Genomic DNA, 61,736 nt, shown 5'->3' with positions numbered 1-61,736 from the left:
CGGGGAGGAAGTCAACGTGGGTATCCTGGGAGATGGCGGCAAGAAGTTTGCCATGGAGCCTGATGAGTTTGACTCTGAGGTGCTGAGAGACTTCATCATGGCCTTCAAGAAAGGTGAGCTTGACAGCAAATTGTCAATTGAAAGTATGTCAGAGGACTTTACACCACATGTTGTATTGAGTTACAGATTAACCCGAGTTGACCCTAACCCTTGTCTGCTGCCAGCCAAACATCAATATGTGACAGGTCTTCATGATCCTATTGAGTTAACAGGGTTGACCCAGAATTGCCAAGATTGTGTAATAGACTATACATTAGTGGTCAGCATGTCTGATCTTGTCTGTCCCTTTTCTACAGGCAAACTGAAGCCCATCGTCAAATCTCAGCCAGTGCCCAAGAACAACCAAGGCCCTGTGACTGTAGTGGTTGGGAAAACTTTTGACGACATCGTGATGGATACCAAGAAAGACGTTCTGATAGAGTTCTACGCCCCGTGGTGTGGCCACTGTAAGAAGCTGGAACCTGACTACACAGCCCTGGGGAAGAAATACAAGAGTGAGAAGAACCTGGTCATTGCCAAAATGGACGCCACTGCCAACGATGTGCCTCACGACAGCTACAAAACAGAGGGCTTCCCCACCATCTACTTTGCGCCTAGCAACAGCAAGCAGAGCCCAATCAAATTTGAGGGTGGAGACAGAACCATAGAAGGGTTTAGTAAGTTCTTGGAACAGCACGCCACAAAGTTATCACAGAGCAGAGATGAACTTTGAGAATCGCTCTTGAGTACCTAAACTCGCAACTGTGCAGAGTCTGCAGTCCCAGGTGCCCTGGGGGAGCCGAGGGCAGAGGCTGTCAAACTCAAATCAGCCCCTCCTACACCCTAGCCACTTATGCATAGACCTTAGAGGGTTGGATCAGAGAGCAGGATGGAGCTACCACCATATTGTTTAGATGTATTCCTCTGATCTCTTCTAGGGCCTAGTGTTTAGGACCTAGGGGAAGTGCCTGGTGGTTAGGGCCTAGGAGTTAGTGTCCCCAAAGAGGGCTATTAGTGAGTTGCTGTGATCCACAGATTCAACTTTTGTTTTTTTCCATGTCCAAAAGCATGTAAGCACTGTGTTCCAGATTTCTAAGTCTTTCTAAATAAAATGTTGTGAAAACTGATGTGGTGTTAGTTGTGTATACAGTGATGTACTGATTGGTAGCTGCATAATTCCTCTTCCCAGCTCCTCTGAGCTGTCCCCCTTACGAAAAAAGATTGCAGTCATAGTGCATTGTACTGCAGTTAAAATCGTCTAACTGCAGTATTCTGCATCCAAAAGAACACGTTTTTACTACAGTAATATTGCAGTCTAACTCCGTGGCGGTTCCTCGGGAGGACTATCGTCCTCAGTGAATTTCATAAATTATAATTTTTAGATAACTATACCAAATTATTGTAGGGTAGCACCCTGGAGGACAGCTAGGTTCCGTCCTGAGTTCATGGACTTCAAGACACAAGCTAGGAGGTGCATGCTTCTCACCCTCTTCAATAGACTTACACAGTAATTATGACAACTTCCGGAGGACGTCCTCCAACCTATCAGAGCTCTTGCAGCGTGAACTGACATGTTGTCTACCCAATCAAAGGATCAGAGAATTAGTCTAGTACTGAAAGCATACACTACAGATGGCTAGCACTGCAGTGCATAAAATGTGGTGAATAGTTGACTCCAAGAGAGAAAATATTGTAACAGTTCTGAACAAAATTTCTTAAATGAGAAATGTCTTTTTTTTCCAGTGTCACTTACTTAGCAAATGCAGCTAGCTAGTTTAGCTTACTGAAACACCCTGCTCAGAGGGATGCTATGTTAGCTAGCTGGCTATGACTATCCAATACAACACTAACTCTTCCAAGTCAAGGTAAGCTTTTGGTTTTACTAATTTATTGACAATGGGGCCTGCTGGTGTAACTGCTTAATGACGACACTAACGTTACTGCATGATTGTAGCGGGTTTACTAACGGGTTAGTTATATTAGCTATGCTGACTATGACGTAGCTGACGTTTAGCTAATATGGTGACAACGATGTAGGCTGTTTAGTGGTTTGGCTTGTTAAGGTTTTTTCGCAAGGTCACATAGAGCTGATGCGTTGTGCATTGGAGTCCACAAGTGAAAGGAAGAGGTGAAAGGAGCGCATAAAGTAGATGCAAGAAGGAATACAACGTGGCTGCTATGAAACTGGACTGTGTTTATCAGAGGTGTATTCATTCCGCTGACTCTGTTAAACATTTGCTTAAACAGAAGCAAACGGAACAAAACGGGGATAAACCTACATGAATTTGTCCAATAAACTCTTGCTTAACTGTTGGGACTAATGATTACACCCACTATCAGCTAGATGCAGACAATAGTGTGCAAGGCGGTATTGAATGTCACTGTCCATGTCACATCGAATTTGTCTTTCGACCTGTGTGCACTTACGTTGTAAACTTTCATTCATAGGCTAGGTTGTAGCAACATCATGATGGGTAAAGGGAAAATGTGAGTATCATGTAGTAGCCTAAACCTATTGCTGTTACATTTAACTGGGTGAATGGAATATGAATGACAGTCATCCAATATGCTGAAATAGAAATAAGGCCATGTTGAAAAGAAAAAACGTCCTCATCTGAAACGGCGCCGACTGCCACTGACCATTTGATTCGTGTTGTAGAGTGTGTCCCTCTGCAATTACTGCCTCCAAAATAACAGTCAACTACAGTTATGGCACTTTCAAAACTGCAATATTCTTTTTTTAAAGGGTCATTAAAACGCTGCCCTTCGTGAAATAGTTACAATCTTTCTGATTGTAATTGTGAAGTCATTTTGTGAATTTTCTCTGAGTGAAAATGTTCCCAGTTCAATAACTCCATGTGCATCTCTTTATGTGGATGGCTGTCTGATCTCGTCTGATGTAATACACCTTCAGCCTTGATTTAGCTTGGTAGCATAACTGACTGTGTCAGCTGGTCGAGATGGCTTGCTCTCAGAGGGTAGTTTAGCTCGTTTGTATAGCTAAATAAACGAATATAAAAGCTAGGTTTTGGCCAAAGTATAAACAACTGTTTCACATTTCCAATAGTTACTTTGACATTATTTAAATGTTATTTCGATAACCTGCGCTAGCTATCTGAAATTCCGTACATCACGTGATACGCTAACAACACGACTAACTTGTTTCCACAACTAGCTACGATAGTTCATAACTTTACCCTCCGTCTCTCACATTACCCAAAGCCAACAGTACCGTAGTAACCTCTGCTGGAGCAATCCTTGAATAGAAAGTAAATAACAGAACTGCTAAGAAATGCAATGCTAATTTGTGGTAAAGCCAATACAACTATCAACACTTCTACCAAAGAGTTGTTTTTATAACTAACCTATGGTACTGCAATAAAAACAAAATCATCAATGTTTTGCTGTTGAGGGACCTCTACTGTCGTAATGTGGCACTGAAGACTACTGGGGTGCGAGTGTCATCTATAATACAGTATATTGTAGTGCCAGATCGTAAAGGAAAAATTGTCCAGATAGTTGACTGAGTTTACGACTGTTCCACTCCAGCCATTACCACGAGCCCGTCCTCCCCAATGAAGGTGCCGCCAACCTCCTGTGATGCTGACCAACATAAAGCAATATATTCTGCATATTTCCAACCACTTAGGGCACACGTGTCAAACTCATTCCACGGAGGGCCGAGTGTCTGCAGGTTTTTTGCTTCAACCTTGTACTTGATTGATGAATTAAGGTCAGTAATCAGTAAGGAACTCCCCTCAACTGGTTGTCTAGGTCTTAATTGAAAGGGGGGGAACAGACACTCGGCCATAGCCACGAGAAAAAAATGAAAATCTACATTTAAAAAATAATATTATATTAATAAAATAATATTTTTTTCCCCTAAAAATAGTGCACTTGACGTTTACTAGTATTAGCGGCCTGATATAGATGTCTGTAGCTCAGGGGGAAAAAATCAGCATCTCTGCTTTGGCATAAAAGGTAGTTGTATGAAGTTGAGCTGACAGCCGTTTTGCACTGTTTCGCTATGCTTTTAGTCATCAATCTAGCATGAGTGCAATATTTTATTCATGTTGTAGAGTGTGTCTCTCCACCCCCCCCCCCCCCCCCCCCAGAAAGCTATAACATTTGGCTTTCACCTGGAATTGTTAATTTATGTCTGAGAAAAAAACACTTTTCTACCCATATAATCTAGTACACAAGTATAATAAAACAGAAATAATATTTTTTATTTTTTATTGTGAATGAATAAGCCTTTTCATACTTTATTTGTATTTATTTGATTTATTTCACCTTTATTTAACCAGGTAGGCAAGTTGAGAACAAGTTCTCATTTACAATTGCAACTTGGCCAAGACAAAGCAAAGCAGTTTGACACATACAACAACACAAAGTTACACATGGAGTAAAACAAACATACAGTAGAAAAATAAGTCTATATACAATGTGCGCAAGTGAGGTGAGATAAGGGAGGTAAAGGCAAAAAAAGGCCATGGTGGTGAAGTAAGTACAATATAGCAAGTAAAACACTGGAATGGTTGATTTGCAATGGAAGAATGTGCAAAGTAGAGATAGAAATAATGGGGTGCAAAGGAGCAAAATAAATAAGTAGGGAAAGAGGTAGTCGTTTGGGCTAAATTATAGATGGAGCTATGTACAGGTGCAGTAATCTGTGAGCTGCTCTGACAGCTGGTGCTTAAAGCTAGTGAGGGAGATGTGTTTCCAGTTTCAGAGATTTTTGTAGTTTGTTCCAGTCATTGGCAGCAGAGAACTGGAAGGAGAGGCGGCCAAAGGAAGAATTGGTTTTGGGGGTGACCAGAGAGAGATACCTGCTGGAGCGCGTGCTACAGGTGGGTGCTGCTATGGTGACCAGCGAGCTGAGATAAGGGGGGACTTTACCTAGCAGGGTCTTGTAGATGACCTGGAGCCAGTGGGTTTGGGGACAAGTATGAAGCGAGGGCCAGCCAACGAGAGTGTACAGGTCGCAGTGGTGGGTAGTATATGGGGCTTTGGTGAAAAAATGGATGGCACTGTGATTTATATGTCCATATATAATTTTGAATCTGTTTTAGGAACATCTACCCAAAATATTTCACCTTCTTTATTACTTTACCAAACATATCATGACATCAGTGATAGTGAAAATCTGTTACATTTGTCAATGTCTCAATCAACATTTGGGCCATTTAAACAGTGTGTGTCCCTTCTATAGACAAGGGGAGAAGGGCTATGCAAAGGGCTCGTGTTTGTCGTCCTGAGCAATGTCTGCCTCGGACGTAATGACATCTTTACTTATTTTAGGTTTAATGAAGTGTGTAGGTAGCATTCTTTATTGTAGAGCTATGAAAGTTGTGTATTTAGAACCACCTGCTCGTGCCAAATTCAGCGTTTGCTTTGCCATGTCTGTGCCTTGAAGCAGTCAAGCTGGATACATGTTTTTCTAAGGACTTTTATGCAATGTTGCAGTGAAGTGATATAACTGGGTGTAATGATGCAGCCGACCACCTGAGGGAGGCAAATACATGTTTATTCGACAGAGGACGTTGACATGGTCCTAGGAAGGTCTGGATGGTTGTCTTATAAAATGGTGGGAAATCAATAAAATAAGTAATGTAGACACACATATATTTTACAGTAATTATAGTGCATGATTTCAGAGACTGTCACCTTAATAAGAGGTTTTACTAATTAAAAACAGTATCTTGCAGGATTCAATTGTTGGAATTGTAAGCGTTGTTGCTCTGTCCCTTTCTCTGCAATTTGTCATTCTAATGGGATCCAGAAAGAACACAACCCTGTCTCTTTCTCTGTGATGTCATTCTAATGGGATCCAGAAAGAACACAACCCTGTCTCTTTCTCTGTGATGTCATTCTAATGGGATCCAGATAGAACAACCCTGTCCTCAAACAGTTACATCAAAAGGTGAAAAGTTATGGTCAAAGACACAAAACATCCACATCAAATTAAATATTTTTCTTGATCAAATAACATGGAAAACAACCACTTTTTGAGCAGTATTCATTTACTATCCTTACAGACCACTTAATGTAAATGGACATTACTGTATTGTACATAGGCTGGTCATCTAGTTTAGTACCTGTAGACTTTCCATCACCATGAAGAAAAACAATACAATAATTGAGACATCAAATGGTTTGTGATAATGTGATGTTGCTCAGTTGGCAAAGCTTGGCGCTTGCAATGCTAGGGTTGTCGATTTCCATGGGGGAATTGTAAGTTCGATTCCCACGGTGACCCACCCACCCCTACGGACCAAAAAAAAAAAAAAGGTCTTACGGCTATTTACTTACTATTGTAGCTCTTCCTCTCTTTTTGTTAGTAGTTAACTGTCCGCCAAATTTATCTGAAATTTAGACCGAAAGGATTTGACAATGTGATTGGTTGACGATATTACGCGGACTTTTTTTTAGTAAATTAGTGGTGTGAATTTGTTGATAAAGTGAGGGACATGATTGTTTGGTTGTCCCGCACAATCCGGGACATGCGGTCACCTATAAGGACAGGGAAGCTAATGAATGTGTGTATAACTTGATCATCATGGCAAAATATTTCATTCACAAATGTTTTTTTTTACAAACAACCCCCGCTGTTTATTGTCTTAAATGAGGAAAAGTGATTATATACATCTTTGAAATTGGTTAAATCCAAACAAGCCCTTGATCTCATATCAAGAGCTAGGAACTCAAGCATCCCGCTACACCTGCAATAACATCTACTAAATATGTGTGACAAATAAAATAATTCCTGAATAGACCACCCTGTGATTTGTTTTATTACACGTGTTCTGTCTATTGAAATACATGTTATTTATATATGTGAATTATGCCTGTTTGATTTTTGAAAATGTCTGAATAAAAAAAACATCCGCTTGTTCCGGACTCGGCAGAGGCTACTCCTTAGTATACCTTAGTGGGCTACTCTCCTTGTAAACTTCCCAGCCTAGCGGGAAATTATGGACCGGAGGATGTTTTTACCAGTCTAGCTCTCAGCGGTCAGTGCAGATAGAGGATCCGGGATGAGGAGAGGAAGTGAATTCAGACTGTTGCGACTACACCCTACCATTGCCAGGTTTACAGGCCGTGGCCAAAACAGAAATACAGCCTATATTTACTATACAAACGGTTGTCTACAATATAAAACACATCCACCGTTGAGTAAATTGCTTTGATTTGTGTATAACGGTTTAGCTACCAATATGTAGGCTACTCATGTCTACTGAAATTATACATGGCTAATTGTCTCATTGATTATTAAATATGGTAGTATTACCTTAATCTAATGGGGAGTCGTAACTGTAAATAGTTGCACGTTAAACGTGGTACCGGGGACGATTGTAAACACCTCGTATACACATTTGTATCATTGAAAACATAATGCTATAAAAGAAAACCGAGAGAACAAAAGGAACTTGTATACATGTCCCCCTATCCGGGCCCCCCAACGTAGCGCTGTCCATTATTGACCATCTCCCCGATTCAATCAGACCTATCGTGACGCATCGCAGTGAGAAGCCTGAATACCCGCTGCGGTGATTGGTCCATATGTTTGGCGCGCGTGGACGTTACTGTTGTTGGAGTGGGCGGCGAATGTTGAGCGATAGACGGAGAGATGTTTGAATAGTGAGCCAGGTCGTTAAGCGGAAAAACATTGCAATTGTGAAAAACTGTTCAATAAAATAGTATATTTACAATACATCCGTGTTATTTCCACTGGCAAAGAGAAGCGCCCGGTTTTGTGTAGCTAGAGCTGGAAGGCGACTCCGCGGATGCGCGATTTCAATTTATCACCACCAGCCCCTTCTCTCTCTGCTAACGAGCTAGCCAACAAAACAGTAGTAATTCCGATCAACGAAATATTATTTCTCGGTGTGTGTCCAGTTGATCCCGAGTGACTACATTGAATGAGGACCGACCCCTCTGCAGGTAGGATACGCTGTCAAAATATACAATTGTTTCACAACGTTAGTTTCCTCTGTCTTGGTCGCTAGTTCGCTTGCTGGCCAACCAGCTAGGTAGGGAAGGATACTACTGTTCGTTGACACCTCTCTGGACTTGCCTGATCTGGCAGTTATCAGACATAAAGCAAAACAGTTAGCCAGTCAATGTGGAAATATGATAGTTGTGCCAATTAACTCGGGTGTTTTTGTCTGCTGTGGACGGGTTTTCCTACCATGTTTCCGCATTGACTCAAGCCTGGCAACGTTTAACTTTATTGAACTTTGTAGCCATTCAAGCCTTAAGGTTACTCAGTTTCCGTCATGTCAAGGCATACATTCACAAGAATCAGAATTATTTGGTAGGATGGGTTGAAATGCACTTAGCTAGCTTCATATGAATTGGCAAGTTTGCTTGATACTAGCTACGTTGAAAATTACTGTTAGCTACAATTCTGTCAAATTGTCACATTTGACATGACAGCGATTGATTTGCCGATGGCAATGACATCAAAGCGGTTTGATGAACAAAAAAAACAAACAACTAGAGAGGGTTTTGACTCGGTGTTAACTACGACCGGAAGTTACTTTTTCGTAGCAGGTTAGGAGAATTTACGCAGCGGGTTACTAGTAGGAGATTTAGTGGTCTTGCACTAGTGTAGTACAGCATTACCTTATACGATTGTTAATTGTACCCTCCGTCTTTGTCTTAATATTGAGACCCTCATCGAACATCTGAACGTGTTTGTATCGAACTGTTAAACACAGAAAGATTCGAGTAGCGCCGCAGCCCAGCGGCTTAAAAAGTTTGACCTATAGCCTAAAGGTCGCCTGTTCGAATCCGGACCTGGTGTTTGGGAAATTGATCTGGCAACTGTAGGGCTGCTGGGTTCACTTCCTCCTCACAACAATCCCCGTTGCTCTCCATCCAGGGGTGCTGCACTGCAGCTCGACCCTGTGTTCCTCTCAACCTCATGTATGTATGAGATGTGCTGTCTGTGTTGAGAAATGACAGCAGAATACGTTGTTTGTGTTTCCTGTAACTATGGTCAAAGTAAAGTTATATTGCTGCGAGTCATTCTCTGCTTAGAGAAACCCTAGACATCAGTATCCAGTGTGGTGCCTGGTGGTGTGTGATGACAGGTTTCCATGGCAGCCTGTAGAGTGTATGTGTCCTCAAGGAAGAAGACCTGATTGGATTAGACCAGGCCCACCCAGGCTGGTCAGATATGACAATGTCAGGGCAGATAAACAAAGGGAGAGACTAGTTCCTCTACCCAGAGCAAACGGCAGTATTCTTTCTAGTAGTGTGTCATCAGTACGTGGTTTTGACCAATCAGACAGCAGTCTTCAAGCAGACACATGATTTCTGCAGCTTGTGAATTTGGGCCATCTTCAACATCCATTTAATTTCCATGTTATTATGGAGGCTGCAGTACTGTGTTTGGCACTGAGCCTGTGATGGAAGCCAAATACTGATTTTGTGATTTCTGTTTTACCCCCAAGTAAAGGCACAATAAAGCTTTTGAATGTGAATTAGAGACATGAAACCGGAAGTTTAGTTTGGGGTGTTTCCCCATCTTTGAACTGGTCTGGCGTTGAATTTCTCAGTGCATCTGTAGAACAGGTGTAGAGAGATGGGAATGGAAACTAGAATGACCGTTCATGACTCTGGAAATAGACTCCGCCCCTTATTAACATGTACAATGACGAACAATGGTGTCCAAAGTTCCGTTGTGTTTTTAAAAAATAAATACAAATCTCAGCCCTTAATGCGGAAGCATAGGTCTTTGCCTTTTCTCCCGTACTGTGCATGATTGTAAAGGCCTGTGTTCCAGGCTGACCATGGTGCTGACAGGGAAGCGGTCTGTGAAGGGACCAGTGGGTTGGGGGAGGAGGGTGAAGTGTGAGTACATGAGGCTACGCTTCAGACGGGCCGATGAGGTCAAGGTACACGGACGGACGGACGGACGGACTGTCAGAAACCTCTGTCTGTTTTCTCCTCAGAGTGTGTTTAACTCTAACCGTCAGAGGATCTTGGAGCGTACAGACATCCTGAATGCTGAGTGGAAGTCCAGGAGGATCCAGCCCCTTCACATCATGACATCTGTTAGCTCCTTACGAGGGACCAGAGGTCAGCGTGCACTTCACACACGCACCCAGCCAAAGATATTGTAAATCCATGTTTTACATGCTAACAGATGTCCATTTTTAAAAAAACATCCATTTATTGTTTTTCACCATGTTTCACCTTTTATAGTTCTTCACCAGTGTGACTTGTCTGAGTTTCTCAAATGTGTATATTGTCTCCTACAGTGGACAGTGGTTTCTCTGAGTTCTCTGTGTATATTGTCTCCTACAGTGCACGGTGGACAGTGGTTTCTCTGAGTTCTCTGTGTATATTGTCTCCTACAGTGCACGGTGGACAGTGGTTTCTCTGAGTTCTCTGTGTATATTGTCTCCTACAGTGCACGGTGGACAGTGGTTTCTCTGAGTTCTCTGTGTATATTGTCTCCTACAGTGCACGGTGGACAGTGGTTTCTCTGAGTTCTCTGTGTATATTGTCTCCTACAGTGCACGGTGGACAGTGGTTTCTCTGAGTTCTCTGTGTATATTGTCTCCTACAGTGCACAGTGGACAGTGGTTTCTCTGAGTTCTCTGTGTATATTGTCTCCTACAGTGCACGGTGGACAGTGGTTTCTCTGAGTTCTCTGTGTATATTGTCTCCTACAGTGCACGGTGGACAGTGGTTTCTCTGAGTTCTCTGTGTATATTGTCTCCTACAGTGCACGGTGGACAGTGGTTTCTCTGAGTTCTCTGTGTATATTGTCTCCTACAGTGCACAGTGGACAGTGGTTTCTCTGAGTTCTCTGTGTATATTGTCTCCTACAGTGCACGGTGGACAGTGGTTTCTCTGAGTTCTCCAAACAGGTGATCCCTCTGAAGACGCTCAACGCCGTGACCTCTGTACCTGTCATGTACTCCTGGTCCCCGCTACAGCAGAACTTCATGGTAAACATAAAAACACACAAACTGTTCCACACTAAGCTTGTTCTGACAGGTGTGTGTGTGTCAGTAGGCCAGGTGTGTGTGTGTGTCAGTAGGCCAGGTGTGTGTGTGTGTGTCAGTAGGCCAGGTGTGTGTGTGTGTGTGTGTCAGTAGGCCAGGTGTGTGTGTGTGTCAGTAGGCCAGGTGTGTGTGTGTCAGTAGGCCAGGTGTGTGTGTGTGTGTGTGTCAGTAGACCGGGTGTGCCTATTGATACACCTGGCCTGCCTTGTAGGTAGAAGATGAGACGGTTCTCCACAACATCCCCTACATGGGAGACGAGATTCTGGACCAAGACGGAACCTTCATAGAGGAGCTCATCAAGAACTACGACGGCAGAGTTCACAGAGACCGGGGTAAGACACTGTTTTATACTATCACGTTTTGATTTGATGTGGTGTCATGTTTAATGACTGAACGTGTCTGATTCCAGTGTGTGGCTTCATTAACGATGAGATCTTTGTGGAGCTGGTGGGGGCCCTGACCCAGTACAGTGACAACGAGGAGGATTTTGATGAAGACGAGCAGGAGTTGAAGATTGAGCTGTGTGAGAGGAAGGACCACATGGTTGAGGATCCCCACCAGGAATCCCTGATCAACACTGAAAGTAAGGCTGACTGCCTCTGCTATTATCCAACCAAGAATAGAAATTAGGCTTATCCCAAAACTATTCCCTCTCCCCTTTATCTCACCTAGTTCCCTTCCCTAGGTCCTCTCAGGTCTTGATCTCTGCTTACCCTCCTGTGTCCTGTGTGGGCTGACACAGTGGCTGTTTTTTAGGAAGTTGTGTGTGTAAACCCCTATGTGTTCTCTGCTTGCAGGCCAAGGCAGCAGTGACAGTTCCAAGAAGTTTCTGTCTGATAAGATCTTTGAGGCCATTTCTTCCATGTTCCCTGATAAGGGCTCCGCAGAGGAACTCAAAGAGAAGTAAGTACTCCTGTGTGTGTCAGTAGTGCATATTTCTGTTTTGTCTGTACTATAATGAGGTGTGTGTTATCAGGTACAAGGAGCTGACAGAGCCCCAGTTGCCGGGTGCATTGCCTCCAGAGTGTACTCCTAACATGGACGGTCCTAACGCTTGCTCCGTTCAGAGAGAACACAGTCTACACTCCTTCCACACACTGTTCTGCCGACGCCGCTTCAAATACGACTGCTTCCTGCACAGTGAGTGTACGGACACTCTTTCTCTCTCCTCATTTAGACTGTTCTGCCAACGCTGCTTCCTGCACAGTGAGTGTACGGACACTCTTTCTCTCTCCTCATTTAGACTGTTCTACCAACGCTGCTTCCTGCACAGTGAGTGTACGGACACTCTTTCTCTCTCCTCATTTAGACTGTTCTACCAACGCTGCTTCCTGCACAGTGAGTGTACGGACACTCTTTCTCTCTCCTCATTTAGACTGTTCTACCGATGCTGCTTCCTGCACAGTGAGTGTACGGACACTCTTTCTCTCTCCTCATTTAGACTGTTCTACCGATGCTGCTTCCTGCACAGTGAGTGTATGGACACTCTTTCTCTCTCCTCATTTAGACTGTTCTGCTCTACCCCTCTCTGACTTCACTGTGACCACTCATCTCTGGCTCTCCAGCCTTCCATGCCACTCCTAACACCTATAAGTGTAAAAACATGGAGAATCTGGTGGACAGTAAACCCTGTGGTGACGAGTGCTATATGTACCTGGTGCAGGCAAGTCTACACACACACACACACAGAGAGAGAGACACCTCCAGTTCTGATTGATGTCCTGTGGTGGTTGTCTAGGATGGTTTGATGAGGGAGTACGCTGACGGCATGGCAAACGAGAGGTCCAATCCTCCTTCCAAACGCCCCATGATCTGTCGCCGGGGACGACCCAGCGGCAACAGCCGGCCCAGCACACCAACAGTCTCCACGGATACCAAAGACACGGACAGCGAGCAGGAGGGGAAAGACGACGATGATGATGAGGATGATGATAAGAAGGACACCACCAGCAGCTCAGGTAGGCACCACCACCCATACACACACGCTAACACACACACCAACCATTACCTTGTGTGTGTTCTAGAGGGTAACTCACAGACTCCAGTGAAGTTGAAGCTGACGTGTGATCCTCAGGTTGTTGATTGGAGCGCTGCCGAGGCTTCACTCTTTAGGGTTCTCATCGGAACCTACTATGATAACTACTCCCCTATAGCACGACTCCTAGGAACCAAGACCTGCAGACAGGTGTGTATCAATCACCAGGGCACCTATGCTGAGAGTCATTTTCTCTTGTCTTTCACATTACTTAATTTTTTTCCCCCCTTTGAACTCATAACGTTGTGGTCTAACTCTGCAGGTTGTATATTGTCTAGTAATGTGTGTCTCTAGGTGTACGAGTTCCGTGTAAAGGAGTCTAGTATCATCGCTCGCACCCCGGCCGAGAACGAAGACACGCCCCCTCGCAAGAAGAAGAGGAAACACCACAGGTGAGCCTCGCCCAAAATATAGACTGACTCCTTGAGGGTGCACAAATGGGGTGACTGAGAAGGGTACAGTCGGAGGATCTGGTTGTCAACTTTCATGGAAAATACATACTAACTTTACTGGTGGTGGTGGTGTTTTCAGGTTATGGGTCACTTACTGCAGGACGATCCAGCTGAAGAAAGGTTACTATTGTCTCCATCTGTCCTAGCAGTGGAACCTTCACAATACTCTGTTAGCTTGCGGCTCCACACAAACTTTGAATGTGTTGTGGTCAATGTGACGAGTTTATGACTCATTTATTTTTTTGTTGCAAGTTGCTGACCTGTGCTTGACCCCCTCCCCCTGTAGATGGCTCGTCCAACCACGCGTATAACTACCAGCCATGTGACTCCTCCTGCCCCTGTGTCACCGCTCAGAACTTCTGTGAGAAGTTCTGCCAGTGCAGCTCAGAGTGTGAGGATTTCAAATACTTTATTTCCATACAATATTACATTGCAGATGACCGGTTCCTGTGACACACTCACTCTGTCTGTCTGTGTGTAGGTCAGAACCGTTTCCCAGGATGCAGGTGTAAGGCCCAGTGCAACACCAAGCAGTGTCCGTGTTACCTGGCGGTCAGGGAGTGTGACCCTGACCTGTGTCTGACCTGCGGAGCCGCTGAACACTGGGACAGCAAGAACGTCTCCTGTAAATACTGCTCCATACAGAGGGGGGCCAAGAAGGTAAAACACACTCACAGTATGGATCGCATCGTCCAGCTGTACAGGATTTTTCCTTTGTTGGTTTGGTATCTGTTGCTCACTATTTTGTCCCCACCTCTCAGCACCTACTCTTAGTGCCATCTGATGTCGCAGGCTGGGGCATCTTCATCAAAGAGCCAGTTCAGAAGAATGAGTTCATCGCTGAGTACTGTGGAGAGGTGAGGCTCAACTCTGTCTGGGTGATGGGTTTTGCCTGCATGTATGTGATGTATAAACCTGTGGAAAATAATTGTGTTCTGTTTGTTGATCCTGTGTGTGTGTGTGTGTGTGTGTGTTTCTCTCTCTCTCTCCCCTCCTTGTAGATAATCTCCCAAGATGAGGCTGATCGCAGAGGGAAGGTCTATGACAAATACATGTGTAGCTTCTTGTTCAACCTCAACAATGGACACACACACACACACAAAAGTATTGAAATAACGTTTTTGTTAAGTGGGAGGGCAAGCTAACCCCCCCCCACCTCCCCTTCCCCAGACTTTGTAGTGGATGCTACTAGGAAGGGAAACAAGGTTCGTTTGGCCAACCATTCCGTCCATCCCAACTGCTATGCAAAAGGTCAGACGGCCCCTAAAACACTTTGATTAGTTGATTTTCTGTGAATGTTTCCCCAGGGGTCAAGATGAGAAAGTCTCCTACAGCCGTGTTTAAACCACCAGATGTATATCAGCTGATCCAGCCAGTCTGGTGTATATAACTTAATACACCGGCAGATGGGACCAACAGACGTAACACTCTGATGCAGCGTTTGACTGATAAGACCTCTGTGTTGTGCTGACAGTCTCCTCTCTCTGCAGTGATGATGGTGACTGGGGACCACAGGATAGGGATCTTCGCTAAGAGAACCATCCAGACTTGAGAGGAGCCCTTCTTTGACTACAGGTCAGTATATCAGGGTTACTGACCAGCCAGTCTGCGGCCTGGTCGACAGGGTTACTGACCAGCCAGTCTGCGGCCTGGTCGACAGGGTTACTGACCAGCCTGTCTGCAGCCTGGCGGCCGGGGTCAACAGGGTTACTGACCAGCCTGTCTGCAGCCTGGCGGCCGGGGTCAACAGGGTTACTGACCAGCCAGTCTGCAGCCTGGCGGCCGGGTCAACAGGGTTACTGACCAGCCAGTCTGCGGCCTGGCGGCCGGGTCAACTAGGATCGTATTAATCAACACGTGTCCATGTGAATACTCTGAGGAGGGTGTCGATTTCCCTCCCCATTTGGTCTCAATGACTAACTCTTAATTAAGGTACAGGGCCTCATTCCGACCCATTGACTTTTTCCACATTTTGTTACGTTACAGCCTTATTTTAAAAGCGATTAAATGTTTGTTTTTTCGCCCCATCAATCTACACACAATACTAAATAATGACAAATCAAAAACAGGTTTTTCTGAAACATTTGCAAATGTATTAAAAGCAAAAAAGTATCTAATTTACATAAGTATTCAGACCCTTTACTCAGTACTTAATGAAGCACCTTTGTCAGTGATTACAGTCTCAAGTCTTCTTGGGTATGATGCTACAAGCTTGGCACACCTGTCTATGGGGAGTTTGTCCCATTCTTCTCTGCAGATCCTCTCAAACTCTCAGGTTGGATGGGGAGTGTCACGGCACAGCTATTTTCAGGTCTCTCCAGAGATGTTCGATCAGGTTCAAGTCCGGGCTCTGGCTGGTCCACTCAAGGACATTCAGAGACTTGTCCTGAAGCCACTCCTGCGTTGTCTTAGCTGTGTGCTTAGGGTCATTTTCCTTTTGGAAGGTGAACCTTCGCCCCAGTCTGAGGTCCTGAGCGTTCTGGAGCAAGTTTTCATCATGGATCTCTCTGTACTTTGTTCCGTTCATCTTTCCCTCGATCCTAACTAGTCTCCTAGTCCCTTCCGCTGAAAAACATCCCCACAGCATGATGCTGCCACCACCATGTTTCACCGTAGAGATGGTGCCAGGTATCCTCCAAATGTGTTTCTTGGCATTCAGGCCAAAGAGTTCAATCTTGGTTTCATTAGAGAATCTTGTTTCACATGGGCTGAGTCTAGGTGCTTTTTGGCAAACCCCAAGTGAGCTGTCATGTGACTTACTGAGGAGTGGCTTCCGTCTGGCCACTCTACCATAAATGCCTGTTTGGTGAAGTGTTGCAGAGATGGTTTCCTTTCTGGAAGGTTCTCCCATCTCTACAGATGAGCTCTGTCAAAGTGACCATCGGGTTCTTGGTCACCTCCCTGACCAAGGCCCTACTTCTCAAATTGGCTCAGTTTGGCAGGAAGGCCAGCTCTAGGAAGAGTCTTGGTGGTTCTAAACTTGTTCCATTTAAGAATGATGGAGGCCACTGTGTTCTTGGGGACCTTCAACGCTGCAGACATTTTTTGGTAAACTTCCCTTGATCTGTGCTTTGACTCAATCCTTTTTTTGTACATTTTTTTTTATTTTTACATTTGCAGGAATTTCTAGACCTGTTTTTGCTGTGGCATGATGGATATGTGTGTGTGTGTGTGTGTGTTGATTGATGAGGGGGAAAAAAGTAATTTTAATGAATTTAAGAATGAGGCTGAAATGTGGAAAAAGTCAAGGGGTCTGAATACTTTCAACTGGAAACCGCATTCGGGTCTCTGTCGCAGCGACATCATGAACATTCTGTCGTCCGACATCATGAACATTCTGTCGTCCGACATCATACGTGTCATCGTTATGAAGTGTAAACACAAAACAACAGACTCTGCATGACTTCATTAGCCTGGTGTTCCAAATAGCATACTTGCTCTATTTCAGGGGTATTCATCTCTTACCCTACAAGGTCCGGAACCTTCTGGGTTTCTGTTCTACCTGATAATTAATTGCGCACACCTGGTCTCCTAGGTGGAAATCAGTCCCTTTTATTAGTGGTCCAGAGTTGAGTTTGAAGTCCTTTTTAAACAACGTTTTGGTTCGTTGTTAGCTCGTTAATGACCCGAGGTATAGCTGACAGTTGGGCAGGCATTCCTGTACGACAGCTTTGTCAAGTGACAAAGCCCATAGCAAGGTTAATTTCAACACCCTGAGCTCAAAATGCCCTTTCAATGCCAGGATTTTAGTTTTTTTTGATAAAAAGTACAAGTTGCTGTATCGCCCAGTAAGTATTCTAACATGTGAGAGAATTGATCAGTGATAGTGTGTGAATACGAGACTAGTTTTAATCTAAATGTATATCTATTTTTTTTATTCATTGAGGAACAACATTATTTACAAGGTAATGGCGAGCTGACAGAAAACAGCTTATGGTTGTGAGTGACTAAAGTAAACGCAGTTAATGCTACTGGACTATTTTAGACCTGCAGCACAGTCTCTGCACTGATGGATTTGGTCTTTTTTCGTTGTAGCAGCCCAGTAACCACGACAATGAATGTTGCGACAGTCGCGGAGACATTCACTTTTTTCATGCCTGTGAGACAAGGAAACTGACCGTCTTCAGACATTTCCTCCAGATTTACAAATGAAGTGTTTTTAACCATCAACACTTGTCGCATTCTGTCTACTGACATGATGTTAGAGTAACTGTAAACCGACTTTTATACATACGCGTACACTCACACACTTTGTGGTTGGTTTGACATCTCTAGCTAACTGGTCATGTTTCTCTCTCAGGTACAGTCAGGCTGATGCTCTGAAGTATGTCGGCATCGAGCGGGAGTCAGAGATACCATGATCCTCTCTTCTACCTCTGGATCAACACAAAGGCTGTACACACTCACTCACTCACTCACTCACTCACTCACTCACTCACTCACTCACTCACTCACTCACTCACTCACTCACTCACTCACTCACTCACTCACTCACACTCTCTCTCTCTCTCTCTCTCTCTTCAGGAAACACAAACGACTCTGTCGGAATCCTGGGATGCTTCAAGAATTCTGGAAAGTCTCTTATTCTCACTTTGAATAATTTTTCTCCCAAAAAATCTTTCAGTTCTCTGGGATTTGTGAGCCTCTTGGTAACTATGGTCACTAGAACGTCCTTCCTGTTTACAGCTAACAAACATTAACAGGTGTTAATAAATCCACTGACTGGTTCTCTTTAGCTCTGTGATACTTTTTTTTTTATACTTGAGGTCAATCCAAGTGAATGTACACATTATTGACTTTGAAATCACAACTGGTTGTAAATCTTTTACTGGGACCAAAAATCATTTTTTCCCGGGCCTGGCATTAGTCCCTGACCACCAGCTAGACTAAATGTGGATTCAAAAGATCTCTGTGACTGGTCATTTCCCCACTCCCTTAGCCAGTGTTCAAACCTTGGTCTCAGACCCCACAGACACACACTGGAGTGCCAGAACACTGTTTTGAGTCTATAGCCTGATATTGGAGGTCAAATCAAATTTTATTGGTCACATGCACATGGTTAGCAGATGTTAATGGTCACATGCACATGGTTAGCAGATGTTAATGGTCACATGCACATGGTTAGCAGATGTTAATGGTCACATGCACATGGTTAGCAGATGTTAATGGTCACATGCACATGGTTAGCAGATGTTATTGGTCACATACACATGGTTAGCAGATGTTAATGGTCACATACACATGGTTAGCAGATGTTAATGGTCACATGCACATGGTTAGCAGATGTTATTTGTCACATACACATGGTTAGCAGATGTTAATGGTCACATTCACATGGTTAGCAGATGTTAATGCGAGTGTAGCGGATGCTTGTGCTTCTAGTTCCCGACAGTGCAGTAATATCTAACAAGTAATCTAACAATTCCCATCAACTACCTTATACACACATCTAAAGGGATGGAATAAGAATATGTACATATAAATATTTGGATGAGAAATCAAAATACTGCATAGTTTCCTAAGGACTCAAGACGACCATCTCTGTCGGCGCCATCTGAGCTTGGTGACGGTGAAAGGATGAGTGATGACGAGCAGAACGACCTGTGTAGTTCTGTGACTACATCTAGTTTATTCCAAAAATCATCTGTTTCACTTGTTTCAATGTTTTGATGATGATAATGACAACCTGAGGGATGCTTTGATGCGGTCTCTGTTCTAGATGATGATGATGATGATGACCCCCTGAGGGATGCTTTGATGTGGTCTCTGTTCTAGATGATGATGATGATGACCCCCTGAGGGATGCTATGATGTGGTCTCTGTTCTAGATGATGATGACCACCTGAGGGATGCTTTGATGCGGTCTCTGTTCTAGATGATGATGACCCCCTGAGGGATGCTTTGATGCGGTCTCTGTTCTAGATGATGATGATGATGACCCCCTGAGGGATGCTATGATGTGGTCTCTGTTCTAGATGATGATGATGATGACCCCCTGAGGGATGCTATGATGTGGTCTCTGTTCTAGATGATGATGATGATGACCCCCTGAGGGATGCTATGATGCGGTCTCTGTTCTAGATGATGATGATGATGACCCCCTGAGGGATGCTTTGATGCGGTCTCTGTTCTAGATGATGATGATGATGATGATGACCCCCTGAGGGATGCTATGATGCGGTCTCTGTTCTAGATGATGATGATGATGACCCCCTGAGGGATGCTTTGATGCGGTCTCTGTTCTAGATGATGATGATGATGATGACCCCCTGAGGGATGCTTTGATGCGGTCTCTGTTCTAGATGATGATGACCCCCTGAGGGATGCTTTGATGCTGTCTCTGTTCTAGATGATGATGACCCCCTGAGGGATGCTATGATGCGGTCTCTGTTCTAGATGATGATGATGATGACCCCCTGAGGGATGCTTTGATGCGGTCTCTGTTCTAGATGATGATGATGATGATGACCCCCTGAGGGATGCTATGATGTGGTCTCTGTTCTAGATGATGATGATGATGACCCCCTGAGGGATGCTTTGATGCTGTCTCTGTTCTAGATGATGATGACCCCCTGAGGGATGCTTTGATGCTGTCTCTGTTCTAGATGATGATGATTAATGACCACCTGAGGGATGCTTTGATGCGGTCTCTGTTCTAGATGATGATGATGATGACCCCCTGAGGGATGCTTTGATGCTGTCTCTGTTCTAGATGATGATGATGATGACCACCTGAGGGATGCTTTGATGCGGTCTCTGTTCTAGATGATGATGACCCCCTGAGGGATGCTATGATGCGGTCTCTGTTCTAGATGATTAATGACCACCTGAGGGATGCTATGATGCGGTCTCTGTTCTAGATGATGATGATGATGACCCCCTGAGGGATGCTTTGATGTGGTCTCTGTTCTAGATGATGATGATTAATGACCACCTGAGGGATGCTTTGATGCGGTCTCTGTTCTAGATGATGATGATGATGACCCCCTGAGGGATGCTTTGATGCTGTCTCTGTTCTAGATGATGATGATTAATGACCACCTGAGGGATGCTTTGATGTGGTCTCTGTTCTAGATGATGATGATGATGATGACCCCCTGAGGGATGCTTTGATGTGGTCTCTGTTCTAGTTGATGATGATGATGATGACCCCCTGAGGGATGCTTTGATGCGGTCTCTGTTCTAGATGATGATGATGATGATGATGACCCCCTGAGGGATGCTTTGATGCGGTCTCTGTTCTAGATGATGATGATGATGATGACCCCCTGAGGGATGCTTTGATGCGGTCTCTGTTCTAGATGATGATGATGATGACCCCCTGAGGGATGCTTTGATGCGGTCTCTGTTCTAGATGATGATGATGATGATGACCCCCTGAGGGATGCTTTGATGCGGTCTCTGTTCTAGATGATGATGACCCCCTGAGGGATGCTATGATGCGGTCTCTGTTCTAGATGATGATGATGATGATGACCCCCTGAGGGATGCTTTGATGCGGTCTCTGTTCTAGATGATGATGACCCCCTGAGGGAGGCTTTGATGTGGTCTCTGTTCTAGATGATGATGACCCCCTGAGGGATGCTATGATGCGGTCTCTGTTCTAGATGATGATGATGATGATGACCCCCTGAGGGATGCTTTGATGCGGTCTCTGTTCTAGATGATGATGACCCCCTGAGGGATGCTATGATGCGGTCTCTGTTCTAGATGATGATGATGATGATGATGACCCCCTGAGGGATGCTTTGATGCGGTCTCTGTTCTAGATGATGATGATGATGACCCCCTGAGGGATGCTTTGATGCGGTCTCTGTTCTAGATGATGATGACCCCCTGAGGGATGCTATGATGCGGTCTCTGTTCTAGATGATGATGATGATGACCCCCTGAGGGATGCTATGATGCTGTCTCTGTTCTAGATGATGATGATTAATGACCACCTGAGGGATGCTTTGATGCGGTCTCTGTTCTAGATGATGATGATGATGATGACCCCCTGAGGGATGCTTTGATGCGGTCTCTGTTCTAGATGATGATGATGATGACCCCCTGAGGGATGCTTTGATGTGGTCTCTGTTCTAGATGATGATGATTAATGACCACCTGAGGGATGCTTTGATGTGGTCTCTGTTCTAGATGATGATGATGATGACCCCCTGAGGGATGCTTTGATGCGGTCTCTGTTCTAGATGATGATGATGACCCCCTGAGGGATGCTTTGATGTGGTCTCTGTTCTAGATGATGATGATGATGATGACCCCCTGAGGGATGCTATGATGCGGTCTCTGTTCTAGATGATGATGACCCCCTGAGGGATGCTATGATGCGGTCTCTGTTCTAGATGATGATGATGATGATGATGACCCCCTGAGGGATGCTTTGATGCGGTCTCTGTTCTAGTTGATGATGATGATGACCCCCTGAGGGATGCTTTGATGTGGTCTCTGTTCTAGATGATGATGATGATTGATGACCACCTGAGGGATGCTTTGATGTGGTCTCTGTTCTAGATGATGATGATGATGACCCCCTGAGGGATGCTTTGATGCGGTCTCTGTTCTAGTTGATGATGATAATGACCCCCTGAGGGATGCTTTGATGTGGTCTCTGTTCTAGATGATGATGACCCCCTGAGGGATGCTTTGATGTGGTCTCTGTTCTAGATGATGATGATGATGACCCCCTGAGGGATGCTTTGATGTGGTCTCTGTTCTAGATGATGATGATGATGACCCCCTGAGGGATGCTATGATGTGGTCTCTGTTCTAGTTGATGATGATGATGACCCCCTGAGGGATGCTTTGATGCGGTCTCTGTTCTAGATGATGATGACCCCCTGAGGGATGCTATGATGTGGTCTCTGTTCTAGATGATGATGACCCCCTCAGGGATGCTTTGATGCTGTCTCTGTTCTAGATGATGATGATGATGACCCCCTGAGGGATGCTTTGATTCGGTCTCTGTTTTAGATGATGATGATGATGATGACCCCCTGAGGGATGCTTTGATGTGGTCTCTGTTCTAGATGATAATGATTGATGACCCCCTGAGGGATGCTTTGATGTGGTCTCTGTTCTAGATGATGATGATGATGACCCCCTGAGGGATGCTTTGATGTGGTCTCTGTTCTAGATGATGATGATGATGACCCCTTGAGGGATGCTTTGATGTGGTCTCTGTTCTAGATGATGATGATGATGACCCCCTGAGGGATGCTTTGATGCGGTCTCTGTTCTAGATGATGATGATGATGACCCCCTGAGGGATGCTTTGATGCGGTCTCTGTTCTAGATGATGATGACCCCCTGAGGGATGCTATGATGTGGTCTCTGTTCTAGATGATGATGATGACCCCCTGAGGGATGCTATGATGTGGTCTCTGTTCTAGATGATGATGATGACCGCCTGAGGGATGCTATGATGTGGTCTCTGTTCTAGATGATGATGATGATGATGACCCCCTGAGGGATGCTTTGATGCGGTCTCTGTTCTAGATGATGATGATGATGATGATGACCCCCTGAGGGATGCTATGATGCGGTCTCTGTTCTAGATGATGATGATGATGACCCCCTGAGGGATGCTTTGATGCGGTCTCTGTTCTAGATGATGATGATGATGATGATGATGACCCCCTGAGGGATGCTTTGATGTGGTCTCTGTTCTAGATGATGATGATGATGATGACCCCCTGAGGGATGCTTTGATGTGGTCTCTGTTCTAGATGATGATGATGATGATGACCCCCTGAGGGATGCTTTGATGCGGTCTCTGTTCTAGATGATGATGATGATGATGACCCCCTGAGGGATGCTTTGATGCGGTCTCTGTTCTAGATGATGATGATGATGATGACCCCCTGAGGGATGCTATGATGCGGTCTCTGTTCTAGATGATGATGATGATGACCCCCTGAGGGATGCTATGATGCGGTCTCTGTTCTAGATGATGATGATTAATGACCACCTGAGGGATGCTTTGATGCGGTCTCTGTTCTAGATGATGATGATGACCCCCTGAGGGATGCTTTGATGCGGTCTCTGTTCTAGATGATGATGATGATGACCCCCTGAGGGATGCTTTGATGCGGTCTCTGTTCTAGATGATGATGACCCCCTGAGGGATGCTATGATGCGGTCTCTGTTCTAGATGATGATGATGATGACCCCCTGAGGGATGCTTTGATGTGGTCTCTGTTCTAGATGATGATGATGATGACCCCCTGAGGGATGCTTTGATGCGGTCTCTGTTCTAGATGATGATGATGACCCCCTGAGGGATGCTTTGATGTGGTCTCTGTTCTAGATGATGATGATGATGATGACCCCCTGAGGGATGCTATGATGCGGTCTCTGTTCTAGATGATGATGACCCCCTGAGGGATGCTATGATGCGGTCTCTGTTCTAGATGATGATGATGATGATGACCCCCTGAGGGATGCTTTGATGCGGTCTCTGTTCTAGTTGATGATGATGATGACCCCCTGAGGGATGCTTTGATGTGGTCTCTGTTCTAGATGATGATGATGATTGATGACCACCTGAGGGATGCTTTGATGTGGTCTCTGTTCTAGATGATGATGATGATGACCCCCTGAGGGATGCTTGGATGCGGTCTCTGTTCTAGTTGATGATGATGATGACCCCCTGAGGGATGCTTTGATGTGGTCTCTGTTCTAGATGATGATGACCCCCTGAGGGATGCTTTGATGTGGTCTCTGTTCTAGATGATGATGATGATGACCCCCTGAGGGATGCTTTGATGTGGTCTCTGTTCTAGATGATGATGATGATGACCCCCTGAGGGATGCTATGATGTGGTCTCTGTTCTAGTTGATGATGATGATGACCCCCTGAGGGATGCTTTGATGCGGTCTCTGTTCTAGATGATGATGACCCCCTGAGGGATGCTATGATGTGGTCTCTGTTCTAGATGATGATGACCCCCTGAGGGATGCTTTGATGCTGTCTCTGTTCTAGATGATGATGATGATGACCCCCTGAGGGATGCTTTGATTCGGTCTCTGTTCTAGATGATGATGATGATGATGACCCCCTGAGGGATGCTTTGATGTGGTCTCTGTTCTAGATGATAATGATTGATGACCCCCTGAGGGATGCTTTGATGTGGTCTCTGTTCTAGATGATGATGATGATGACCCCCTGAGGGATGCTTTGATGTGGTCTCTGTTCTAGATGATAATGATTGATGACCCCCTGAGGGATGCTTTGATGTGGTCTCTGTTCTAGATGATGATGATGATGACCCCTTGAGGGATGCTTTGATGTGGTCTCTGTTCTAGATGATGATGATGATGACCCCCTGAGGGATGCTCTGATGCGGTCTCTGTTCTAGATGATGATGACCCCCTGAGGGATGCTATGATGTGGTCTCTGTTCTAGATGATGATGATGACCCCCTGAGGGATGCTATGATGTGGTCTCTGTTCTAGATGATGATGATGACCCCCTGAGGGATGCTATGATGTGGTCTCTGTTCTAGATGATGATGATGATGATGACCCCCTGAGGGATGCTTTGATGCGGTCTCTGTTCTAGATGATGATGATGATGATGATGACCCCCTGAGGGATGCTATGATGCGGTCTCTGTTCTAGATGATGATGATGATGACCCCCTGAGGGATGCTTTGATGCGGTCTCTGTTCTAGATGATGATGATGATGATGATGATGACCCCCTGAGGGATGCTTTGATGTGGTCTCTGTTCTAGATGATGATGATGATGATGACCCCCTGAGGGATGCTTTGATGTGGTCTCTGTTCTAGATGATGATGATGATGATGACCCCCTGAGGGATGCTTTGATGCGGTCTCTGTTCTAGATGATGATGATGATGATGACCCCCTGAGGGATGCTTTGATGCGGTCTCTGTTCTAGATGATGATGATGATGACCCCCTGAGGGATGCTATGATGCGGTCTCTGTTCTAGATGATGATGACCACCTGAGGGATGCTTTGATGCGGTCTCTGTTCTAGTTGATGATGATGATGATGACCCCCTGAGGGATGCTTTGATGCGGTCTCTGTTCTAGATGATGATGATGATGATGACCCCCTGAGGGATGCTTTGATGCGGTCTCTGTTCTAGATGATGATGATTAATGACCACCTGAGGGATGCTTTGATGCGGTCTCTGTTCTAGTTGATGATGATGATGATGACCCCCTGAGGGATGCTTTGATGCGGTCTCTGTTCTAGATGATGATGATGATGATGACCCCCTGAGGGATGCTTTGATGCGGTCTCTGTTCTAGATGATGATGACCCCCTGAGGGATGCTTTGATGCGGTCTCTGTTCTAGATGATGATGACCCCCTGAGGGATGCTTTGATGCGGTCTCTGTTCTAGATGATGATGATGACCCCCTGAGGGATGCTTTGATGCGGTCTCTGTTCTAGATGATGATGATGACCCCCTGAGGGATGCTTTGATGCAGTCTCTGTTCTAGATGATGATGATGATGATGACCCCCTGAGGGATGCTTTGATGCGGTCTCTGTTCTAGATGATGATGATGATGATGACCCCCTGAGGGATGCTTTGATGCGGTCTCTGTTCTAGATGATGATGATGATGACCCCCTGAGGGATGCTTTGATGCGGTCTCTGTTCTAGATGATGATGATGATGATGATGACCCCCTGAGGGATGCTTTGATGCGGTCTCTGTTCTAGATGATGATGATGATGATGACCCCCTGAGGGATGCTATGATGCTGTCTCTGTTCTAGTTGATGATGATGATGACCCCCTGAGGGATGCTTTGATGCGGTCTCTGTTCTAGATGATGATGACCCCCTGAGGGATGCTATGATGTGGTCTCTGTTCTAGATGATGATGATGATGACCCCCTGAGGGATGCTTTGATGCGGTCTCTGTTCTAGATGATGATGATGATGATGATCCCCTGAGGGATGCTTTGATGTGGTCTCTGTTCTAGATGATGATGATGATGACCCCCTGAGGGATGCTATGATGCGGTCTCTGTTCTAGATGATGATGACCCCCTGAGGGATGCTTTGATGCGGTCTCTGTTCTAGATGATGATGATGATGATGACCCCCTGAGGGATGCTATGATGTGGTCTCTGTTCTAGATGATGATGATGATGAACCCCTGAGGGATGCTTTGATGCGGTCTCTGTTCTAGATGATGATGATGATGATGATCCCCTGAGGGATGCTTTGATGTGGTCTCTGTTCTAGATGATGATGACCACCTGAGGGATGCTTTGATGCGGTCTCTGTTCTAGATGATGATGACCCCCTGAGGGATGCTTTGATGCGGTCTCTTTTCTAGATGATGATGATGATGATGATGACCCCCTGAGGGATGCTTTGATGTGGTCTCTGTTCTAGATGATGATGATGATGATGATGACCCCCTGAGGGATGCTATGATGCTGTCTCTGTTCTAGTTGATGATGATGATGACCCCCTGAGGGATGCTTTGATGTGGTCTCTGTTCTAGATGATGATGATGATGACCCCCTGAGGGATGCTTTGATGTGGTCTCTGTTCTAGATGATGATGATGATGATGACCCCCTGAGGGATGCTATGATGTGGTCTCTGTTCTAGATGATGATGATGATGACCCCCTGAGGGATGCTTTGATGCGGTCTCTGTTCTAGATGATGATGATGATGATGATCCCCTGAGGGATGCTTTGATGTGGTCTCTGTTCTAGATGATGATGATGATGATGACCCCCTGAGGGATGCTTTGATGCGGTCTCTGTTCTAGATGATGATGACCCCCTGAGGGATGCTATGATGTGGTCTCTGTTCTAGATGATGATGATGATGACCCCCTGAGGGATGCTTTGATGCGGTCTCTGTTCTAGATGATGATGATGATGATGATCCCCTGAGGGATGCTTTGATGTGGTCTCTGTTCTAGATGATGATGATGATGATGACCCCCTGAGGGATGCTTTGATGTGGTCTCTGTTCTAGATGATGATGACCACCTGAGGGATGCTTTGATGCGGTCTCTGTTCTAGATGATGATGATTGGAACAGTGGGTTAACTGCCTGTTCAGGGGCAGAACGAATCTAGTGATGCCTGGTGCTAGTGAATACTGCAGATTTGAAGCAATACGACCAGCCTTGAATCATGTTTAGTGAGACAGACTGCTCCTGTCTCTTGTTTGTACAACTAACTTATTGTGTCAACTTTACCAGCAGCTGGGAGGGCTCTGTGAAGGCCTGCGAACAGATAACGATGACTGACGGTGTTGTTTAGTGGATGGGTGAAGTCTGGAGACTCCTTTGTTTTAAGTAGTTTATGTTGCTCGTGTTAGGACAGGGCTGGGGAACTCTGGGAGATGCATTGATCCAATGATACACATTGCTCAGACACAAACCTGGCTTCTCAGGTATAAATCGGTCTCACTGGAAAACCAGCAGACACAGCAGCTCCCGAAGATTAGTGTCAGAGACGGAAGAGAGACATCCCACTCCCTCGTTGTTTCTGGCTCATATACAGTCAATGAACTAAGTAGACCAGACCCAGTCGCTATCCCTTTGGTGTCTATGGGGGAGACACCCCTTAAATAGACCTCAACTGTGACCATTTTCTTCAATGTTTAACAGCCTGAGTAAGACATTTATCCACCATCTTGGCTAGTATCCCACCGATCTCTTAGATGTATACTCCCTCAAGTATACATGGCTGGCGTCCAGTGGGATTCAACATTCCAGAATGGTCAGATATAAATACAGGCCTACTCTATAGAAGAGCCATGCTTCTCTGTCACCTAGAATAGTGAAACTGCTCTACACAAGACATTTCTAATGTTCCCTCCTGAACGTAGCCCTGGTTTCCTCCAGTTGTCTCTCCGGGACCACTCTTCTGACTACCAAGGTGCTGAGTTTGACTGTTTACAGGGAGTATTGTTCAAAGTTATGCTTAATAAAATAGGAGCAAATCAGAGGTGTCAATTGTTCTTTGAGCCGCCAATGTTTTGTTCTCATAGGCTGCGTTCTATACAGGCAGCCCTATTCAGATGTGATGTGATTGTTCAAAAGAACGGTGAAAAAAAAAAATCTGAATTGGGCTGCCTATGTAAAACTATGCAGCAGTGGCATCAGTTCAGTTGGTCCAGGGGCTTCTCCATTCCTCTCCTCCCAGTGTCTCCTCTGACAGGGGCTTCTCCATTCCTCTCCTCCCAGTGTCTCCTCTGACAGGGGCTTCTCCATTCCTCTCCTCCCAGTGTCTCCTCTGACAGGGGCTTCTCCATTCCTCTCCTCCCAGTGTCTCCTCTCTGACAGGGGCTTCTCCATTCCTCTCCTCCCAGTGTCTCCTCTCTGACTGGGGCTTCTCTATTCCTCTCCTCCCAGTGTCTCCTCTCTGACTGGGGCTTCTCCATTCCTCTCCTCCCAGTGTCTCCTCTCTGACTGGGGCTTCTCCATTCCTCTCCTCCCAGTGTCTCCTCTGACATTGGCTTCTCCATTCCTCTCCTCCCAGTGTCTCCTCTCTGACAGGGGCTTCTCCATTCCTCTCCTCCCAGTGTCTCCTCTCTGACTGGGGCTTCTCTATTCCTCTCCTCCCAGTGTCTCCTCTCTGACTGGGGCTTCTCCATTCCTCTCCTCCCAGTGTCTCCTCTCTGACTGGGGCTTCTCCATTCCTCTCCTCCCAGTGTCTCCTCTCTGACAGGGGCTTCTCTATTCCTCTCCTCCCAGTGTCTCCTCTCTGACAGGGGCTTCTCCATTCCTCTCCTCCCAGTGTCTCCTCTCTGACAGGGGCTTCTCCATTCCTCTCCTCCCAGTGTCTCCTCTCTGACTGGGGCTTCTCCATTCCTCTCCTCCCAGTGTCTCCTCTCTGACAGGGGCTTCTCTATTCCTCTCCTCCCAGTGTCTCCTCTCTGACAGGGGCTTCTCCATTCCTCTCCTCCCAGTGTCTCCTCCATTCCTCTCCTCCCAGTGTCTCCTCTCTGACTGGGGCTTCTCCATTCCTCTCCTCCCAGTGTCTCCTCTCTGACTGGGGCTTCTCCATTCCTCTCCTCCCAGTGTCTCCTCTCTGACTGGGGCTTCTCCATTCCTCTCCTCCCAGTGTCTCCTCTCTGACTGGGGCTTCTATATTCCTCTCCTCCCAGTGTCTCCTCTCTGACAGGGGCTTCTCCATTCCTCTCCTCCCAGTGTCTCCTCTGACAGGGGCTTCTCCATTCCTCTCCTCCCAGTGTCTCCTCTCTGACAGGCTTCTCCATTCCTCTCCTCCCAGTGTCTCCTCTCTGACTGGGGCTTCTCCATTCCTCTCCTCCCAGTGTCTCCTCTCTGACAGGGGCTTCTCCATTCCTCTCCTCCCAGTGTCTCCTCTCTGACAGGGGTTTCTCCAAGTTTCCAGACAGCTGGGCATTATCACTTTTAAATGGCTAACCAACATATTCAAATAATGATTGACATTTTGATTAATTTATTTATAATATTTCATCCTTCCACAAGATATTGTCCCGACACAAATCTAGGGTTGCAACCCAAGCCTGCTGGTCTTTCGTTTTATTGGTTCGAATGCCATTCATTTTATTCTGTATCCATGGACGCGACCCAGTAGTTTGTTCTAAATGTTCCATTGCCATACTGGCTGGCAACGTTCTCCCTTGCTTGCTAGCTAGCCAACTACGTACGACTAACTTACAGTCATGTTAAACGTCAAAAAGAGTTATATTACGACTGGGTCGCTTCCGTAAATACAGAACAAAAGACTGATGGACTGGTGTCGCGTCTCTGGCAACCGAACCAATAGAATGAACGATCAGCCGGCTTGGGTAGCAACCCTAGATTTGTGTCGGGACTATATCTTGTGGAAGGATGAAATATTATGAATAAATTAATCAAAATGACATTTTTAATGAAAATATGTCAATCATTCAAATATGTTTTTAACCCATTGTATAAAAACAATGCCCTAGAAGCCGGTGTTCGGAGGATATATTGGCACGGTTTGCCAGCCATGGACTTCCTCTCTGGCCTAACTACACCCGTGCCAATATATCCTCCAAAACACCAGTGTGTTACCTTGATGACAAGGACCCTGAGTTTGTGGTCCTCCTCGATGTTCTTGTGTGTCGTCTCCTGTTCAGTCTTCATAGGAACGTTAATGTGCCGCTTCTTACTGGAGATAAGAACAACACATAGGATTACATCTTACATCCATGCTTTGACAGACAGCGAGAGAAAGCTAGATGGAGGGAGAGAGAGAGGAGATAAAGAGAGAGAGCAGTTGACAGGCAGAGAGAGAGAGAGGAAGATAAATGGAGGGAGAAATAAATAAATATGGAGGGAGGGAGAGAAGGAGCTAAAGGTAGACAGTGGAGGACTTATTGTATCCCAGGAAGACTGATCAGTGTTTCTGGTTTGACCCCCCCCCCCACACACACACACACACACACCTCTCAAGCTTCTCAGAGTAGGAGTACTGTTTGCCATTAAAGTCCAGAGCCCTCTAGTTGACCATCATAATACAACACAGAAGAAAGAATCCTGGTTGAATTTGGATTTGAACAAGATCTGCAAAACCTAAATTCAACCTCAGGGACTGTTCACAGTCAGTACCATACAACTATCATATCAGGGGTGATTTAATAAATAACAAAAATACTTGTCATATATTTACATGACAAAATTATCAGTAGAACTCAGTTTATTATTTTTAAAATACTTTTTACCCCAGTTGGTACTTACAGTCTTGTCCCATCGCTGCAACTCCTGTATGGATTCGAGAGAGGCGAAGGTCGAGAGCCATGCGTCCTCCAAAACACGACCCTGCCAAGCCGCACTGCTTCTTGACACACTGCTCGCTTAACACGGAAGCCAGAGGAGGAAACACCGTACAGCTGGCGACCAATGTCAGCGTGCATGCACCTGTCCCGCCACAAGGAGTCGCTAGAGCGCGATGGGATGAGGACATCCCGGCCGGCCAAGCCCCCCCCTAACCCGGAAGATGTTGGGCCAATTGTGCGCCGCATCATGGGTCTACCGGGCCTAGCCGGCTGCGACACTGCTTGGGATCAAACACGGGTCTGTAGTGACAACCTCTAGCACTGCAATGCAGTGCCTTAGACCACTGCCCCACTCGGGAGAACAAACGGTTTTGATCCGTGTGTTATCAGTCAGCTGTCATACAATGTACATGTCCTCTGTGTTGTACTCTGGTAGTATAGCCATCTTGAAGTTAGACACCTGCAGAATATACCTGGAATACAGATATACACTGAGTGTATAAAACATTAAGAACACCTGCTCTTTCCATGACATAGACTGACCAGGTGAAAGGTATGATCCCTCATTGATGTCACTTGTTAAATCCACTTTAAATCAGTTTAGAAGAAGGATAGGAGACAGGTTAAAGACATGGATATTGTATGTGCCATTCAGAGGGTGAATGGGAAAGACAAAATATTGAAGTGCCTTTGAACAGGGTATGATGGTAGGTGCCAGGCGCACCGGTTTGAGTGTGTCAAATGCTGCTGGGTTTTTCACGTAACAGTTTCCCGTGTGTATCAAGCATTGGAATCAACATGGGTCAGTATGCCTGCAGAATGCTTTCGACGCCTTGTAGAGTCCATGCCCTGACAAATTGAGGCAGTTGTGAGGGCAGAAGGGTGTGCACACCTGCACAGAATAAAAATATTCCAAAACACACATCCTGTTTGCAACAACACTTCCAAAAATTTGGCAAAGAAATGAACTTTTTGTCCTGAATACAGAAGTGTTAGGTTTGGGGCAAATCCAACACAACACATACGTTTATACTTTCAGGTCTGGTGGTGACTGCATCATGTTATGGGAACGCTTGTCATCGTTAAGGAATGGGAAGTTTTTCAGGATACAAAATAAATGGAATGGAGCTAACCACGGGCAACATCCTAGAGGAAAACCTGGTTCATTCTGCTTTCCAACAGACACTGGGAGATGAATTCACCTTTCAGCAGGACAATAACTTAAAACACAAGGCCACATCTACACTGGAGTTGCTTGCCAAGAATACAGTGAATGTTTCTGAGTAGCCTAGTTACAGTTTTGACTTATCAGCTTGGAACTCTATGGCTGTCTACCAATGAACAGATGCTGTGGCTACATAACAGGATGACAGGATCCCTGAAGATGTCATAGCAAACAGGACAGCAGAGATCTTTTCTCCTTTGGGAGACACGATCTGGAAGCCATTTTCTCTCACGGTCACACTCCCTCCTCCTCCAGAATGGCTTCTGGAGGCAACAGGTCACTTCCAAGACTCACCCTTGGTTGGTTAGCAGGACCTGAAGGTCACGGTTTAGGTGGAATATTATTTTGTTCTGTTTTAACTCTGAATCTGGCTGTTTATAATGAGATGAAGTCCTGTTTGAAATACTTTTTTAGACGGAAATAATCACCTGTACCTGAGAGAGCTGAGTTTTCCAGTGTTGTGCAGTATATTACCGGATGACAATGTGAATGAGGGGTTGAACTTTCAGTCAACTAGAACCCTGCACATTGTGGCACTGTTCTCCTCAGTGTTCTAAACCAGGGCTGCTCAATTCTGGTCCTGGAGGGCCCAAACGCTTCTGTTTTGAGTTTCTACCAGGTAGAATAGTGCTCACCTGGTGTTCCAGGTCTAAGTTAGTCCCTTAATAGAAGGAAAGGATGAAAACCAGAAGTGTTCTGGCCTTCCAGGACCGACATCGAACAGCCCTGTTCTGAACATGGCCAGGTCCCAGATCTGTGTGTTCTTGTCAACTCCGTTGTCAAGTCATTGGTATGACAGCACACAAACAGCCTGGCACTCAGGCTGTTCTTAAATCTCACACGGAGAAAATTCACGTTTTTGTCCAATTTTATTATAGAGAATTACTGGTAATAACAAGACATACAACAGGCCTTACAAATCATTTACAATACACAGGGCGGATAGAATACCTCACGTTTAGTTTGACAGATCCTTCTCTCTCAGACAGAGTCGGCCTGCTCTGCTGAGGTTCAAAGCCTACAGGGCTGGTCAGGTTGTCTCCTAACAGGTCAAACCACCTGGAGCTGTGCAACTGCCAGGACACTTCATACATACCTAGTCCTCACTGACCAGGCATCGGTCAGCTCACCTGCCTACAGTATGAACACTCTGTGACCAATGGGCAGGTAGCAGCACCAAGTACCTGGGTTGGTTGTTCTAAAGAAATCAACACCTCTCTCTGAGACAACCCCACCACTAGATTGCAGTATGCTTCATGGTTCTTTGAGCCAGATGGGAATCATTATCTGTATTGTTATTATGCTCTATCTGGCATCCTCCAGAACAGAAGCCTCTAATGGCTAAGCTTCCCAAATAATGTTACAATGAATATACAGTTAAGTGTGACTGACTGTGAAGTAGATTTGTAAGATGAGCAGAAACATCACATGAAGGGGAATGGTAGTGCACTGTGACAAGGGTGATCGAGAAAAAGGGCTCCATTACCTTTAACATTCTATACATTTCACTGTCAAACAACTTTATGTTCATTGTAAAATAAAATTGAGTTGATTTGTAAGATTATTTTTGACCTATAAACATGTAATGACACACGTATCATGATCAATAGATGCTGTTGCGCTAGACAGAGATTCTAACTATGCTGTACTTTTACAGAGGTCTTTGCTGGTACGATTCTCAGAGGGGAGAGCTTGCAGTAACTACCCAAGTATGGAAAGACTCTCTCAGTGAAAGTGTGTGTAATAGTGTGTAAACATGTGTTCTCATCAGGGTCAGAGAATGACAGCGCTCCTCTGTCCCAGTCCAGCTGAACTCTGATCCTCTTGGGTTTCTTTGCCACACGGAGTACACTGGTTGATTCTGGTGGGGAAAATGCTCCGTATTTACCTTTGAAGTGCCAGAATCGCCAGTGTCCAGTATTAACTGCTCCCTTCCTCTGGACAGACTTTTCCATCACACCCAGTGACCAGAATGTATTGTTCCCAACCTCAACGTCCCAGCTGTGTGTCCCTGAGTTAAATCCCTCAGAACCCAAGACCCATGCATAGTAATCAAACCTCTCTGGGTTATCAGGGAGCTGCTGTTTCTCATTTGTGCATTCCACAATGGTCAGATTCTCAGATAGGACGAGACCTAGGTGGGCAGTGTTAGGGTCCAGAGTGACAGGACCTGAGTACAAAGAGCAGATTTACTAGATTAGAACGGTGGGGGATTTCTGGTTGATGCTGTTTAAAAATATATATATTTTTGGATGCCTGGAAGAACAAGTCAAATTTATAATAGTTGTGTACCACTGTCAATGATACTGGTTACTTGTACTGCACAGTTAACGGTCAGGCAGATAAATGCATTTTAGTATCATCATAAGTGTATATTTATTTACTGTATTTCACAATCCCTTGCATTTTCTCCCAGACTCTGAACTGCAGGTTTCCCAGGTGTTTGGCTGCGTCTATCAGTGACCCTGAGACCAGCTGTGGATCCGGCAGTGTGCACTGGGTTCTGGAAGAACATTCAGGAGTCAGTGTTGCTGTAGGGTTGGATTCAGAACCACAGAACAGAGAGAGACAGCAGACAGATGACTTACCTTCTCACTATGGCCTTGTAGTTCTACAGAAAAAAATAATAGATTGAGTCAGTCAATCAATATTAACCAGTCAACCGATAAACATACCCTGAAATTTAGAGAGAGCAGTGCTGACCTTCAGGAATGAGATGTCTTCAGCTCTCAGCTCCTCCTCTAAGGCTCTGATTGTGTCTGAAAGTGATGATATCTCTCTGCTCATCTCCTCAATCTTCTCCTTCATCACCTGACTCTTCTGCTCCTCTTCCTCCCTCAGAACAGCTATCCTCACCTCCTCTTCCTCTCGTAGAAACTGGTGGAGCTTCTGAAAATCTTTTTTAATCACCATCTCTGTGTGCTGGGCCTTGTTCTGGACACAAGAGATAACAAAGGCATTACATTATTTAAATGTTCATTTTCACAGTTTATCCACAAAATACTTTTGAGTAAAATCCATACAATCCATAAAATCCATACAATTCTATGTACTCAGCATCCTCACCTTAATGTGTTTTACTGTTTGGTCACAGGTTTGTTTAACTTTATTAAAGACCTCCAGCTTCTCCTGTAAGGGCTTCAGGAAAGTCTGGAGTTCCTCCTGGAAAGAGACATTGTTTTATTGAAGAGAATTTGTACTTTGTTGTTTCATTACAGAGTTGATCGACATGGAGGGGAAGGTGAATGGACTGTTCCCCTCTGTGTACAAGCCAGGGTATGTGAGTATAGTAGTTAGGTGTCACGTGGTGAGTATAGTAGTTAGGTGTCCCGTGGTGAGTATAGTAGTTAGGTGTCACGTGGTGAGTATAGTAGTTAGGTGTCCCGTGGTGAGTATAGTAGTTAGGTGTCCCGTGGTGAGTATAGTAGTTAGGTGTCCCGTGGTGAGTATAGTAGTTAGGTGTCACGTGGTGAGTATAGTAGTTAGGTGTCCCGTGGTGAGTATAGTAGTTAGGTGTCACGTGGTGAGTATAGTAGTTAGGTGTCCCGTGGTGAGTATAGTAGTTAGGTGTCCCGTGGTGAGTATAGTAGTTAGGTGTCCCGTGGTGAGTATAGTAGTTAGGTGTCCCGTGGTGAGTATAGTAGTTAGGTGTCCCGTGGTGAGTATAGTAGTTAGGTGTCCCGTGGTGAGTATAGTAGTTAGGTGTCCCGTGGTGAGTATAGTAGTTAGGTGTCCCGTGGTGAGTATAGTAGTTAGGTGTCCCGTGGTGAGTATAGTAGTTAGGTGTCCCGTGGTGAGTATAGTAGTTAGGTGTCCCGTGGTGAGTATAGTAGTTAGGTGTCCCGTGGTGAGTATAGTAGTTAGGTGTCACGTGGTGAGTATAGTAGTTAGGTGTCCCGTGGTGAGTATAGTAGTTAGGTGTCCCGTGGTGAGTATAGTAGTTAGGTGTCACGTGGTGAGTATAGTAGTTAGGTGTCCCGTGGTGAGTATAGTAGTTAGGTGTCCCGTGGTGAGTATAGTAGTTAGGTGTCCCGTGGTGAGTATAGTAGTTAGGTGTCACGTGGTGAGTATAGTAGTTAGGTGTCCCGTGGTGAGTATAGTAGTTAGGTGTCCCGTGGTGAGTATAGTAGTTAGGTGTCCCGTGGTGAGTATAGTAGTTAGGTGTCCCGTGGTGAGTATAGTAGTTAGGTGTCCCGTGGTGAGTATAGTAGTTAGGTGTCACGTGGTGAGTATAGTAGTTAGGTGTCCCGTGGTGAGTATAGTAGTTAGGTGTCCCGTGGTGAGTATAGTAGTTAGGTGTCACGTGGTGAGTATAGTAGTTAGGTGTCCCGTGGTGAGTATAGTAGTTAGGTGTCACGTGGTGAGTATAGTAGTTAGGTGTCCCGTGGTGAGTATAGTAGTTAGGTGTCCCGTGGTGAGTATAGTAGTTAGGTGTCCCGTGGTGAGTATAGTAGTTAGGTGTCCCGTGGTGAGTATAGTAGTTAGGTGTCCCGTGGTGAGTATAGTAGTTAGGTGTCACGTGGTGAGTATAGTAGTTAGGTGTCCCGTGGTGAGTATAGTAGTTAGGTGTCACGTGGTGAGTATAGTAGTTAGGTGTCCCGTGGTGAGTATAGTAGTTAGGTGTCACGTGGTGAGTATAGTAGTTAGGTGTCCCGTGGTGAGTATAGTAGTTAGGTGTCCCGTGGTGAGTATAGTAGTTAGGTGTCACGTGGTGAGTATAGTAGTTAGGTGTCCCGTGGTGAGTATAGTAGTTAGGTGTCCCGTGGTGAGTATAGTAGTTAGGTGTCCCGTGGTGAGTATAGTAGTTAGGTGTCCCGTGGTGAGTATAGTAGTTAGGTGTCACGTGGTGAGTATAGTAGTTAGGTGTCACGTGGTGAGTATAGTAGTTAGGTGTCCCGTGGTGAGTATAGTAGTTAGGTGTCCCGTGGTGAGTATAGTAGTTAGGTGTCACGTGGTGAGTATAGTAGTTAGGTGTCACGTGGTGAGTATAGTAGTTAGGTGTCACGTGGTGAGTATAGTAGTTAGGTGTCCCGTGGTGAGTATAGTAGTTAGGTGTCCCGTGGTGAGTATAGTAGTTAGGTGTCCCGTGGTGAGTATAGTAGTTAGGTGTCCCGTGGTGAGTATAGTAGTTAGGTGTCCCGTGGTGAGTATAGTAGTTAGGTGTCCCGTGGTGAGTATAGTAGTTAGGTGTCCCGTGGTGAGTATAGTAGTTAGGTGTCCCGTGGTGAGTATAGTAGTTAGGTGTCCCGTGGTGAGTATAGTAGTTAGGTGTCCCGTGGTGAGTATAGTAGTTAGGTGTCACGTGGTGAGTATAGTAGTTAGGTGTCCCGTGGTGAGTATAGTAGTTAGGTGTCACGTGGTGAGTATAGTAGTTAGGTGTCCCGTGGTGAGTATAGTAGTTAGGTGTCCCGTGGTGAGTATAGTAGTTAGGTGTCACGTGGTGAGTATAGTAGTTAGGTGTCACGTGGTGAGTATAGTAGTTAGGTGTCACGTGGTGAGTATAGTAGTTAGGTGTCCCGTGGTGAGTATAGTAGTTAGGTGTCCCGTGGTGAGTATAGTAGTTAGGTGTCCCGTGGTGAGTATAGTAGTTAGGTGTCCCGTGGTGAGTATAGTAGTTAGGTGTCACGTGGTGAGTATAGTAGTTAGGTGTCACGTGGTGAGTATAGTAGTTAGGTGTCACGTGGTGAGTATAGTAGTTAGGTGTCACGTGGTGAGTATAGTAGTTAGGTGTCCCGTGGTGAGTATAGTAGTTAGGTGTCCCGTGGTGAGTATAGTAGTTAGGTGTCCCGTGGTGAGTATAGTAGTTAGGTGTCCCGTGGTGAGTATAGTAGTTAGGTGTCCCGTGGTGAGTATAGTAGTTAGGTGTCACGTGGTGAGTATAGTAGTTAGGTGTCCCGTGGTGAGTATAGTAGTTAGGTGTCACGCCATATGTGTGTGGTTAGATGTTTGTACTCTTCAATCCGGATAGATCTGATTTTTTTTTACAGGAATTAGGAAATTATTTGCATCAATATTCTCCAGAATATTGAGAAAAATACTTGGAAAATATAGATTTGACACTGGTTTCACACACGGAAGTACCGCCATAAATACAACAACACATTGATACTAACTGTATATTATATTTGATAAATGATGGATATGTACTGTATTTTAAATTCACCTGTTTATGCTACTGTACCTTTTGATGCTGTGCAGTTTCATCTATGGGGCAGCAGTTGTGGTTTTTATGTTTTCTGGAGGCCTGACACACAACACAGATGGGCTGCTTATCATCCAGACAGAAGAGCTTGAGTTTCTCGTTGTGCAGATTGCAGCGCTCCTCAGACTCCTCTCCTGTAAGAAGGCCTCACACAGGTTCTTTAAGACCAGGTTACAGGGAGGATTGCCTTTTGATTTGCTTCTCTTCCTGCACACTGGACATTCCCGAGATCGCCTCTGTTTCCAGTATTCCTGCAGACAGGCTTTACAGACGCTGTGGCTACACGACAAGACCACGGGATCTTTGAAGATCTCACGGCAAAAAGGACAGGAGAGATCCTCCTCAGGAGAAGCTGATCTGGAAGCCATTCTGTTTTTGAGACACTCCCTCATCTGGAATGATTTAGAGAGAATCTCAATTTCATACTCCTCGCATCTTCTCTCCTTGCCTCCTTCTCAAAACCCATTGGAGGAGAAAGTCAGAGGGGCGGGACCTCTGGCTTTCTCATCCAATGGGTTTTGAGAAGGAAGCAAGGAGGGAGGATACGAGGAGTATGAAATTGAGATTCACCCTCTGCCAAGTACCAAAGTTAACTTTCAAGGCTTTAGAAACGAAACTGTGATTCAGCCAGCAGCCGCTTGAGGTCAGTGTTTGGCTAGTAATCCTTGCTGTGTAAAGGCAGTCTCTAGTCACTGGGAGGAACTGAGCTTGTTCCCTTTATTCCAAAGGGGTGGAGCTTTCTGAGACCAGGAAACCTATTTGGCATGGCAGTGCATACGTTCTTATTATACCTCAGTGAGCACGCATAGAGAAAGCAGGAAGCATAGGGGCAAGAGGGAGTGCCTAAGAGGTAGGGCTAGACTGTCTGAGAGACACGGCTACCCTCACCACACTGTCCCTTCTCTGCCAACAGCTGAACATGAGGAAAAAAGAAGCAATTTTGCAAGCAGCTCAAGGACAAGCTCACAATTTCAGTCAATGTTTATCACTATTTATTACTATTTGCAGACTATTGGCAATCAAGGCCTTTATAAACCAATTATCTGTAGGCCTATACAAAATAATAATATGCCTATGCAATTTAACCTTTATTTAACTAAGCAAGTCAGTTAAGAACAAATTCTTCTTTTCAATGACGGCCTACCCCGGTCAAACCCTAACCCAGACGACACTGGGCCAATTGTGCGCCGCCATATGGGACTCCCAATCACAGCCGAATATGATACAGCCTGGATTTGAACAAGGGACTGTAGTAACGCCTCTAGCACTGAGATGCTGTGCCTCAGACAGCTGCCCCACTCGGGAGCGGTTAGGAACCTTGGGTAGGACTAATCAGTGATGTAATGAGTATGCAACCCAAACCATAGTAATATGAATCTCCCCGTAGCTGCAGCAGGCAGAGGAGATGTAACATGACTGGGCTTTTCCACTGTTACAGAGGCCTTGAATGGTAACATCCTCAGAGGGTGGAGTTTACAGCAATTGTCTGAAAAAAATATCAGTGAAGGTGTGTGTGAATGTCTGTATGTGCTGTTATGAGGGTCAGAGAAGGACAGCTTTCCTTTGATCCTCAGAAGTTTATATGCTACTGTCAGGTCCACTGTCAGGTCCACTGTCAGGTCAACTGTCAGGTCTACTGTAAGGTTTACTGTCAGGTCTACTATCCGGTATATTGTCAGGTCAACTGTCAGGTCTACTATCCGGTCTATTGTCAGGTCCACTGTCAGGTCTACTGTCAGCTACTGTGTCTACTGTCAGGTACCGTGTCTACTGTCAGGTCTACTGTCAGCTACTGTGTCTACTCTCAGGTCTACTGTCAGGTACCGTTTCTACTGTCAGGTCTACTGTCAGGTACCGTTTCTACTCTCAGGTCTACTGTCAGGTACCGTGTCTACTGTTAGGTACTGTGTCTACTGTCAGGTCTACTGTTAGGTACTGTGTCTACTGTCAGGTCTACTGTCAGGTACTGTGTCTACTGTCAGGTACTGTGTCTACTGTCAGGTACTGTGTCTACTGTCAGGTACTGTGTCTACTGTCAGGTACTGTGTCTACTGTCAGGTACCGTGTCTACTGTCAGGTACCGTGTCTACTGTCAGGTCTACTGTCAGGTACTGTGTCTACTGTCAGGTACTGTGTCTACTGTCAGGTCTACTGTCAGGTACCATTTCTACTGTCAGGTCTACTGTCAGGTACTGTGTCTACTGTCAGGTACCGTGTCTACTGTCAGGTCTACTGTCAGGTACTGTTTCTACTGTCAGGTCTACTGTCAGGTACCGTTTCTACTGTCAGGTCTACTGTCAGGTCTACTGTCAGGTACTGTGTCTACTGTCAGGTACTGTGTCTACTGTCAGGTCTACTGTCAGGTACCGTTTCTACTGTCAGGTCTACTGTCAGGTCTACTGTCAGGTACTGTGTCTACTGTCAGGTACTGTGTCTACTGTCAGGTCTACTGTCAGGTACCGTTTCTACTGTCAGGTCTACTGTCAGGTACCGTGTCTACTGTCAGGTCTACTGTTAGGTACTGTGTCTACTGTCAGGTACCGTGTCTACTGTCAGGTCTACTGTCAGGTACCGTGTCTACTGTCAGGTCTACTGTTAGGTACTGTGTCTACTGTCAGGTACCGTGTCTACTGTCAGGTCTACTGTCAGGTACCGTGTCTACTGTCAGGTCTACTGTCAGGTACCGTTTTTACTGTCAGGTCTACTGTCAGGTCTACTGTCAGGTACCGTTTCTACTGTCAGGTCTACTGTCAGGTCTACTGTCAGGTACCGTTTCTACTGTCAGGTCTACTGTCAGGTACCGTTTCTACTGTCAGGTCTACTGTCAGGTACCGTTTCTACTGTCAGGTCTACTGTCAGGTACCGTTTTTACTGTCAGGTCTACTGTCAGGTCTACTGTCAGGTACCGTTTCTACTGTCAGGTCTACTGTCAGGTCTACTCTCAGGTACCGTTTCTACTGTCAGGTCTACTCTCAGGTACCGTTTCTACTGTCAGGTCTACTGTCAGGTACCGTTTCTACTGTCAGGTCTACTGTCAGGTACCGTTTTTACTGTCAGGTCTACTGTCAGGTCTACTGTCAGGTACCGTTTCTACTGTCAGGTCTACTGTCAGATACCGTGTCTACTGTCAGGTCTACTGTCAGGTACTGTGTCTACTGTCAGGTCTACTGTCAGGTCTACTGTCAGGTACCGTGTCTACTGTCAGGTCTACTGTCAGGTCTACTGTCAGATACCGTGTCTACTGTCAGGTCTACTGTCAGGTCTACTGTCAGGTACTGTGTCTACTGTCAGGTACTGTGTCTACTGTCAGGTCTACTGTCAGGTACTGTGTCTACTGTCAGGTACTGTGTCTACTGTCAGGTCTACTGTCAGGTACTGTGTCTACTGTCAGGTACTGTGTCTACTGTCAGGTCTACTGTCAGGTACCGTGTCTACTGTCAAATCAAATCAAATTTTATTTGTCACATACACATGGTTAGCAGATGTTAATGCGAGTGTAGCGAAATGCTTGTAATTAATGTAAGAAATAATATGTAAAAAAACAAAAAACTGCATAGTTTCCTAGGAACGCGAAGCGAGGCGGCCATCTCTGTCGGCGCCAATTTATGTTCAGTCAGGTACTGTGTCTACTGTCAGGTCTACTGTCAGGTCTACTGTCAGGTACTGTGTCTACTGTCAGGTACCGTGTCTACTGTCAGGTCTACTGTCAGGTACTGTGTCTACTGTTAGGTACTGTGTCTACTGTCAGGTCTACTGTCAGGTACCGTGTCTACTGTCAGGTCTACTGTCAGGTACTGTGTCTACTGTTAGGTACTGTGTCTACTGTCAGGTCTACTGTCAGGTACCGTGTCTACTGTCAGGTCTACTGTCAGGTACTGTGTCTACTGTCAGGTACCGTGTCTACTGTCAGGTCTACTGTCAGGTACTGTGTCTACTGTCAGGTCTACTGTCAGGTCTACTGTCAGGTACCGTTTCTACTGTCAGGTCTACTGTCAGGTACCGTGTCTACTGTCAGGTCTACTGTCAGGTACTGTGTCTACTGTCAGGTACTGTGTCTACTGTCAGGTACCGTGTCTACTGTCAGGTCTACTATCAGGTACTGTGTCTACTGTCAGGTCTACTGTCAGGTCTACTGTCAGGTACTGTGTCTACTGTCAGGTCAACTCTCAGGTACTGTGTCTACTGTCAGGTCTACTGTCAGGTCTACTGTCAGGTACTGTGTCTATTGTCAGGTCTACTGTCAGGTCTACTATCAGGTACTGTGTCTACTGTCAGGTCTACTGTCAGGTCTACTGTCAGGTACTGTGTCTACTGTCAGGTCAACTCTCAGGTACTGTGTCTACTGTTAGGTACCGTGTCTACTGTCAGGTACCGTGTCTACTGTCAGGTCTACTGTCAGGTACCGTGTCTACTGTTAGGTCTACTGTTAGGTACCGTGTCTACTGTCAGGTCTACTGTCAGGTCTACTGTCAGGTCTACTGTCAGGTCTACTGTTAGGTACCATGTTTACTGTCAGGTACTGTGTCTACTGTCAGGTACCATGTTTACTGTCAGATACCGTGTCTACTGTCAGGGACCATGTTTACTGTCAGGTCTACTGTCAGATACCGTTTCTACTGTCAGGTCTACTGTCAGGTCTACTGTCAGGTACCGTTTCTACTGTCAGGTCTACTGTCAGGTCTACTGTCAGGTACCGTTTCTACTGTCAGGTCAACTGTCAGGTACTGTGTCTACTGTCAGGTCAACTCTCAGGTACTGTGTCTACTGTCAGGTACCGTGTCTACCGTCAGGCCAACTGTCAGGTACTGTGTCTACTGTCAGGTCCACTGTCAGGTCTACTGTCAGGTCTACTGTCAGGTCAACTCTCAGGTACTGTGTCTACTGTCAGGTACCGTGTCTACTGTCAGGTCTACTGTCAGGTACTGTGTCTACTGTCAGGTCTACTGTCAGGTACTGTGTCTACTGTCAGGTCTACTGTCAGGTATACTGGCAGGTCTACTGTCAGGTACTGTGTCTACTGTCAGGTCAACTCTCAGGTACTGTGTCTACTGTCAGGTACTGTGTCTACTGTCAGGTCAACTGTCAGGTCTACTCTCAGGTCAACTGTCAGGTACCGTGTCTATTGTCAGGTATACTGTCAGGTCTACTGTTAGGTCAATGGTCAGGTCTACTGTCAGGTCAATGGTCAGGTCTACAGTCAGGTCTACTGTCAGGTCAATGGTCAGGTCTACAGTCAGGTCTACTGTTAGGTCAATGGTCAGGTCTACAGTCAGGTCTACTGTTAGGTCAATGGTCAGGTCAAGGGCTCTGGTGGAGACTGTGCTGTGTATTTATCATCAAACTGCTTCAGTCACCAGTATCTACTCCTAACCAGTGGTGTATATTCATGGATGCCCAGGGATGCCAGCCTTCCCAAAATAATTGACCAATATAAAAATGATAAAACATCAAAGAAATTATCTTTCGTCTCTCTGTGTTTCATAATTTTCCTTCAATTCACAATAGTCTGAATGTATCTCACAGGAGAAAGCCTCTGAGTGAAACAGCACCCCTCTGTCTCTAAGTGTAGGCCATAGATCTGATGATGTCTGCTCCAAACCACTATGACATTGTTGCTGCCCGTAGCGTTGAAGGCAAGGGAAGCCAGCGAGCATCTGGCCTCCCTTGACAAAAAAGTATACAACATTTGTCAGTCAGCTTTGAGCTAAACTGAGTGAGCTCAACTGTGAATGGTCCTGGCACACCAAAAAAAAAGTGTCAAGAGAAACCAGCTTGGATTTGGCCTCACTCCTATCAAATCCCATTGAGAGCATATGTCATTGACAGACAAACTTGAATTGTTGCATCTTGTTGTGTTGTTGTCCTCTGCTGGCTAGCTAGCTAAAATTGGCCCTTTCCTAAATTAGCCATGGATGGAGGTAGGGATTTGGACTTGTGGTTTTACTTCATTCTCCGTACTGGCCAATTATTATAAAGGCAATTCTGATCCAACCATTAATTCATACATTGTTGTGCCCCTGGCCTGAGAGGATGGAAGTTCAATATGTAGCTAGATGTAGATGGCTAATGTTAACTAGGTACTGTTGCCCATGAAGGGAAGTTAGGCTAGTGAGCAAGCATTATAGCCAGGTAGCCTAGGACAACAACAAATAAAAGAGTGTACTACTGAATGACAGAGTGATAGACTGTTTCATCAACATGAAAGAGAGGAGGACGGCATTGGCGTTTCTCTACAAGTAGGGTGAGTCAACATGGTGTACTCTAGGCAAGAATGCACACAGATATCAGAACCATGGACAGCCACATCATATTTAACTTACGCTGATTGGACTAAATTGTTTTTGGTATATTTGAGTTGTCACTGTATTAGACTAAGAAGAGGTGATTTGATGATGTTGAAATGATGCTGGAATAGTGGAGGCAGCTCCTGTAACTCTCTGTGGTTCTAAATCAATAGTTGTTTAGTGGTCCGAAAATGTCAGAAACATTAACTTGCTTGACCATGCTGTAGGTCACATTCAATATGCTTTGTGGACTTCATCAGGCAGAGGTCGCTGTCCGGTTTTGTGATGAAACAAAGGTGTGGTTGAATTTATTCTGCCACTGTGTCTTAGTGTCTCGGCCTTTAGACCTATATATCACGGTGTCAAGACATATGAATTAACAGTTTATAGAGCAAACAACACAATTATTATCACAACATGTAGGTTGTAATATAGCGTTTTGGGGGAGGGGCTTCCCCAGGGATTTTACCCAGGGACCGCTACAGCTCCTAACTGTTTCCTTCCTCTGGACCGACTCTTGTATAACACCCAGTGACCATTCATAACTGTCCCCTACCTCAACATCCAAGCGGTGAGTCCCTGAGTTAAAGCCCTCAGTCCAGGAGCCATACTTATCTATTAAACCTCTCTGTGTTGACAGGAAGCTGCTCTTGCTCTTCACCGCGTCTCACATTCATCAGATCCCACAATGAGATGCGGGTGGGCGGTGTTCGGGTCCAGAATCACAGGAGATGAACAGAGAAAACAGATTAGACACAATACAAATATCTGTGATTTTAGACTATACTGGTTCCCTCTATACTGTATTGCAATATTTATATTTAATCAAAGTAAAATGTGATTGATTGATTGAATTAATACTCATTGTATTTCACATCCCCCTCTATCTTCTCCCAGACGGTGTACTGCAGGTTGCCCAGGTGTTTGCAGTGGTGGAAAAAGCACCCAATTGTCATACTTAAGAAAAAGTAAAATACTACTTGAGTAAAAGTAAAATACTACTTGAGTAAAAGTAAATACTACTTGAGTAAAAGTAAAATACTACTTGAGTAAAAGTAAAATACTACTTGAGTAAAAGTAAAATACTACTTGAGTAAAAGTAAAATACTACTTGAGTAAAAGTAAAATACTACTTGAGTAAAAGTAAAATACTACTTAAGTAAAAGTAAAATACTACTTGAGTAAAAGTAAAATACTACTTGAGTAAAAGTAAAATACTACTTGAGTAAAAGTAAATACTACTTGAGTAAAAGTAAATACTACTTGAGTAAAAGTAAAATACTACTTGAGTAAAAGTAAATACTACTTGAGTAAAAGTAAATACTACTTGAGTAAAAGTAAATACTACTTGAGTAAAAGTAAAATACTACTTGAGTAAAAGTAAATACTACTTGAGTAAAAGTAAATACTACTTGAGTAAAAGTAAATACTACTTGAGTAAAAGTAAAATACTACTTGAGTAAAAGTAAAAATACTACTTAATTAAGTTAAAGTAAAATTTGAGTAAAAGTCTGAAAGTATTTGCTGAAGCACACCAGACTGCACCATTTTCTTGTTTTATTTTATTTACAGAAAGCCAGGACACACTCACACACTCAGACATCATTTACAAACTAAGCATTTGTGTTTAGTGAGTCCACCAGATCAGAGTCAGTCGGTATGACCAGGGATGTTCTCTGTTTAGTGAGTCTACCAGATCAGAGTCAGTAGGGATGACCAGGGATGTTCTCTGTTTAGTGAGTCCTCCAGATCAGAGTCAGTAGGTATGACCAGGGATGTTCTCTGTTTAGTGAGTCCTCCAGATCAGAGACAGTAGGTATGACCAAGGATGTTCTCTGTTTAGTGAATCCACCAGATCAGAGTCAGTAGGTATGACCAGGGATGTTCTCTGTTTAGTGAGTCCTCCAGATCAGAGGCAGTAGGGATGACCAGGGATGTTCTCTGTTTAGTGAGTCCTCCAGATCAGAGTCAGTAGAGATGACCAGGGATGTTCTCTGTTTAGTGAGTCCTCCAGATCAGAGTCAGTAGGGATGACCAGGGATGTTCTCTGTTTAGTGAGTCCACCAGATCAGAGTCAGTAGGGATGACCAGGGATGTTCTCTGTTTAGTGAGTCCTCCAGATCAGAGTCAGTAGGTATGACCAGGGATGTTCTCTGTTTAGTGAGTCCTCCAGATCAGAGTCAGTAGGTATGACCAGGGATGTTCTCTGTTTAGTGAGTCCACCAGATCAGAGTCAGTAGGGATGACCAGGGATGTTCTCTGTTTAGTGAGTCCTCCAGGTCAGAGGCAGTAGGGATGACCAGGGACTTTTTTCCTGTCCTGCTAAGCCTTTGAAATATAACGAGTACTTTTGGGTGCCAGGGCAAATGTATGGAGTAAAAAGTACATTATTTTAGTTAGGAATGTAGTCAGACCACCTGCAGGGTCGCAAAACAATCGGATGCATCCGGTTTTCAGGGGAAATGGAAAGAGAGCCTGTGACACCACTTCCTCTTTTGGATGTTAACAAGGTGACACTCCATCCTAACTCCTCCACATTTACTGGATTGGTTCTACAGTGCAGAAGAGAACCTCCAGTTTTTTTTGTATCTTCTACGCCTGCTACATTTGGTTAGGTTCAGAGTGAAAGAGAAGAGAAGAGAGAGAGGAGGAGGGTCACTTAACTTTCCCTCAAGGCCTTAAAGTAATTACCAGGCTGATTACAGCTGCAGTGAACCGTTCATGTAAGCTCGGGGGATCAGGCGGCTCAGAGGCTATTAAAGTTCTGCAGAGGAACAAAAGGCCACATTAAATGTATTTAACAATCAAACAATCAATAACAATCTGTCAATCAATAAAAACCGACAAATCATGTGAATTTAGGTTAACACTTCCTTTCAATGGTCCTTATTACTGTGTAATCACGTGAATTTAGGTTAACACTTCCTTTCAAGGGTCCTTATTACTGTGTAATCACATTTGTAAATTTAGGTTTACACTTCCTTTCAAGGGTCCTTATTACTGTGTAATCACATTTGTAAATACACTGTATCAAGTATTGTAGTTACAGTAACTGTAACAATTCATATTTTACAATGTACTAACAACATGTACCTGGTAGTAAGTGTGGTCTGTAACTACAGAAGTGTAACAACGAATGCTTGTTACCATGCTTGCTACAAATGGGCAGGTTTCCACTAAATTCCCCAACTTAGTGTTTTGCTTCTTCTCAGCTGCATCCAATTCGTTAACAACTGTGACAAAGTTTGGGATCTCTTGTGGGTGCGCTGGGTTTCCGAGAGATTATACTCTATGTTCAATAGGCTCTAATTACCTAACCGTGAATTTGCACCTTTCAAAATATATCTCCAGTCAACATTGTTGCAAGCACTTTCCCCCAAATAATGCATACCACCTGGGTTAACTTGGTTGACCTTACGAAAACAGATGTAATACGAGTGTCATCCCAGAGGAGGAATAAGACACTATTTTAAAGCACATGTATTCATCTCTGTATGTGGAGTAAAGCTGGTCTAGAGTTTTTTTCCCCCCTCTGGTTGCACATTTAACATGCTGATAGAAATGAGGTAAAACCGATTTAAATTGCCTTAAAGTCCCCGGCAACAAAAAGCGCCACCTCTGGATGAGCGTTTTCTTGTTTGCTTATGGCCTTCCACAGCTCATTGAGTGCAGTCTTAGTGCATCAGTTTGTGGTGGTAAATAGATGGCTACGAAGAATATAGATGAAAACTCTCTTGGTAGATTCTTGGCGGTCTACAGCTTATCATGAGATACTCTACCTCAGGCGAGCAAAACCTAGAGACTTCCTTAGATATCGTGCACCAGCTGTTGTTTACAAATATACAGTACATAGACCGCCACCCTGTGTCTTACCAGAGGCTGCTGTTCTATCCTGCCGATACAGTGTTTAACCCGCCAGCTGTATGTTACTCATGCCGTCGTTCAGCCACGACTCGCAGAAACATTAGATTATTACAGTTTTTAAATGTCCTTTTGGTAGGATATATGTGCTTGTAGTTCATCCACTTTATTATCCAGCGATTATACGTTGGCCGGTAGTACCGATGGCAAAGGAAGATTAGCCACTCATCGCCAGATCCTTACAAGGCACCCCGATCTCCTTCCGCGATATCTTTTTCCCCTGCGAATGACAGGGATGAGGGCCTGTTCGGGTGTCTGGAGTAAATCCCCCTCATTAAAGAAAAATTATTCATCCAGTTAAAGGTGAGAAAACGCTGTTCTGATATCCAGAAGCTCTTTTTGGTCATAAGAGATGGTAGCAGCAACATTATGTACAAAATAAGTTACAAACAATGCGAAAAAACTATGTGACATACATTGAATGGTACTAGTAAATGGTAGTAAGATGCCACAACTAGGTCTATAGGTGGTAACAACACTGGATCTCTGTTCTCTGTCCTCTGATCCTGTGATTCTGGACCCCAACACTGCCTACACCAGTCTCATCCTGTCTGAGGACCTGACTAGTGCCATATACAATAAAGAGAGACAGCAGCTTCCGGACAACCCATAGAGGTTTAATTACTATAAAATGGTCTTGGGCTTTAACTCAGGGACACAGCTGGGACGTTGAGGTAGGGGACAGTAACAACTAGACCCTGGGTGTGATAGTCTGTCCAGAAGAAGGAAAGAAGAGACAGTGGAGACTGGTATGGATGGCACCTCCATGGTACATGCAAGGCATTTTCCCCACCAAGACCTCTCACTCTTCTCACAGTAGCACAGAGGATCAGAACGCAGCTGCTCTCTATACATGGCTACAAACTTCTCTCCTTGTGTATCTTAACAGGGAAGACCTCTGTAACAGTAGAACAAAGCCGTTAGAGACACTCTAGTGAGGTGAATATAGTTGAAGCAAAGCTTATCTTTGAAAACAAGTTGAGAAACAATCATACCACTGGTTGGTATTTGATGTTTCACAAAAAAAAAATGCAATATTTGCTTTAGTTTCTTGAATGTTAATAAAACATATTTGTTGATTAATGGGACATTACACTATTACTTACTATCCTAGTTAGTTGCTGTGACGATATCTCTCTGCTCATCTCCTCAATATTCTCCTTCATCACTTTCTTGGGTCAATTCTCTTGGGTCACTATAACTATATCTATTTTGCCAATTGGATTGGTCCCCTCTACCACACGGAACCCCACTAATCTACCAACGGAAATGCACGAGGTGGCTAAAAACAGACCTCCACCCTATGCTAGCTTGTTACCGATGGCACGGCTAGCTGTCTGAATCGCCGTGACCCCAACCAACTTCACTACTCACTGGACCCTTATGATCACTCGACTAAGCATGCCTCTCCTTAATGTCAATATGCCTTGTCCATTGCTGTTCTGGTTAGTGTTTATTGGCTTATTTCACTGTAGAGCCTCTAGCCCTGCTCATTATACCTTATCCAACCTTTCAGTTCCACCACCCACACATGCGATGACATCACCTGGTTTAAATGATGTTTCTAGAGACAATATCTCTCTCATCATCACTCAATACATAGGTTTACCTCCACTGTATTCACATCCTACCATACCTTTGTCTGTACATTATACCTTGAAGCTATTTTATTGCCCCCAGAAACCTCCTTTTACTCTCTGTTCCGGACATTCTAGACGACCAATTCTCATAGCTTATAGCTGAACCCTTATCCAACTCCTCCACTGTTCCTCTGGTGATGTAGTGGTCTGTACCCAAACAATTTTAACTTCTACTTTTAAAAATCCACCTCTCTCACTGTTGCCGCCTGCTACAGACCACCCTCTGCCCCCAGCTGTGCTCTGGACACCATATGTGAACTGATTGCCCCCCCATCTATCTTCAGAGCTCGTGCTGCTAGGCGACCTAAACTGGAACATGCTTAACACCCCAGCCATCCTACAAACTAAGCTTGATGCCCTCAATCTCACACAAATTATCAATGAACCTACCAGGTACCACCCCAAAGCCGTAAACACGGGCACCCTCATAGATATCATCCTAACCAACTTGCCCTCTAAATACACATCCGTAATGCCCTCTAAATACGCATCCGTAATGGGTCAGCGGTCAAACGACCTCCACTCATCACTGTCAAACGTTGCCTGAAACACTTCAGCGAGCAGGCCTTTCTAATCGACCACGAACCATCTTCAATGCTCTTACTGAGTGAAGGAGGTTGTTGGCCAAGATCTCGTGATACATGGCCCCATCCATCCTCCCCTCAATACGGTGCAGTCGTCCTGTCCCCTTTGCAGAAAAGCATCCCCAAAGAATGATGTTTCCACCTCAATGCTACACGGTTGGGATGGTGTTCTTGGGGTTGTACTCATACTTTTTCTTCCTCCAAACACGGTGAGTGGAGTTTAGACCAAAAAGCTCTATTTTTGTCTCATCAGACCACATGACCTTCTCCCATTCCTCCTCTGGATCATCCAGATGGTCATTGGCAAACTTCAGACGGGCCTGGACATGCGCTGGCTTGAGCAGGGGGACCTTGCGTGCGCTGCAGGATTTTAATCCATGATGGCGTAGTGTGTTACTAATGGTTTTCTTTGAGACTGTGGTCTCTTCAGGTCATTGACCAAGTCCTGCCGTGTAGTTCTGGGCTGATCCCTCACCGTCCTCAGAATCATTGATGCCCCACGAGGTGAGATCTTGCATAGAGCCCCAGACCGAGGGTGATTGACCGTCATCTTGAACTTCTTCCATTTTCTAATAATTGCGCCAACAGTTGTTGCCTTCTCACCAAGCTGCTTGCCTATTGTCCTGTAGCTTGCCTATTGTCCTCCATCCCAGCCTTGTGCAGGTCTACAATTTAATCCCTGATGTCCTTACACATCTCCCCTGTCTTGGCCATTGTAGAGAGGTTGGAGTCTGTTTGATTGAGTGTGTGGACAGGTGTCTTTTATTCAGGTAATGAGTTCAAACAGGTCTGTGAGATCCCGAATTCTTACTGGTTGGTAGGTGATCAAATACTTATGTCATGCAATAAAATGCAAATTAATTACTTAAAAATCATAGAACCCCCCCTATCCACATCGATGGAACAGTAGTGGAGAGGGTAGCAAGTTTTAAGTTCCTCGGCATACACATCACAGACAAACTGAATTGGTCCACTCACGCAGACAGCATTGTGAAGAAGGCGCAGCAGCGCCTCTTCAACCTCAGGAGGCTGAAGAAATTCGGCTTGTCACCAAAAGCACTCACAAACTTCTACAGATGCACAATCGAGAGCATCCTGGCGGGCTGTATCACCGCCTGGTACGGCAACTGCTCCGCCCTCAACCGTAAGGCTCTCCAGAGGGTAGTGAGGTCTGCACAACGCATCACCGGGGGCAAACTACCTGCCCTCCAGGACACCTACACCACCCGATGTTACAGAAAGGCCATAAAGATCATCAAGGACATCAACCACCCGAGCCACTGCCTGTTCACCCCGCTATCATCCAGAAGGCGAGGTCAGTACAGGTGCATCAAAGCTGGGACCGAGAGACTGAAAAACAGCTTCTATCTCAAGGCCTTCAGACTGTTAAACAGCCACCACTAACATTGAGTGGCTGCTGCCAACACACTGACACTGACTCAACTCCAGCCACTTTAATAATGGGAATTGATGGGGAATGATGTAAATATATCACTAGCCACTATAAACAATGCTACCTTATATAATGTTACTTACCCTACATTATTCATCTCATATGCATACGTATATACTGTACTCTATATCATTGACTGTATCCTTATGTAATACACGTATCATTAGCCACTTTAACTATGCCACTTTGTTTACATACTCATCTCATATGTATATACTGTACTCGATACCATCTACTGTATCTTGCCTATGCTGCTCTGTACCATCACTCATTCATATATCCTTATGTACATATTCTTTATCCCCTTACACTGTGTACAAGACAGTAGTTTTGGAATTGTTAGTTAGATTACTTGTTGGTTATTACTGCATTGTCGGAACTAGAAGCACAAGCATTTTGCCACACTCGCATTAACATCTGCTAACCATGTGTATGTGACAAATAAAATTTGATTTGATTTGAATGTGATTTTCTGCATTTTTGTTTTAGATTCCGTCTCTCACAGTTGAAGTCTACCTATGATAAAAATTACAGACCTCACATGCTTTGTAAGTAGGAAAACCTGCAAAATCGGCAGTGTATCAAATACTTGTTCTCCCCACTGTGTACGTATTTTTCTACTGTATTATTGACTGTATGTTTGTTTTACTCCATGTGTAACTCTGTGTCGTTGTATGTGTCAAACTGCTTTGCTTTATCTTGGCCAGGTCGCAGTTGTAAATGGTAACTTGTTCTCAACTTGCCTACCTGGTTAAATAATGGTGAAATAAAATTTAAAAAAAGAAAATTATCTGACTCTTATGATCCTCCTCTTCCCTCAGAGCAGTTATCATCACCTCCTCTTCTTCCCTCAGAGCAGCTATCATCACCTCCTCTTCTTCCCTCAGAGCAGCTATCATCACCTCCTCTTCTTCCCTCAGAGCAGCTATCATCACCTCCTCTTCTTCTCTCAGAGCAGCTATCATCACCTCCTCTTCTTCCCTCAGAGCAGCTATCATCACCTCCTCTTCTTCCCTCAGAGCAGCTATCATCACCTCCTCCTCTTCCCTCAGAGCAGTTATCATCACCTCCTCTTCTTCCCTCAGAGCAGCTATCATCACCTCCTCTTCTTCCCTCAGAGCAGCTATCATCACCTCCTCTTCTTCCCTCAGAGCAGTTATCATCACCTCCTCTTCTTCCCTCAGAGCAGTTATCATCACCTCCTCTTCTTCCCTCAGAGCAGCTATCATCACCTCCTCTTCTTCCCTCAGAGCAGCTATCATCACCTCCTCTTCTTCCCTCAGAGCAGCTATCATCACCTCCTCTTCTTCCCTCAGAGCAGCTATCATCACCTCCTCTTCTTCCCTCAGAGCAGCTATCATCACCTCCTCTTCTTCCCTCAGAGCAGCTATCATCACCTCTTCTTCCCTCAGAGCAGCTATCATCACCTCCTCTTCTTCCCTCAGAGCAGCTATCATCACCTCCTCTTCTTCCCTCAGAGCAGTTATCATCACCTCCTCTTCTTCCCTCAGAGCATCTATCATCACCTCCTCTTCTTCCCTCAGAGCAGTTATCATCACCTCCTCTTCTTCCCTCAGAGCAGCTATCATCACCTCCTCTTCTTCCCTCAGAGCAGTTATCATCACCTCCTCTTCTTCCCTCAGAGCAGCTATCATCACCTCCTCTTCTTCCCTCAGAGCAGCTATCATCACCTCCTCTTCTTCCCTCAGAGCAGCTATCATCACCTCCTCTTCTTCCCTCAGAGCAGCTATCATCACCTCCTCTTCTTCCCTCAGAGCAGCTATCATCACCTCCTCTTCTTCCCTCAGAGCAGCTATCACCACCTCCTCTTCTTCCCTCAGAGCAGCTATCATCACCTCCTCCTCCCCCCTCAGAGCAGCTATCATCACCTCCTCTTCTTCCCTCAGAGCAGCTATCATCACCTCCTCTTCTTCCCTCAGAGCAGCTATCATCACCTCCTCCTCCCCCCTCAGAGCAGCTATCATCAACTCCTCTTCTTCCCTCAGAGCAGCTATCATCACCTCCTCTTCTTCCCTCAGAGCAGCTATCATCACCTCCTCTTCTTCTCTCAGAGCAGCTATCATCACCTCCTCTTCCTCCCTCAGAACAGCTATACTGGCCTCCTCTTCCTCTCTCAGAACAGCTATCCTAGCCTCCTCTTCCTCCCTCAGAACAGCTATACTGGCCTCCTCTTCCTCCCTAGGTGCAGCTATCTTGGCCTCCTCTTCCTCCCTCAGTGCAGCTATCCTGGCCTCCTCTTCCGCTTCTACATATAAACGGTTGAAGTTTATCAAACTCATATTTAATCAGCCTAAATCATATGATCTGCATAGCAAAAATGTCTGTTTAACCAAGCTTCTCCTCCAATGAGAGGATGATTCATTGAAGGAAGTCTATATAGTGTATTTATAAACAACTCACAGATGAAGTTATTTCTATGTGTCTTTGAGACTTATCCTCCAGACAGAAAAGGCTGACATTCTCACAGTGCAGACTGCAGAGCACCTCAGACCCTGTTGCTGGACCTCTTGGGGTTCTTTCCTGTAAGAAGGCCTCACACTGGTTCTTTGGAGCCAAGTTAGTGGAAGCTTCCTTCCCCTAACTCACCCCCCTCTTTCCATCCCTCTATTACACTCTTTTTCTCTACCACCCTCTCTCTCTCTCACCATTCTTTTCTCTCTCACAACCACACATACCCAACATGTTCCATCAATGACAAGCCCCACTCCCCAGGTGAATACACTGTAGCCCTGGGTGCAAACACTGTCTTTATTGAAATGTAGAGCTGAAAGCAGGACTCAGGTGACTGACAGTAGCCTGGTGGCTAGATGTGGCATGACAACAAACCCAGGAACAGACATGTTTATTGGTGACATGCTGACAGCCTTGTCTTGGGGCTTTTCATTTCCATCTTCCTGTGTGTGTGTGCCCTTAGTGTGGAACCTTCTGAGACGACATACAGACGTTTCACAACAAACCACGGTGGCCAATTTTACAAAACATTAGAGAAAATAAAAAGTATAGAAAAAATTAACCATTACGACAAGCAACAAAAAATGGCAGTCATGACATCACATTGTAACCGGGCAATGCCAGTATGAAGTAAACATTTGTAAAGCCTGATAGACATGATAAATACATTTGAATATAAACAATATGTACATGTTTAAAAAAAGAAAGAAAGGAAATAAGTTGCAATTTACTGTCTCTAACACCATGGGTCTGGTTCTAACACCATGGGTCTGGTTCTAACACCATGGGTCTGGTTCTAACACCATGGGTCTGGTTCTAATACCATGGGTCTGGTTCTAACACCATGGGTCTGGTTCTAACACCATGGGTCTGTCTCTAACACCATGGGTCTGTCTCTAACACCATGTGTCTGGATCTATCACCATGGGTCTGGCTCTAACACCATGGGTCTGGATCTATCACCATGGGTCTGGTTCTAACACCATGGGTCTGTCTCTATCACCATGGGTCTGGTTCTAACACCATGGGTCTGGTTCTAACACCATGGGTCTGGTTCTAACACCATGGGTCTGGTTCTAACACCATGGGTCTGTCTCTATCACCATGGGTCTGGTTCTAACACCATGGGTCTGTCTCTATCACCATGGGTCTGGTTCTAACACCATGGGTCTGTCTCTATCACCATGGGTCTGGTTCTAACACCATGGGTCTGTCTCTATCACCATGGGTCTGGTTCTAACGCCATGGGTCTGTCTCTAATACCATGGGTCTGGTTCTAACACCATGGGTCTGTCTCTAACACCATGGGTCTGGTTCTAACACCATGGGTCTGGTTCTAACACCATGGGTCTGGTTCTAACACCATGGGTCTGTCTCTATCACCATGGGTCTGGTTCTAACACTATGGGTCTGTCTCTAACACCATGGGTCTGGTTCTAACGCCATGGGTCTGTCTCTAATACCATGGGTCTGGTTCTAACACCATGGGTCTGTCTCTAACACCATGTGTCTGGATCTATCACCATGGGTCTGGCTCTAACACCATGGGTCTGGATCTATCACCATGGGTCTGGTTCTAACACCATGGGTCTGGTTCTAACACCATGGGTCTGGCTCTAACACCATGGGTCTGGTTCTAACACCATGGGTCTGGTTCTAACACCATGGGTCTGGTTCTGACACCATGGTGTTGTGTTGCTGTGTTGTGTTACCAAGAGGAAGGCTAAAAGGCAGTCTCCTGAAGGCACAGTGGGTTAAACCATTCAACACGGTAGAACCAAGCCTCAACCCTTCACCCTTGACCCTTGACCCCAAAGACTTGTCCTGTGGAACATAGGCTACACCCCCCCCCCCCCCCCCGTATGCCACCGACCCCATCTACACACACAAATACAGCACTCTCAACATCCAATGAGACAAACTCTCAGCATTACAAGTATCATGATCGATCTCATCGATCAATCAATCAAATTTGTGAAATAAACATGAGAAGCTACACTGAGTGTATTAAACATTAGGACCACCTGCTCTTTCCATGACAGACTGACCCGGTGAATCCAGTTGAAAGCTATGATCCCTTATTGATGTCACTTGTTAAATCCACTTCAATCAGTGTAGATGAAGTGGAGACAGGTTAAAGAAGGATCTTTAAGCCTTGAGACAATTGAGACATGGATTGTGTATGGGCCATTCAGAGGGTGAATGGGTAAGACAAAATATTTAAGTGCCTTTGAGCAGGGTATGTTAGTAGGTACCATGCGCTTTGGTTTGAATGTGCCAAGAACTACAACGCTGCTGGGTTTTTCACACTCAACAGTTTCCTGTGTATCAAGAATGGTCCACCACCCAAAGGACATCCAGCGAACTTGACACAACTGTGGGAAGCATTAGAGTCAACATGGGCCAGCATTCCTGTGGAATGCTTTTGACACCTTGTAGAGTCCATGCCATGACTAAATTAGGATGTTCTGATAGCAAAAGGGGGTACAACCCAATATTAGGAAGGTGTTCTTAATGTTTTGCGCCTTCAGTGTAAGACAAGTGTTTGGAAACAGAAAATACACTGAAAGTTCAAGAGCTCACTTGTTCTCAGAGGAAGGACAGAAAGCAAACTGCCATGCAGTGTGTAGCTATGGTTCTGCCATGTTTTCCCATCATGCATTGAGACATTCCTCTCCAACCATCGATGAGAAGGTCTTCTTGTGGATACAATCTAATGTCATAATTAAATTAAAGTAAACTTCTTTCATTTGTGGATATGTGCTATGCTTAGAAATATTATCTGAAATGTCGTGTAAATGTCTTTGTACCAATGTCTCTGAATAAACATATATTAACAAAGAAATTAAATATATTTATAAATAACACATATTTACAGCAGGACTTTTGGCATCCATGTTTCTCTGGTTACACCTCTTGGAGTGGTTTGAGAAATACTGTTGGAGTGTATATGGATTATGGACATGTAAACATGACCAACAGAAATGCCAAACTTGTAAACAGATGATTTGGCATAATCTTTCAGATCTCAGTTGAAAAAACAAACAAGTCTTTGCTAGCATATGTTCCATTATTATTATACAGAGGTCAAATACATAGGTCAAATACTTGAGCTGTGCTTGATTTAGTTTGCCTGGTACATCGGAGACAATAGAATAGTCCTAAAGGTGCAAAATCCAAGCTAAATCAAGTGCACTTCTAAAAACCTAAAGTGTTTGAATGTATTTGATCCAGATCTGCTGTTATATAACTATTCTGTATTCAAAGGACTCGTGGAAACTCCTGAACACAATACAAAGAAAGACTATGTACAGATTTAGTCTCTCAACTCTCTACGCAACCTTCCAATAAACTGTCTCGTCTTTCTTCTGCAGTTCATCGGATTTCTGTACACCCTCTTTCACCCACTCCCAATCCCTCCTCCATTCAGTAGACGTCTCCATCCATCTCTCCTGTGATTGGTCAACAGATGAACATCCCACTTTCCAATCCTCATCTGTTTTTCAATTGGCAGTTAGATGAACCACTCTTTCTTTGATTCCTCTATGGTTTCCGGGTTGGTTTCGGCGCAGATGATGGTGGTGTCTGCTGATTCGCCACTGGCTGGCTCCGCCCCTTTCGATTCATTGGTGTGGTATGATCCCTTGTGACGGAACATGTAGCGAATCAGGAACACCAGTGTACACAGGACGGTGAAGATAACCACAGCAATGATACCTGGGGGCAGATAGATTTAGTAGATTTAGAAATAGTTTGAAAATAATGGATATTGATAGAATGTACATTGATAGATATTGATAGATATTGATAGAATGTATATTAATAGAATGGATATTGATAGACATTGGTAGTCATTGACTTGTCAAACCGGGGGAACTGTTGTCCGGACCTCTGGCAGTCTCTATGGGGGTGCCACAGGGCTCAATTCTCGGGCCGACTCTTTTCTCTGTATATATCAATGATGTCGCTCTTGCTGCTGGTGATTCTCTGACCCACTTCTACGCAGATGACACCATTCTGTAAACATCTGGCTCTTCTTTGTACATTGTGCTAAGAAACCTCCAAATGAGTTTCAACGCCATACAACACTCCTTCCGTGGCCTCCAACTGCTTTTAAATGCTAGTAAAACTAAGTGCATGCTCTTCAACCGATTGCTGCCCGACGGTCCTGACTTAGAATATGTGGACAACTACAAATACCTAGGTGTCTGGTTAGACTGTAAACTCTCCTTCCAGACTCACATTAAGCATCTCCAATCCAAAATTAAATCTAGAATCGGCTTCCTATTTCGCAACAAAGCCCACTTCACGCATGCTGCCAAACATACCTTCGTAAAACTGACTATCCTACCGATCCTCGACTTCGGCGATGTAATTTACAAAATAGCCTCCAACTCTACTCAGCAAACTGAATGCAGTCTATCACAGTGCCATCCGTTTTGCCACCAAAGCCCCATATACCACCCACCACTGCGACTTGTATGCTCTCATTGGCTGGCCCTCACTAAATATCCGTCGCCAGACCCACTGGCTCCAGGTCATCTGTAAGTCTATGCTAGGTAAAGCTCCGCCTTATCTCAGCTCACTGGTCACCATAGCAACACCCACCCGTAGCACGCGCTCCAGCAGGTATATCTCACTGGTCATCCCCAAAGCCAACACTTCCTTTGGCCGCCTTTCCTTCCAATTCTCTGCTGCCAATGACTGGAACAAATTGTAAAAATCTCTGAATCTGGAGTCTTATATCTCCCTCTCTAACTTTAAGCATCAGCTGTCAGAACAGCTTACCAATCACTGTACATGTACACAGCCAATCTGTAAATAGCACATCTCATCCCCATATTGTTACTTACCCTCTTGCTCTTTTGCACCACAGTATCTCTACTTGCACATCATCATCTGCACATATATCACTCCAGTGTTAATGCTAAATTGTAATTATTTCAACTCTAGGGCCTATTTATTGCCTACCTCCCTAATCTTCTACATTCACACACTGTACATAGATTTTTCTATTTTTCTTTTCTATTGTGTTATTGACTGTACGTTTGTTTATGTGTAACTCTGTGTAGTTGTTTTTGTCGCACTGCTTTGCTTTATCTTGGCCAGGTCGCAGTAGTAAATGAGAACTTGTTCTCAACTGGCCTACCTGGTTAAATAAAGGTTAAATAAAAAAATAAATAAAAAAGAATGGATATTGATAGCATGGATATTGATAGATATTGACAGAATGGATATTGATAGATATTGATAGAATGGATATTGATAGATATTGATATAATTGTTTTATTTTATTTTTTAATTTCACCTTTATTTAACCAGGTAGGCTAGTTGAGAACAAGTTCTCATTTACAACTGCGACCTGGCCAAGATAAAGCATAGCAATTCAACACATACAACAACACAGAGTTACACATGGAATAAACAAAACATACAGTCAATAATACAGTAGAAAAAAGTATATATACAGTGAGTGCAAATGAGGTAAGATAAGGGAGTTAAGGCAATAAATAGGCCATGGTGGTGAAGTAATTACAATACAGCAATTAAACACTGGAATGGTAGATGTGCAGAAGATGAATGTGCAAGTAGAGATACTGGGGTGCAAAGGAGCAAAATAAATAAATAAATACAGTATGGGGATGCGGCAGCGTAGCCTAGTGGTTAGGGTGTTGGACTAGTAACCAAAAGGTTGCAAGTTCAAATCCCTGAGCTTACAAGGTATCTGTCGTTCTGCTCCTGAACAGGCAGTTAACCCACTGTTCCTAGACCAGTTAACCCACTGTTCCTAGGCTGTCATTGTAAATAAGAATTTGTTCTTAACTGACTTGCCTAGTTATAAAGGTTAAATAAATAAGAATAAATAATTGCGCTAGGTAGAGATGGGCTGTTTACAGATGGGCAGTGATCTGTGAGCTGCTCTGAATGGATATTGATAGAATGGATATTGATAGAATGTATATTGATAGATATTGATAGAATGGATATTGATAGATATTGATAGAATGTATATTGATAGATATTGATAGAATAGATATTGATAGAATGTATATTGATAGATATTGATAGATATTGATAGAATGTATATTGATAGAATGGATATTGATAGATATTGACAGAATGTTAAAGTTGGAGCAAAATGTTACTGAAGCAAATACATCAAATCAAATCAAATTGTATTTGTCACATACACATGGTTAGCAGATGTTAATGCGAGTGTAGCGAAATGCTTGTGCTTCTAGTTCCGACAATGCAGTAATAACCAACAAGTAATCTAACTAACAATTCCAAAACTACTGTCTTGTACACAGTGTAAGGGGATAAAGAATATGTACAGTGCCTTGCGAAAGTATTCGGCCCCCCCGAACCCCGCGACCCCCTGCCACATCTCAGGCCCCAAACACAAAGACACAAAACCGCATTTCTTTGTGAAGAATCAACAACATGATTTGTTGCCATCGTGTAGGCCCATGGGAAACACATCTGGAGACAACTGAATATCACTAGATCAAGATGACATCTGGACCTGGCAGAGGGTCATGTCTCTGTGGAACATGGCAGTTTAGGATAAGAGAAGTCTGAATAGGGGCCATACTGGACATACCTCCTATAATGGCTGAGTTCCTGTTGACTCCATCTGGGATCACTCGCTCCTCGTT

At 44.8% G+C, this 61,736-nt stretch overlaps 3 protein-coding genes and 1 pseudogene across 4 annotated transcripts in view; 2 read left to right on the top strand and 2 right to left on the bottom strand.

The window, feature by feature from the left end:
• The window catches only part of LOC110489602 (protein disulfide-isomerase A4), a 6,354-nt gene extending 5,188 nt beyond the window's left edge, over positions 1 to 1,166 (top strand). The window contains exons 9-10 of the mRNA XM_021562337.3: positions 1 to 113; positions 357 to 1,166. The exon at positions 1 to 113 is cut by the window's left edge and continues 121 nt beyond it. Of these exons, the coding sequence (XP_021418012.3) occupies positions 1 to 113; positions 357 to 772 (529 nt within the window). The 3' untranslated portion in view covers positions 773 to 1,166. The remainder of the gene's footprint in view (positions 114 to 356) is intronic.
• An 8,539-nt stretch (positions 1,167 to 9,705) lies between these two features.
• On the top strand, positions 9,706 to 18,057 carry LOC110489601 (histone-lysine N-methyltransferase EZH2-like; annotated as a pseudogene). Its single transcript, XR_016487007.1, has 23 exons — positions 9,706 to 9,944; positions 10,002 to 10,128; positions 10,357 to 10,372; positions 10,463 to 10,475; positions 10,569 to 10,634; positions 10,728 to 10,793; positions 10,887 to 11,006; positions 11,275 to 11,395; positions 11,473 to 11,646; positions 11,861 to 11,966; positions 12,040 to 12,203; positions 12,629 to 12,726; positions 12,802 to 13,021; positions 13,088 to 13,248; positions 13,393 to 13,490; positions 13,630 to 13,670; positions 13,837 to 13,941; positions 14,032 to 14,210; positions 14,312 to 14,407; positions 14,552 to 14,632; positions 14,720 to 14,801; positions 15,041 to 15,125; positions 17,851 to 18,057. The product of XR_016487007.1 is annotated as a histone-lysine N-methyltransferase EZH2-like (transcript).
• A 15,314-nt stretch (positions 18,058 to 33,371) lies between these two features.
• Positions 33,372 to 39,168, bottom strand: LOC110489600 (zinc-binding protein A33). The gene is made up of 6 exons (XM_036943720.2): positions 38,703 to 39,168; positions 35,588 to 35,683; positions 35,225 to 35,455; positions 35,110 to 35,132; positions 34,906 to 35,024; positions 33,372 to 34,691 (listed from the first exon to the last, which is right to left on the bottom strand). Exons 3-6 carry the CDS (start codon positions 35,432 to 35,434, stop codon positions 34,156 to 34,158), a joined length of 888 nt encoding a protein of 295 aa, XP_036799615.2. The 5' UTR covers positions 35,435 to 35,455; positions 35,588 to 35,683; positions 38,703 to 39,168; the 3' UTR covers positions 33,372 to 34,155.
• Positions 39,169 to 55,362: 16,194 nt separating this feature from the next.
• LOC110515947 (contactin-associated protein-like 2) overlaps positions 55,363 to 61,736 on the bottom strand; it is a 304,164-nt gene continuing 297,790 nt past the window's right edge. Inside the window, exons 26-27 of the mRNA XM_036943719.2 lie at positions 61,682 to 61,736; positions 55,363 to 58,794 (exon numbers count right to left, since the gene is read on the bottom strand). The exon at positions 61,682 to 61,736 is cut by the window's right edge and continues 17 nt beyond it. Of these exons, the coding sequence (XP_036799614.2) occupies positions 58,592 to 58,794; positions 61,682 to 61,736 (258 nt within the window). The 3' untranslated portion in view covers positions 55,363 to 58,591. The remainder of the gene's footprint in view (positions 58,795 to 61,681) is intronic.

Source organism: Oncorhynchus mykiss, chromosome 15 (assembly GCF_057628025.1).
Source record: "Oncorhynchus mykiss isolate SJ-2025 chromosome 15, ASM5762802v1, whole genome shotgun sequence".
NCBI lineage: Eukaryota > Metazoa > Chordata > Actinopteri > Salmoniformes > Salmonidae > Oncorhynchus > Oncorhynchus mykiss.
This window is presented reverse-complemented; position numbering and strand designations above follow the sequence as displayed.

Bases quoted from the DNA above. Each gene is read 5' to 3' on its own strand.
- LOC110489600 (XM_036943720.2), bottom strand. From the start codon at position 35,434: ATGGTGATTAAAAAAGATTTTCAGAAGCTCCACCAGTTTCTACGAGAG. The intron at 35,025-35,109 runs GTAAGTCATCTG...ATGTTCTTCCAG, and splicing joins TACAAGGCCATAGTGAGAAG to AACCCAGTGCACACTGCCGG. The intron at 34,692-34,905 runs GTAAATAAATAT...CTTTGTACTCAG, and splicing joins GCAAGGGATTGTGAAATACA to GTCCTGTCACTCTGGACCCT.